Raw genomic sequence first — 72089 nt, forward strand, 5'->3', positions numbered from 1 at the left:
TTAAGTAAATGAGTCTAATTCGCTACTTGTGTTCTCTTATAGCTGGCAAAAAGGATGGGTCGTGTCAATCGGCGTAATGCATAAGAACCGGTTTGGTCAGTACAAGTTAGGGCCAAAACTGGTTTTTTTAAAGAAAAATATTACTTTTGGTTCCGAACATGTTTTCCTTACACTTTTTTTACATTTACACACAAATATAAAACTCACTATAATTGTTTAGTTTCTTGTATATTGATGTAGTTAAGTAAAATGTATCAAGATCATCTAAAATTATAAGTTTAATAAGATGACATGTTTGAAATCGAAAAAAAATGTAATAAAATGCCTATAACTTTATCAGTGTTATCACTTTCTTTGTCGATATTACCTAATATGTAGTTTCTCTTGCTTCTAATTTATAACCTAAGGCATAAATTAGAAAAAAAGACATGAATTAAGCCACACAAGTTTATTTTTCGTTGATTATGGATAGTTAATAATTTAATATCATTAAGCCCTCAATTTGAATCACTTGGTAATTTTTTTATCGATAGAAACTCTTGCAAGTGTTAGTTCAATAGCAATATATGTTGAAACTAACACAACAATATACTTAGAAGCATAGGCGGATCCAGGAATTTTCGCTACGGGGGGCACAAAATAAATCGGGTAAAAATAGGTGGGGTCAAATAGAATAGGGCCGACCCACCGTTTTTCAAGGCCCATAGTGGAATGAAATTTCAAGGTATATGAAAGAGTAAAATAAAAAAATAATTGGAGGGTCACAATATATTTTTTGTTTATATAAGCTTCATGAACTTACTAGCAATAGTTGATAATAATCGGGGTCACAAATTATCTTTTCAAAAAGACTTTTTTACATAATAATATAATATATTTCTTTGCAAAATTGTATTCTAACCAAATAATAAAATTCTTACAAAATTGTATAGTAAAATATTTTAAAAAATGTACATACCCAAACACAATTAAATATAAAACAAAAAAATAAATAAAAATGACAAAATGTAAAATTATTAGCTCCTCAACCTTGATAGACAGTAACTCAGTAATAAAATAATATACTATCTCATCAACCTTGATAGACAAAAGGTATAACGAGTAGTAGGTTTTAAAGGTGTATAATAAAAGAATATATGAGCCTTTTAATTAAATAGAGTTTGGAAACACAACTCTAAAAAGGCAAAAACTAATATACTACTCTATCTTCCTCGTTCTCTCTTTCATTTTCACGTCGGCGTCGCCGGACCGTCGCTGGTCAAGACCACCGGTCCCTGTAAACCTACCAATGACGATAACCGACGGTGGGCACGGGCTGGCAGCCGATGGTGGGCACGAGCTGTTTGTTAAGTCATAATATACTAACACGTACTTGTAGACGCGACACTCCGGCAGCCGGACGGTGGGCACCGGCCCATTGTCGTTCTACCTTGGATCTGCCTTTGCTTATAAGCACTTTTTTTTAAAAATTTTCAACTCTTGTAACTTTTCTTGAGTTTTGATGTGTTTTTTATACACAATTATTGCAACTTGAAAAACCATAATCATATAATAAGATAATGAAGGAGATTTAAATTGTTAAACCCGTGTGTTACACGGGTTTATAACCTAGTGTCACTATATACATATTTTCGGTGTTCAAAATGAGCATGTAATATATTAGTGTTTCCTTGTTTGAATTTGTCAATTGATGTTTGTGTTGGTTGTCCTCATCGCCCATATGGGATTTTAGTTTCTAGGGTATTTGTACCTTAAATAACAAGAAAGTTGGTTTTTACAGGTAATCAATGTGTTGTTGACCTAGTGTTGGTAATCAATGTGTTGTTGACCTAGTGTTGTATGTGTTTTTGTTTGATACAATTGATGACGGGGGTAGCTCAAGTAAATAATAAAATGGCTGGAACACATTAACGCTAAAAGGGTTAAAAGGTTAAAAGCTTCACTTCCCGCCCAAACTTATGTAAACAAGTACCCACGTGCTACAGTACGATGTCAAATCACTGTTCACATCCTTGTCCACTCTGAACAAAGGACATGCTCAGACAAAGTATTATTATTTTAATTATGGACCAGCGGTCCAAACCTTCCCGACCACAAAGGTCAACTCTCTAGGCAAACTGGAGGGGAACTAGTTTAGTTACAACTGGACGAAAGGCTTAAGTCTCTTCTCCTATATAAGAGAGACTTAGCCACAAACAAGAGGACAACAAGATCTGGGCAGATAACATACTCTCCCTTATCTTCTCTTCTTCCTTGAGAAATATGCTCTTTGTTTATTTCTTTCTTACTTCAATAACTTCATAGCTTCACCAAGAACATCATCCAAGAATCGATCCCAAACATCTCGGTCTTGGACCTTCGGTGAACTATAACAACTAACAACAAACTAGTGAACCTCCTTTGTACGTTTTGCAAACGTAGAGGGACACCACGGCCTGAGTTAGGCTAACTTGAACCCTTGAAGCCTGTTAGCCTAACCAGTCTATTCACTATCATTGGTCTTATCTTTGTTGTAGCAACAAGTTGGCGCCCACCGTGGGGCTACGCCGCTTACTTTATCATAAAGACCAGTAGTGTAGCTCCATCACCATGTCAGAAGGTGGATCTCCCGGTGAAGTCAACCAAGTGTCAAGAACACCGACACCAAGTGCCGGCCAAGAAACTCCGGCGACAACCTCGATTTTTTCCACTCCGGGAGGAACTCGAATGGAACCCTTGTTCCTTGAGTTTTCACCTTTCCGAACTCCAACCCCTTCACGATCCGGAGTTCCTTCTCCCCATACAGGAGTCACGAACACCCCGGAACGCGTCGACTTGACGCTGGAAGGGGTATCACGGAATTTTTTGCAACTAAGGCAACTTCTTAACCAACACGTGAGCCAAGAAAGAGAAAAGGGGATAAGGATAAGGCTAGATTATGACAAATCAGAGCCCTCATTGTCGCTTGGACGTCCACCTTCCCCTCTAGCCAGCTCACGACCGGCTGCTTCTCTTTTTGAAGCTGGTCCAAGTGTAACCTGTCAACCCTTTAACCCATCTCCCTACACCTATGGGAGACCAAGCCCAACGGCTTTCCCTTTGTTCACTTCACAACCCCTTGGTCACGAGACCACTCTCGACCAAATATGGCAGTCACCAGCTTCAAGTATTGCTCCTACAGCCACTACATGGGAGCAGGCCATGTCAGTCTTGCCCTTGGCTCGAAGTGCTGCAATGATCGCTCCCATAGGAACAAGTCAAACAGCAGCAACCCCTGAAAGCCTTCAAGGATTTAACCTGATGCCTCAGATGATGGCTCAAATGATGGCACACTTCCCTTGGACCCAGCTCATCAACCAAGCACTGGGTACTCACCAAGGAACAACAAGTCATAATCCTGCTGTAAGGTTAGATGAAAATTTGGCAAAACCTTACAAGCCCGGTAACCTATCTTGTTTCTCTCATCAAATCGCCGATTATGACTTTCAAACAAAAATCAAGATGTCACCCCATATAAGAACATATGATGGGACTGAAGATCCCGAAGACCACCTCCAGATCTTCACTGGGGCGGCCAGAATCGAAAAATGGTCCCACGCTGAATGTTGTTTGATGTTCATGCAAACACTAGTCGGATCAGCCAGGATATGGTTCAATGACCTTCCTGCTCGAAGCGTTCGAAGCTTCGATGACCTGAGCAAGGGATTCTTGGCTAACTTTTCGCAACAAAGAAGGTACGTCAAGGATGCCACGGTCATTTTTCAGATAAAGCAAAAAGATGATGAGAGCCTTCGAGACACATCGAAAGGTACAAGAAAGAAGGGTTACAATATGTGGGGGCTGATGAACAAATGAGGGTGGCAGGCTTCATGAACGCCATCACCTCCAAATACCTCACCAGGGACTTTAACAAGTGTCTACCTAAAACCCTTAAAGAAGCTCTCGAGCGAGCTGAAGCTAATATCCGAGGCGAGGAGGCCGTCGATTTCAAAGAGCAAAGAAAAAGAGCTCCTAGTTGGCGAGGCAACAGCCCAACCGAAAGAAAGGGAATTACAATCCCTATGACAAATACCCCAGGAGCTCTGATCAACGAAGGCCCGAAGGCCGGAACCCTCCAAGCAGGGAGAAGACTGTGAACTTCACAGCCTTAATCAAAACCCCTCAGGAGATCCTTGCCACCGAAGAAGTGAAACATAACTTCCGACCTCCTCGACCCTTGCCCAAGAGCAATGTAACATCCCCAAAATTTTGATCCAAATTTGACAACTTAGGAAAGTTGAGGGATCAAAAATAATATCAAGACAAGTTATGAGAAAATATTAAATAAGGAAATATAACAAAAATAAGGAAATAAAAATATTTACTAAGTTAAGTTTACTTACATGAAAGAAATTCCATCCCACATTGGAAGATGTAAAAGTGGAAGCATTCCACCAAAGTATAAATAAGGAAGATGGAATCCATCCCACATGGAAAGTGGTAAAGAAATGGAAGCTCTTTATAAAGAAGAGATTTTCCATAGTAATATTCTTTTATGAATATCATGCACCAAGTGGTCCTAGCGGAGGGTGCGTAGCACCCGACGCGCACGGGCTCGGGCGAGGACGAGGACGAGGACGAGGACGATGGCGATGGCGATGGCGAAGGCGACGGCAAAGGGCGTTGGGCGCAATGTAGCGCTTTGATGACCATGAGAAAGGATCTCATCGCGTACCGCGATGGGACAAAATTTCAGCTATAAAAAGGGAGGCCACAAGCTCATTTCCCACACACCTCCCACACTCTCTCTCCAGAATCTCACTTTCTCTACCTCGGTTTGCGTGCCGAACATCGTTTTGCGTGACACCGACCCGACAATCATTACCTCGTAATCTGTACCGTAAACCCGTTGTTTTCCTCGAAGTGCTTGCCACTCAAGAAACCCGACATTTTCATCTCGAAGTACGCGCACGACCCGGCGACACTCGAACGTTGTCTCGATTTGCGTGCCAAGAAGAGTTAATCAAGAACGTCTCGATAAAATGTGCACAGAGTAGAAGTGCTGCCCGTATAAACTTAGGAATATCTAACTCCGAATACCCGTGCGAGGTAAGGGGTTCTGCCTAAGTTATTATTTTATTATTATTAATGGCTTAGACCAAAGTCGGAGTTATAGCCGAACCTTATGATTAAGAATAACATAATTTTTTTAAGCAAAGGTTATAGCTAAAATAGTATTTCTTTATTGTTAAGAAATATAATATTCAAATAATATAGTTGTAACATCCTAAAATTTTAATGATGAATAAAGGAAGTTATGTTTAGTGATTTCCCGTAATTAATTAATATCGGGTAGGGAGCGGGTCTTGGACTTGGATTAATTGAGATGGGTTAAATGAGAATGGGATTTCAGGGATATAAATACCCCCAAAACCCCAAAATACCTTCATTTCCATCATTTTCCTAAAAACACTCCATAACATACACACCACCTACAACCGCCGGCGGCAGCCGAGGAGAGGGAGAGCGAGGTCCGAGAAAGAGAGAGCGGTTGGTTGTGATTAAGCAAGTAAACGAGATCCAAACAAGCCCAAAAAGGTATGGTTCTTGATCTTTGAAGTTTAAAGATCCAAGCTTTTTAGTGTATAAACGACCGAAAATGGCCGGGTAGCGTAGTGGGTGATATTGAACCATATCAAGGGTGTTAAAATCGCTCGAAATGCCGATCAGAAGCTAAAACAGCGGCTGTCTGGGCAACTTCCCCTTCATCTGGGCAACTTCGCCTTCAAAGCAACGAACTTCGCCTGCAAGCTAAGTTCGCCTGATGAACTTCGCCTGCAAGCTAAGTTCGCCTGATGGCAACTTCGCTGTAAAGTTAAGTTCGCCTAACTGGTAACTTCGCCTGAGGCCAAGTTCGCCTGATGATAACTTCGCCTGAGGCCAAGTTCGCCTGATGATAACTTCGCCTGAGGCCAAGTTCGCCTGATGACAACTTCGCCTGAAGCCAAGTTCGCCTGATGGCAACTTCGCTGTAAAGCTAAGTTCGCCTAGCTGGTAACTTCGCCTAAAGCTAAGTTCGCCTAAGGTTAACTTCGCCTAAAGTCAAGTTCGATTAGAAATAAATTAAAAATCTAATGAAAAATGTGTTAAGACAGTTAATGGAAATAAAATTTTTCCAAGCTGACCTGGCAGCTCGACCCCAGCCAGGGGCTCTGCCCCTTGGACCCTGCTAGGGGCTGCCGCCCCTAGACCCCGCTGCCAGGGGCGCTGCCCCCGGACCCCCGTTCGTTGTGGGTCATATAAAGATAGAAATACATTATAAGTAGTGATAGTTAAATTGATATGTATACTTGTTATACAGTCAGCCGTGCACAACTGAAGAAAGGGATTACGATCAACGGAGAACGTAACCGTGTTCAGGTGAGTTTCTAGCCCCATTCCTTGTTATGTTTTCGGGGCTGTGTGCATACTTGATGTGTTGTTAATACATTTATCCTAAGTGATAAGTGTATGCCCTATGTGATATATGTGATATGTATGAATGATTGCTTGATGGTACGTGAACGATCTTCGGATATTGCACGTACCGTCAGGTTGTAATGTTAAGTATAAGGTAAATATGATATGTATGCTCATGCGTATAAATGTGATAAAGTTAATAAAAGAAGGAAATAATGATGTATGGTTGTATGGTTACGAAAAGGGTACCGAGCCCTAATAATACTCGAGGTATGAGGTATGGTTGTATGGTAACGAAGAGGGAATCGAACCCTTCTAATATTCGAAAACTAGGGACCAGACCCTTATAATATCTGTGATGATAGAGACCAGACCCTTATAATATCTGTGATGATAGGGACCAGACCCTTATAATATCTGTGATGTTAGGGAATCGACCCTTCTAATATTCGAAAACTAGGGACCAGACCCTTATAATATCTGTGATGATAGGGACCAGACCCTTATAATATCTGTGATGGTAGGGAATCGAACCCTTCTAATATTCGAAAACTAGGGACCAGACCCTTATAATATCTGTGAGGTTATAGGGCGAAAGGCTCTTTAAGAAGTATGATTATGTATGTAAGGAAAGTATGAAGGTAAGAATGAACGTATGATTATGTATGTAAAGAAAGTATGAAAGTAAAAATGAAAGTAAAAGCACTTAGGTGTATATGAAAGAAAGTTAAGAGATTAAGTATGGAATGTAAGAATGTATTGTATGATTATGTGATTAACTAGAACTCACTCAGCGTAGCTGACTTTTAGTATGCACGCAGGTGAGTAGGATGAGACAGCTGGCTTGAGCGGGGACACATGGCAGAATAATAAGAGCCTGGCATCTGAAGACTTACGATGTTTTAATTTTAATGTTTTAATGTGAAAGACAAAGGACGTTTTGAGACAAGTTATGAAATATTGTAATGTTTTATGAAAGTTTTATATTCCGCGTAAATGTTTTAATTAACTCTGATATTTAGAACTGTGTTTATGAGTAAATCCAACACGAAAGTAGGGTTACCGGTAACGGGGCCTTACAATAGTTTGATTAATGTTTCTTCTTGAAGAAGAAACTCAGTATAGACGTTTCTTCCTGAAGAAGAAACGTAGCCTATAATTGGTAAAGAAAGAAAGGGACTAAAGGTCCAAATGTTTTGAATAAACATATGTTTTTATCAAGGTTAACGCTATACAAAAACAGACTAAAGGTCTGAAGCTAGATCGATGATCTAGTTATTTATATAAAGGTTATTCTCGTACTATAGGTCCGAGGTAACAAAACAAGAAGAAGGAAACAAAAACCAGGAATCAGTATCAGAAACGGATTATAAACAGAAAATGTGAATACGCTCCAAACCTTTTATAATGAGTCTGAATGTTTGCATAGGATTTACGAATCCTTAAAACTTTGTGTTACAATAATAAGAAACGGACACTCTGATTAAGAGTATACATGTGTCTGGATCCAAACATACATGGTGACTCGGCATTTCCCCGAGGCCATGCATATTATCAACATGCTTCTGAAGGTCTACGTGACTGTTCAGAGAAATGATATTGTGTATATAATTAATTGTACAAGATACTTAGGGTAATTTGATCCCAATTTAGTTGGGTGCCTAATGAGTAGTCACAAAGGTATTATTGTTGGTTCCACAAAGGTATTGAAAAAAGATTTTAGAGTCAGCGTTATTCACCAGCTTTGTACTGAAGTATTTTCCCACCTATGTTACAGGGAAACAAGAAAGGTTAGAACAGACAAGCAAGAAGGAATAGAAGATTGAAGTTTTAGTCATTAGATGCTATCTGATGGCTCAGATATTTTATTTCAAAATATTACAAAGAGTTATGTTTTCTAAAGGAATGTACTTGAAACATTGAACGGGTATTATAACCCGAGAGTTTAATAAGTTTTTAATATAATAATATTTTATTAAAAGACTTCCGCTGAAATAAAACCCGCAACTCTGATGTATTTACAAAACAGGTACCAACTATTGGTCACACGCCTAGGCCCTAAAGTGGGGTGTGACAAGCAAGAAGAACGAAAGCTCCACTCAGTTCTGTGATTTTCACGAAGAAAAATGTCACCACACAAACGATTGCTTTCAACTGTAACATTCTACTTTTGGTTATTATAATAAAATAAATTTCGTTATTTTATAGTGGGTTGTTATCGGTTTAGATAAATAGAATACGAGTTGGGCTAGTGTTGGGTAAATGAATATGGGTTATGCACTTGGGTTAGGAAAGAAAGAAGGAAAGACCATAGGCTTAAGCCCATGATCCATAAATATATAAACCCTTAATATCCATTTAATCCTCATTCACACATATTCCATACACCACCCAAAACACACACTTAAGATCTCTCTCTATTTCTTCCCTTTTCTCTAGCCGAAACCAAGAAGGAAACCGAGCACCGACCCGAGGTAATGATAGTTTAATATTGTATGAGCTTAACCCGTTAGATATAGTCACGAAACGACGAGCCGACACCGTTAAACCATTTCCAAGCTGACCTGGCAGCTCGACCCCAGCCAGGGGCTCTGCCCCTTGGACCCTGCTAGGGGCTGCCGCCCCTAGACCCCGCTGCCAGGGGCGCTACCCCCGGACCCCCGTCCATTGAGGGTTATAATTAGAATAGAAACGTGATAGACAATTGATACGAGTAATTGTTATACAGTTAGCCGTGCCCAACTGAAGAAAGGAATAACTATTAACGGTGAACGTAACCAACTTCAGGTGAGTTTCTAGCCCCATTCCTTGTTATGTTTTCGGTGCTGTGTGCATACTCAATGTGATTAGTTAATACACTTATCCTAAGTGATAAGTGTATGTCATATATGTATTATGTGAAAGGTATGAATGGTTTCTTGTCGATACGTGAACGATCTTCGGAATTGCATGTATTGCCAGGAAATGGTTGATGTTATATGTATGTTGTAAGATGAAGAATGAATGATGTATGTATGAAACTTACGATTATACATATAGAAAAGTATGTTAAAAAGGTATGGAAGAAAGGGTACCGGACCCTAATAATATCCGAGGATGGAGGGCACCAGACCCTAATAATATCCGAGGATGGAGGGCACCGGACCCTAATAATATCCAAGGATGGAGGGTACCGGACCCTAATAATATCCGAGGTATGTAGGGCGAATGCTCTTTATAACGTAAGGTTAGATATGTATGTGTATGAAAGATTGATGGACAGGTTAAGTATGTAATACGTACCTACGGGCACGTGTATGTGTATGTAAAGTAAGTTATGTGATTAACTAGAACTCACTCAGCGTAGCTGACTTTTAGTATGCACGCAGGCAAATAGGTTGAGGCAGCTAGCATGATTGAAGACACATGGCACGGAATCGAAGAGATTGGCATCTCGAAGAGATGTTGTGATGTTTTAAAGACTATGTTTTATTTAATTGACTATGAATGTTTTATAAGACAAGATTTGAAGGTTATGTAACATATTATGGTTGAAGTTTTAATGTTCCGCGAATATTTTAATTAACTATGATATTTAGAACTGCGTTTATGAGTAAATCCAACACCAAATGTAGGGCTACCGGTAACGGGGCCTTACAACAACTCAAGAGAAGAATTGAGGAAGCCGTTAAGTCTGGAGAATTGGCTCATTTGGTGAAAGGGGTTAAAGACAAGATGGCTGAAAGAAAAAGCAAAGAAGTGAATATGGTTAATATAGACCAAGGTGTTCCCCACAAACGACAACGCTTGGGGGCTTGGGAGCTTTAATGCATCTGCTTCCCACTGCCTCAAGGTAACTTACTCTCAAACCCTCTAACGGTGGAAGCGAATGTGGGAACACTCCAAACAAACAAAGCCTACATAGACATAGGGGCGGCCACAGAGATCATGTATGAAAGATTCTTCAACCGGCTGAGCAAGGAAGAGCGTTCAAGGCTTCAACCCTCCGAGTCATCTATAAAAGGTATCGCCGATGTACCCTTGAAGCCTTTAGGCCAACTTACCCTTGATGTCTATTTTAGTGAAGGCAAGATGAAGAAAACCAAACCGCTCACTTTTGTGGTTGTCAACACACCTTCCAACTATGATGTGATCATAAGAAGGCCCGGGCAATGCGTGTTCAACATGGCTGTCTCGGTTAGTCAAGGTGCTGTGAAGTTTCCCACCGACATGGGAATTGCAACCCTTCAACCTACCCAAGAGATTTACACGATTGAAGGGGAAAGCTCAAAAAGCAAAGACGAAGAGCAAGGCTTAATCATAAACCCCAAGTACCCCGAACAAAAAGTATGGGTAAACACAAGCCTCTCCAAAGAAACACTTTCGCACCTTGAAAAGCTGTTGATAAACCACAGCGATGTCTTTGCTTGGTGCCCGGAAGACATGACAGGCATTCCTCGAAGCATTGCAGAGCATGAACTCAAGATACCTCCCAATGTTAAGCCTGTTGTCCAAAAGAAACGGAGTCTGGCTCCTGAAAGAAGCTTGGCAGCATGTCAAGAGGTTGAAAAGCTTGTACAAGCTGGGATCCTACGTGAGGTCAAGTATCAATCTTGGGTGGCTAATCCAGTCATGGTTCGAAAGCCTGACAAGTCTTGGAGAATATGCATCGACTTCAAAGACTTAAACAAAGCATGTCTAAAGGATTGCTATCCCTTACCCGAGATGGACCTCAAGGTTGACTCTCTAACCAGCCATCCCTTTAAGTGATTTCTCGACGCTTACAAGGGTTACCATCAAATTCTCATGAAAGTGGAAGACGAGGAAAAAAACGCTTTCCACACGGACAAGGGCATTTTCTGTTATCAAAAGATGCCCTTTGGCCTACGAAATGACGGTGCAACCTATCAACGTCTGATCGACAAAGAATTTGCTAGCCAAATTAGCAGAAACCTGGAAGCTTATGTTGATGATCTGGTAATCAAAAGCAAAACCGAGCATCAAATGCTTGGAGACATACAAGAAACCTTCCAAAACTTAAGAAAGATCAACATGAAGCTTAACCCTGGAAAATGCTCATTCGGGTTCGAAGAAGGCAAGTTTTTGGGGCACATTGTGGGGAAACAAAGCATAAAAGCTAATCCCAACAAAGTCAAGGCTGTTCTCGAAACCAAATCCCCACAAAGAAAAAAGAAGTGGAGAGTCTGAATGGAAGGCTTGCAGCCTTGAAGCGTTTTACCTCCAAGCTTGTTGAGAAATCCTTACCCTTTTTCAAAACACTAAAAGGTTGCACCAACAAGAAAGATTTCAGGTGGACAGAAGAAGCAGAAGAATCCTTCAACCAAATGAAGCAACACTTGGCTTCACTTCCAGCTATTGCAGCCCCTGAAACGGGAGAATTGATCTCTGTCTATCTCTCAGTTGCTGAAGAAGCATTAAGCGCGGTTCTAACCATCGAACGAGACAAAGTTCAGGTACCCGTTTATTTCTTTAGTAAAACACTAAAACTGGCAGAGGTCAAATATCCTCCTTTGGAAAAACTTGCCCTGGCCTTAATTCAAACGGCCAGAAGGCTTCGAAGGTACTTTCAAGCACACTCTATACAAGTGGTCACTGACCAACCCATAAAGAGTGTGCTTGAAAAACCAAAAAATTCAGGCCGATTGGCCAAATGGGCTATGGAACTAGGTGAACATAATATCACCTATGTCCCAAGAAAAGCCATCAAAGCCCAAGTCTTGGCGAACTTTATTGTAGAAATCCCAAAACAAGTCATTCCTGAAATACACACAACTGCCACTGAACCTTCAGACCTGAAGCCTGGAAGCTTTTTACCGATGGAGCTTCCAGCATCGAAGGGTTAGGAGCTGGGCTCGTTTTAATCAACCCTGAAGGGTTAGAATTTACATATGCTCTTCGACTTGAATTTCAGACCACCAACAATGAAGCTGAATACGAAGCATTGATCGCTGGTCTGAAGATTGCCAAAGAGATGAAGATCCAAAAGCTACAAGTCTTCACAGACTCGTTGCTTGTTTCAAGTCAAATCAATGACAGCTATATAGCCAAAGAGCCCAACATGAAGAAGTACCGTGGAAAGGCAAAAGGGTTGATGACCACGTTTCAAGAATGCACCATCAAACAAGTCCCAAGATCACAAAACAAGAGAGCCGATGCCCTGAGCAAACTAGCATCCCTCACTTTTGCACACCTCACCAAGAAAGTACTGGTGGAAGTGCTGAAAACTCCTTCAATTCAAGAATTGGAGGTTTAAGATGTAATCACTGAATAAGGTCCCAATTGGATGACTCCCATAGAAAGGTTCCTCAAAAATGGTGAGTTACCTTCGGACCAGACTGTTGGTACATGTTTGTCAGTCGTTCATAGTCTAACGATTGTAATCGAGTCTGTAATGTATTTATGTTTTTGATTATGTTTATGTTTATGTAACGAGCGAAGTTGTCAACAAGTTCGCTCAGGCGAACTTGTTGAACAAGCGAAGTTGTTAACAAGTTCGCTCAGGCGAACTTGTTGACCAAGCGAAGTTATGGACAACTTCGCCTGAGGCGAAGTTGTCGTGTTTATATAAACTGTTCACCGTAACAGTTGAAAAAGTTCGCGAGGTTGGTTAGGGTTTCGTTTCAGTGAGAGTTACGTGTTTACAAGTCAGAGTCTGTAATTGTGACCTCGTGTCACGTGTTCGGGTTATCAATATAACGTGTTTCGGTTATTGCTCGTGTGTTTGTTTTATACGTATTCTACGCTCGTATCTACCTACGCAGGGATTCCGCACCTGCGCAGATAGCGACATCCCGTGTACGATCCGTCCAGGAACCTACAATTGGTATCAGAGCCATCGGCTCGATTGTGAGGTTCGGGATTTCACGCGGGTGTAGAAAACGTCTCGCTTGACCTATTCACGGGACGAGTTGTTGTTCGTATTGAGTTCTAATCACTATATACAGTCATTTTCAAGCCTTTACAACGACCGGAAACTGCAGAATCGTCGAAAACAGATCTGAATATTTTCAGTGTTCATCGGGCGAAGTTACTGTTCTTCAGGCGAAGTTGCCGTCACTGAAAGTAGGGTTTCGGCGAAGATATAAGGTTCAGCGAAGTTATTCACAACTTCGCCTGCCTCATAAGTTCGCCTAAGCGAAGTTATCCTCAACTTCGCTTACCTGCTAAGTTCGCTTACCGTAAGCGAAGTTATACTCAACTTCGCCGAGTCACACGAATTTAAGAATTTTTCCAGCGAAGTTAACACTTAAGCGAAGTTATTCTTAACTTCGCCTTTAGTACTGTTTGGACAAATTTTTGAATTTTTCGGGTTTTGAGAAGATGTCGCAAATTAACATCTCTGAATTGGTGAAAATGGAGGTCGAAGCGGGGTCAGCTACTAAGGCCCCAAGGCTGTTAAAAGGAACCGACTTTGTTGCATGGAAGGATCGGTTTATTCAGTATATTAAATACCAGGATGCAAAGATGTGGGTGTGCATCCAGGATGGATATATTCCACCGACCATGGAATACGAAGGTCGGGATGTGATAAAGAAGTACAGCAAGATGGAGGAAGAGGAGAAGAAGATGTACGAAGCCGAAAGCAAGGCTCACGCAGCTATCACTATGGCTCTTCCACAGGAGATCCTTCATACTTTCAGAAAGTATACATCGGCTCGAGAGCTTTGGGATGCTCTTGAAAATAGATTCGAAGGGAACGTGGGTATTCGTGCCTCGAAGATTAAACTGTTGAAGACTCAGTTCTCTGTCTTCAAATATTTGAAGAACGAATCTCTGGATGATATTATCACTCGATATTATCATCTAATGACAGAGCTAAACAACTATTCGATTGCTTACAGAGAAGAGGAGATAGTTGAAAAGCTTCTCGATGCTCTCCCACCGAAGTGGGAAATGTACACAGTTCTGATGAGGGAAGACAGAGACTTTCCTAATTGTGATTTGGAGACAGCAGTAAACAAACTCAGAACCTTTGAGCTTAATATGGTTCGTAAAGAGACACCAACAGATCAGATTCAAGACCCTGGTATGTATGGTGCCAAACTTAACTCAGGCTCAAGTTCGAAGCCTGAATCTGCTGCTTACTACTCCAAAGGAGAGTCAGGTTCAAACTCTTCTCATGAAGGAAACGTTTCAGTAAACATGAACGGTGATGTTTGCTTTGCTGCTGGAGGTTCAAGTGCTTCGAAACCTCAAACATCCAACCGTAGTTTCTCTCCCAGTGCCTCAAGCAATAACTATTCCAAGATGCCAATGAGTGTCAAATCTGCTGAAGAGCAGTTTGCAGTCTATGCATCTTTTATTGCTTCATATGAGAACTACATACAAGGGAAGATTGTGGACCCTGCTGTTTTGGATGAGGATTATGACCAGATCGATGCTGATGATCTGGAGGAGATGGATTTGCAATGGCAAATGGCCATGATAGTGAGGCGAGTCAAGCGTTTCATGAATAAGACGGGGAGAAAGTTTGTTGGTGGTAGGCCCGGATTCGACAAGTCTAAAGTGAGGTGCTATAACTGTCAACAGTATGGGCACATTGCTAAAGAATGCAGAAACGAGAGAGTTGAACGGGGTCAAGGCCGGTCTGCACAGCCTACTGGGATTAGTAAAGAGGTCAATGCCATGTTGTCTAGAGAAGCCGGTGAATACAACTGGAACCTGCATGCGAATGAAACTGGTGAGCAGGCGAATATGGCTAAGGTAGAAAATGAAGATTGTGAGAAGATGACTGGAGAGGAGAAAGCTACTGGTAAGGAGAAAGCTTTCATGGCAGATAACGATGGTCAACCCTCCGAGGTAAGTTCTAAACCTGTTTGTACAAAATGTGAGAATTTGTCTGAGCAACTTGCTACCATACCTGATCAGTATGTTCGTTTAGATGCTGAATTTAAAACTCTTAAAGAAGATCATCATTTTACTAAGGCAAGAGAAAACAGTTACAAAGTTAAAATAAAAGCATGTGAAAAAGATGTCAAAAGCTTAAAAACTAAACTTGCTGAAAAAATTGATGTAATTGACCTAAGTTATGAGGTTTTAGAAGAAAAGACTAAACTTATTGCTGAACGAGAAAAGCAGATTGCTGACCACCAGGTGAAAGTGGTGGAACTGAACCGAAAACTCGAGCAGTTCCGAAATTCCTCAGCTATTCTAGATCACCTCGTTAGTGATCAAGGTACCTCTGCAAAGAGGAGAGGAATTGGTTATCACGAGGTGCCACCACCTTATAACCACAACTACACTTTCAACCCTAGTATTCAGAAATCTGTGGATTTTGAAGTTCCTCAGACAGTTCCAATCAAGGTTACATGTAAAGAACCAACTGTTAGTAATGGCGAAACGAGTTCGCCTGTTTCTAGTGTAAATATTTCTGTTACGAGTCCAGTCTCATCGGATTCGGATAAATTGTCCGAATCAGGTAAGACGAAAGAGAAGGTAGTGTTACCCACTGGTGGAGATAAAAATAAATCTTCTAAAAAGAGTACTCCACTCAACCCGTATGTCCCACCTTATGTGAGACGAACGGCTGGTAACACTGCCTCTACATCCAAACCAACATTTGAAAAGAAAATGGAGAGTAGGTGTTGCTTTAGATGTAATAAATTAGGACTTCTCGTTGCAGATTGCCCTCTGACGCCGAGATACAGAGGTGTGAGGCCAAATAAAACTGAGAATAAGCATCAGTTTAATACTGCTAAAAATGAAAACTTTTCAAAATGCCAAAATGTAACTAATTCAAGTTTTCATAAAAACAAACCTCAGTTTTTCAACCAAACCACAAGATATAACACTTTCAATTCACATAGGTTTGGAAGGCATCACACTCAATCTTCAAGGAGATTTCCTAACAGGACTTACAGAAATTATCCTGATGCTAACTTTGGAAAGCCAGGGTACGGGACGTATCGATCCAAGACCAATTGGTCTTGGGTCCCAAGATTCTAATTCTCTGTTTTATTGTGCAGGAACAGTTGAACAGGGCTGCCCACAGTCTTTGGATTGTAGATAGCGGCTGTTCCCGGCACGTGACGGGCAACAAACACTTGTTGCACGACTTAAAACCTGTTCAGGGAGCCAGAGTTAGTTTTACTGGTGAAAGTGGAGGAAGAATTACTGGGAAAGGAACGGTGTCCAATGGGAAGATGACACTTGAGAACGTAAATTTTGTGGAAGAGCTGAAACACAATCTGCTGAGTGTGTCGCAGATTTGTGATAAGGAGTATACTGTTCACTTCACGAAGAATGAGGCGAATCATCATAAACCTAATTGAGCTAAACGGGATGATCAATCCCTAGTAACCATGCTTTTCTTTTGTGTCTTAAAAAAAAAAAAAAAAAAAAAAAACGTCACTAATCGCTTAAAATTATGTCGGTTATCTCAGTTGGAAGGACATGTCTTAGGATATGTTTTGGTCCTCATCTTCTACTTGTAGATTTTGAGGATAGCCATTAACCAGATGACTGAAAGTGACCGGGGCGATTTATGATGTGTTTTCTTTCTGTCGCTGAAAATTAGTCGGTCATACATAGTTAGAAGGACACATACTTGTATGTGATCGGTCCAGTTGATCCAGTGGATCTTCAGGATTGCCGTTTACCTGAAGACTTTGACGTGATCGGGGTGACTGAAGTCAAATTTTGTTTTGGGAAATGAAATTACTTTTCAAGTCTGTTACTTCGTAAGAAGTTCGTTAGCTATGTTAAACGGAAAATTGATCTAACCTTGGAAAATGATATATATACTAACTTTGTGTGCTTAACTGGTGAAGTTATTAGGCTTAAAAGGCTTTAGGACAATCATTGTATGTCATGGTAACTTTTTATGGTGCGTAAAAGTTGATGTGATACAAACTAATTTTACTTGATTTTACGTGGAAACTCCTTAAGAGTTTTGCGTGTCTTCATATATATCTTTTCGAATGATAGGCAGAAAAGCGATTACCCAGTCATACACGAGCCCATGTGTGGACACTGCAGTGATCCAGATTCGGGACTTGCAGTAAAATTCTACTTTGAAGTCTATGTTAAAAAAAAAAATTGAGTTATTGTAACATATTAGTGATCATAAATTCAAGACTTCTCTATCTTAGAGCAAGATGAAGAACGGGAAACAGAAGAAGAATACATACAAGTTAATCAGACACTATGGGTCGAAGTCAATTCGGGGTGACTTGGGGAAAGCCAAATACGCTTTGAGGATAGATAGGAGGCATCAATATTTCTGAGTTGTTGCCCACTTAAATTTTAAGGATTAATTGAACCTAACTCGTATCACAGAAACGATGAAAACCATCTTAAGTATATTACCTGCTTACAACCTGTCTCTATATGTCATAATACAGCTAAACACGGATCTATGTGACAGTCACGTAGTTAGTATGATTCCTGTTAGGATCTTTTCTAAAACATAGTTGTCCCTACCAAGACTGAAATTTGATCCCTTATACTTTAAATTTTTTAAGATTTTTTTTTAAGTTTTTGTACTTAGATAGTTTTATGATTTTTTAACTGGTTACTTAGAATTGATCATGTCGTTTATTTCTTAAAGGCAATGTATATAGATGTCTTGAAAGGTTCTTGGCATCTCAGGGGGAGATGAGCTGTAGAGGAGATGAGTTGAGATACAAGCGTAGAGAAGACCGAGACGATGATCCCAATGCACCGGAAGGTGCAGGTGGTGAGCTGCCAAGAACATCTCAAGCTCTTGGGGCTTCCACAGCTGAGGGGGAGTCTACCGAATACAGGGAAGTTAGTGGAAGATAAAGAGAGGGGATTGAGAGCAGATGGCAAGCCATGGATGGTGATGAAGTACAAGCCGATCCGATGCATCAAGGAGGTTCCAATGAAGAATATGCCTCAAGATGTGTTGAAGAATCTAAAATGGTGGTACGTTGATTGCCAGACTGCTGAAGCCGTGATGGAAGATGAGGATGAACAAGAAGTGCTGAGGGTTTACGACCCGATGCATCTTGTTAATCTATCGCAAGCTGATCTGAAGATGCTCAACGAAAAGAAGATCTTCTACATTCCTGCTTGGAAGGATCAAGCAAGGAAATATCAAAGGGTGGTGTCGGTATGTGTTAGAGAAGGAGCGCACGCGTAAAGATACAAGATTACAAGACTCAAGCTTTGAAGATCAAGATATGAAGCTACTGCCAAGGGGGAGTCTGTTGGTACATGTTTGTCAGTAGTTCATAGTCTAACGATTGTAATCGAGTCTGTAATGTAATTATGTTTTTGATTATGTTTATGTTTATGTAACGAGCGAAGTTGTCAACAAGTTCGCTCAGGCGAACTTGTTGAACAAGCGAAGTTGTTAACAAGTTCGCTCAGGCGAACTTGTTGACCAAGCGAAGTTATGGACAACTTCGCCTGAGGCGAAGTTGTCGTGTTTATATAAACTGTTCACCGTAACAGTTGAAAAAGTTCGCGAGGTTGGTTAGGGTTTCGTTTCAGTGAGAGTTACGTGTTTACAAGTCAGAGTCTGTAATTGTGACCTCGTGTCACGTGTTCGGGTTATCAATATAACGTGTTTCGGTTATTGCTCGTGTGTTTGTTTTATACGTATTCTACGCTCGTATCTACCTACGCAGGGATTCCGCACCTGCGCAGATAGCGACATCCCATGTACGATCCGTCCAGGAACCTACACAGACTGAGGCTGAAAGGGTTCGAATCAAATCCAGACAATATGTGTTGCAAGGAGAAACGCTTTATAAAAAGGGCTACCTTGCACCACTACTGAGATGTGTAGGCCCTGAACAAAGTCAATATCTGATCAAAGAGGTTCACGAGGAGATATGTGGAGCTCATTTTGGGCCAAGAACGGTGGTTGCAAAATTGATGAACCTCGGATACTTCTGGCCCACCATGCACCGAGATGCAACGGAACAACTCAAGAAATGTGAAGCTTGTCAAATTCATGCACCGGTTCCCAAAAGCCCTAAACATGATCTAGTCCCCATCTACTCGACTTGGCCCTTTCACAAGTGGGGAATGGATGTTGTTGGTCTATTCCCACCGGCCAAAGGAGGGGTAAAATTTTTGCTAGTAGCCGTCGACTACTTTACCAAGTGGCCTGAAGTCAAACCACTTGCAAAGATAATGGGAAAACAAGTCATCGACTTTGTGTGGGAAAGCATCATTTGTCGCTATGGGTTAACAGGAGTGTTGGTCACGGATAATGGGAAACAATTTGCTGAGAAGCCTTTTAGCACATGGTGCAAAGAATTCAGAATCACTCAAGTGTTCAGCTCAGTTGCATACCCACAATCCAACGGTCAAGTTGAAAGAACAAACAGAACCATCGTTGAAGGAATCAAAACAAGGCTGGGAAGGCACAACAACAATTGGCTTGAAGAACTCCCAAACGTTCTATGGGCAATAAGAACAACCGAAAAGACAAGCCACAAACGAACGCCTTACAGCCTAGCCGAAATCGGAGTTGTGACTCAAAGAACACTTTAATATCGGGTGGTGGCCGAAATACAACCGGGTTTTTCTCAACTTGTGGCTCAATAATTGGTGTTTTGATTTGTGACTTACCCGGAGCCTCCATCTCAATTTCTTCATCAACCACTTCCTCTTCTTCAACTCCAACCCTTTCTTTAACAACCTCGGGACCCAAAACCCTTCCGCTACGAGTCTGAGTAGAACCCGAAAACTGTCCTTGAGGCCTTTCATCAAGACGACGAGCAATATCACCAACGATTCTTTGAATATCGAGAATAGAAGATTGTTGATTTTTAAAGAGCATATCGTGTTCAGACAACTTTTGCTGTGTGATTTGATCTCTCTCCAAGATTTGCTTCATCATCTCCTCTAGACGTCCCATGCTCCCATTAGAATCCTACACATTATTTTGAAAATTAGTACCATTGTTATTATTATTGTACTGACCTTGTCCTTGATTGTAAGAATTTTGATAGCCGGGTGGTGCGCCTGACGGACGCCAGTTGGAGTTATTCTGATTCGGGTTCTTGTAGGTGTTCCAATTCTGATTGTTGTTGAAGTTGTTGTTTGGAAACCTATTCTGCCCACCAACATAATCGATCTGTTGATTCATCACCGGGAACTCCAAAGTGCTGTGTCCACCTCTACAAAACTCACACTTGTCCACCTTTGTCTTAAGTTCCTTCACCTCTCAGGTCAATAATTCCAAAGCAGAAGCCACAGTAATATCCGGATTAACCTGGTGTACACCACGAGAAGAAGAGGATGTACTGCTAACGGGAATGGTATTCCCGCGTCGTGGCCCTTTGGCGAGGTCCGATTGAGTGAAGCTCTCAAACATCTTGTTACATTCGGCGACATTCTTCCTAGCCAGTAGACTTCCTCCTGCGGGCGTGTCGAACCGAACTTGGGTTTCGTAGTTCAACCCATTGTAAAATTTCTCCACGAGAGCCTATGGTGTGAGACCATTCTGTGAGCATCGAGATAACAAGCTCTGAAAACGCTCCCAAGCATAACAATATTGCTCATCCGGCTCCATGTGAAACGAGTGAATCTGATCGCGAAGAACAGCCGCTTTAGCCGGTGGGAAGTATCTCTTGATAAAAGCAGAACGTAGTGCTTCCCAAGTGGTGAACGTGCCAGGTGGTTGCGTGTCAAGCCAAATAGCTGCTTTACCTGTAAGTGAAAAAGGAAAAAGATGTAAGAAAATTGCATCTTCAGTAGCACCTTGCAATTTAAAAGTTTTCAAAACCCGGTAAAGTCGGTTAATATGAGTTGGCGCATCCTCGTCATCGTTTCCATGAAACTGATTAGTTTGAACGATGTTGTTCATGACGTATGACAGAATCTGCCACGAGTTTGGGTTGTCGATCGCGGGGACAACGATGCATGACTGGTTTCCGGTTAAGCCATCGAAGGCTTGAGCAGCAATTGTCCTATCGTCGGCCATTTGAACGTTTGGTTGAATTCTCGAACTTTCTGGTGGTGAACTGTACGGTGACGATTTTGGTGTAGAAGTAGCTTCTGACGGTTGCTTTTCTGCTGACGAGCTAGCCTCGGTCTTCAACGAAGAAAATTCCAGGTTTTCCAACGGCGGTCCTTGCGAACGAAGACGTGGCATAAAACTGAAAAACGCAACAGACCAAATGGGTAGACTCTAATAAAAGACTAGAAAATAAAATAAAATAAACTAAAACTTAAAAATTAGACTCCTACGACTCAAACGAAAATAAAACAAATAGCACGTATGTAGCAAATAAGTCCAAAAAAAAAACTTGATGTGCTAAAAGTAGTTATATATTTATTAACTAAAAATAAGCTAATCTAGACACTAAGTAATAATTCTAGACTCTTAACTTAACTAAAACTACTAACTGGCAAGTGTACCGGTCGACTCTAGTACAGTTAAGTAAGTTCGGATATCGAACCCACGAGACTCTTTAAATTACGTAAATTAACTAATTAGACTCGACTAACTGATACGACTATTTAATTATTATTATTATTATTAAAGAGGGGGTTTACTTAAAAACTAAAATTAAACTAATTAAGAAAAATAAGTAAAATAAACAAGAGACAATTTTAATTGATTAAAATAAGATGATGATGAAAAACCACCTAGGCTAGAATCTCCAAAGTTTCAGTAATTAATTATTAGGAAAATGCTTGTTATGGAATTATGATCATAAAATAATCACTTAAAAGAAAACCCGAACAGGACCCTTCAAGAAGACACCTATGGATTTCTATTAAGTTCTTAAAATCACCAATTTTAATATTAGACTTCCTTACGGTTATCTAATTAATTATGAACGAGTACCTTTAAACGACAACCTACCTTACAGCGCGGAAATCAAAGGTAGCTTAATAAATTCATTCGACTCAATAGACAAAGTTGAAAAATCAAACCTAGACGGACTCCTTACGAAGAACTAAGTCTAGCAATCTTAATCAACAACGACCTATCAAATAATCTATCACCTTACAGCTTTTTAGATTAGCAGCGCACTTTTATTTATTTAATTAATAATATTGTTTCTATGATCTTATTATAAATCAATCACAAACTAGTCAAGAACACACAGTAAATGACCTAACAGAATCCTATTATATGACAGACAATCACCAAGGAAACTGTGAAACAATATAACTCATCAAATAAAACCAAGCACCCATATGCATCGAATAAATAATATTAAACTTTTTAGTAATTCATAAATCCATAACGAAAAGCAAACTCCAAATAAAATCAAACTTCAACAAAGGTTCATCACAAGCCTAGGCGGTCTAATAAAGTTAGCCTAGCATCTTAAAATCAAAGAAACAAAAATAATTAAGTTCAACAACCAAGTTCATAATTAACATAATAAATTCAAACCGAATATTGATGATGCTTGGTTGAGTAGGTGTTGAATCAAAACTATCTCCACTCGAACAACGGCTTTCTTTCTTTCTTCGAACCCTTGCAGCGGTGGGATCTCTTTTCACGTGACCTCCTTCTGACTTCAAATAACAATAATAATAATAATAATGATGTGAAGTATGCCGTGCCCCCTTAAGGATTCCTAAAAACTCAATATATATGGTGTCCCTCAATTATTGACATCCTTTCTTTATATAAGTTATTATATACCAACCAAACTTCGTTACTCGTAGCCGACATCCGATTTCCATAACAAACCCTCTAGAATGTTCTATGTAGGCCTTTTATAATTCCACCAAATATTGACGTTTCTTTACTGTCCAAAACAAACAATTTATTTAATTATTTTTAATGTAATAAAATTTAAAACAAAGGTGAGTATGCATCTTAATTATGAATAGTGGGCGTTAAAAGTTGTAGACACACAATAATAACAATATGTAAAAGTGTTTCAACTATTAATTTTTTATCTCGAAAGCCAAATAAAAATACTACATATTAACTCGTTGTCTTTTTTGAAACCCTGCGGTTTTAAATATAAACCATGAACGAGAATAATAAATAAAATCTAGCTTAAAATGTAGGAAATATTTATATAATAATATGTATATTTTAGACTACATCAAGTTTTCTAACCATTCATATTCTGGAAGAAGGTTAGCCCTCGGAGACGGACTTCGAGCAAGAGTGAAAGGTTTCCCTCGCATATTTGATTTGGTTCTCTTGGTGGGGATGAAGGTGTTATCAACTAATAGGAAGTATCAACTATTAATTATATCTTATATATTTGTGTTACATAAGTTTCCTCAGACAACTCAACCGCATGATGTCTAAAGAAAATTAACAATTTATATGTTTTCCTCATTATCATTTTGTAACCGTAATATTTCTTTGGCTTTCTAGTTATTTTAAAATTGAAAAATAAAATAAAATAATAATAATTCAAGTCGTTAAATGTTAAAATTGGGGGTCAAATGTTAAATGACTTAATGTAACAAGTCATTATTATTACAAGGACTAAACAAGTAACCTACTATAAGTAGAAGGTTTCGTTAACTTGCTGTGAAAGAAACTCAGGATATTAATAATAACAATAATAATAAAGTTCACATAACCACCAACAAGTCTGCAAAAATTAGGGCTTTTTTCTTCACTGCTTTCAAATCCAATTGAACTAACAAAGACGATGGATCGTGATGCTACTGCTGACGTCAACGCACCACACTCCATGGGAACAACAATCATCGGAGTGACGTACAACGGCGGTGTGATTTTAGGCGCCGATTCGCGTACCAGCACCGGTAATAATAATAATAATAATAATGAATTTGTTTAATTTGATTTGATAATTGATGATTGTTGGTGTTAGGGTTGTATGTGGCTAATAGGGCAAGTGATAAGATCACACAGCTGACTGATAATGTCTACATCTGTCGATCTGGATCGGTACGTGTTCCAGTGCTTGGAAGTATATATTTTTGTTGTTAGTGTGTGTTATGGTACAACTTTAATTGTTGAGCATTAAGTAAGTTGTAATAATGTTTAATAAGAAGCTTTTTTGTCATGGATTAGTTTAGGTAGCATTTGAAAAGAAAGTGTTAACCGTGAGACCGCGAAACAAAGGCACAATAGAGTTTAGCTTCTAGGGTTTATGGACGTGGGTAATGTCCTTATGAACATTTTCATTGAAATTAGTGCTTCTATGTAGTCATTGAAATTAGTTTAGTAGTACTTGTCATGTTATTGAGCTGCTTGTTAGTTTTATGGCTCGCTTATTTGTAGTTTCTTATATGTTTGCAACTTTGTGTGCTGTTAAATAGTTCTTTTTGCCAAAGGCTTGAGACATGAATATGTATCTGAATGTTTTATTGCCCCTACTTGTTTGCCAAGCTATTGTTGTGAATATGAGAAGTTATTAACTTTATGATGCACATCTTTTTGTGTTTCTTTCATAAGGAAGTATCTTACAGGCGAGAATCCACTTTACTTTCATTGTATTGTAGCACAATTTGTACACATTTTAACACCAAAGTTGTATAAATTTCATAGAGCCTGTATAATTTTAGGGGTTCAAAAATACAATGTGTATCGTGAAGTGTGTATATTGAAGGAAAGAGGGATATTGGTTCCTGTTGTGTAACGAGTAAAAGCTAGGTTTTTAATGGGGGCGTACATAAAGTTAACAGCTGTCATGTTTCTTGGTTTTTCAGGCTGCAGATTCTCAAATTGTATCAGATTATGTTAGATACTTTCTTCACCAGCACACGTAAGTATACTAGTTGCTGTTTCTTCTCTTTGTAGATTTCTTATAAATATGTTTTTTAAAATAAGTTGATGTTTAAGCAAGAAAGATTATGTTGATGTTTAAGTGCAAATTATACAAAGCAAATTATGTTGATGACTATTAATTTTTCTTTATGCTTCTGCTGTTTACGATGTGTGGAGTCCAATTCCGCTTTATTGGTGTTAGTTAAATTTATGCTATTTTATCTATACAATTCAACAGGATTCAGCTTGGTCAGCCCGCTACTGTGAAAGTTGCTGCAAACCTTGTTAGGCTTTTATCTTACAGCAACAAGGTTTGTATTCCTTTTATAAAGTTGTTAATTGATTAGTACTTTCTTGATATCTGAATTTGGCTTTTGAAATATAATATTTTGCTAAGATTTTCATATTCTTATGCGTTATAATTTTGCAGAATATGTTGCAAACCGGTATAATTGTTGGAGGATGGGATAAATATGAAGGTGGGAAAATTTATGGCATTCCTCTTGGTGGAACAATTCTTGAGCAGCCATTTGCAATTGGAGGTTTGTTTGCATTATCTTTTTGGAACAGTTTGCCTTTTTTAGACACCTTTGGGCAAATTCTAACAAAACTCTAACTAGCTAATACGAAACACTAAATAATAGCAAATAATAATGAAAGAATTAACTACTTTGCTGGACTTGATTTATAATTCATTAAGTCAGATGTGAAATAAAAAGAATGAAAGTTTAAAAAGTTTTGATTTTTTGATTAAGTAAAAAGTTTAATAAATTTAAGGGCTTATGAGTTTTTAGTAGGAATAAAATGTTGACTTTCGGTAGATAACTTAAATGATTTCAATAAATAAAATTTATTTGTTTTAAAATGGACCATAGCAACCCATAATCTTCTTGGTTGTGCAATCCAACATGAAATCGCCTAGAAGATGGCCAGCTAAGCTCCATTTTAAAACAGATAGCTAAATTTAGTTTATTGAAATTGTTTTTAGACATCTAAGCGAAAGTCAAGATTCATTTCTTTTTAACTATCCATAAACTCTTCAATTTATTTAATTTTTCTACTTAATTTGAACTGTTTATGTATGATATCATACATTGCAATTTTTTTGGGGTTATCGATATTAGTTATTTGGTGTGAATACCATAGTAGGCACGTTTGATCATTCAACCTCTTTTTATTTAGTATTTTTTAAAAGCTGCTAATATGACTAGTTAGAAGTGAAGTACAGCTTGAATTGATTTGTTTACTTATGGATAGGCGGAAGTTTTCATTTCTGATTTTTGTAACTGCGCATAAAGTTCAATTCCAGCCATTATGAGGTTAAAATTTGGGTTGAGCTCAATTATTAATGTTGTGCAGGATCTGGATCCAGTTATTTATACGGGTTCTTTGATCAGGCATGGAAGGAGGGCATGACCCAGGAAGAAGCTGAGGTAATTTTTGATATTATAATGTCACAAAAATACAAAATGCCTGGTTATATCACAATCCATAAAAACTTTTCTGGTTAAGTGATGTACTATTACAAGGCTAAATTATATCTGCATTTCGTCTTGGTGCAGCAACTGGTGGTTAAGGCTGTTTCCCTTGCCATAGCACGAGACGGTGCTAGTGGGGGTGTTGTTCGCACAGTCACCGTAAGTTTCCTTTCATACTTCGGTTATGATAAAATGGACCGATTCAGGTTATGAAAATAGGAATATTGGATTTTAATAATCCCAACTTTGCCCTATTGGCCGATGCTAAGCCCAACTTCAAAGTTAATTTTTGGCAATCCCAACTTTCAACTTATTTTCCAATAACAATCCCAAACTAACTAAACACTAACCCCGTTATTTTTTTGCTGACTTGGACTGCCTATTTGGCACAAATGCTGTGACTGCTTATGTGTCCCACACATACATACACTAAAACCATAGTCTCCTCCACCACCACCCACCTCCTCCTCCACCACCACCCATCATCTCCGATTTCTACCACCCTAATCACATCCGCCGCCGCAATGACATGTATCCCTCGACACCACCATTGTTCTGTATTCCCCACCATCACTTTGCGGCGGCAACCACTAACACCACCATTGCCTGAAACGCGGCCACCACAAATCAACAGCAACCTCACCACATCATCGAACTACCGCCGCTAATAAATTTTCATACAATAATTTTGACCGTCCGCTCCAATTTTAGATTCCACTATTTCTAATTAGAGCCGATTGAAACAAAATTGAACCAAATTTGATAGTGGGTGGCTTGATTATCACAAAATTATAGTCATCTGCATCTTTGTCTTCCCTTAAACTCATTAGGGCAATTTTGATTTTACTCCGGCGACGGGAAAGAAGAGAGTTGCAGCCAATGGAAGAAAAATAGGAGAGGGGTTTTTATGGGTGGAGGTGTGTACGGTTAAGGTGACGACATTGTGTGCTCAGGTCCACGATGGCCGGCAGTTGGTGTACTGGTAGCTGGAAAAGGTCGAGGAGAAGAAAAGATGGAGGGGGGTCAGGGAATAAAAGGAGGTGGTGATGGAGGCATGTGGGTGGTGGTGGTAGCAGATTGTGATTTTGGTATGTATAAATTATAATACATGTATATATGTATTTATGTATGTATGTATGTGACACATAAGCAGTCCATGTTAGCATTTGTGCCAAATAAGCGGTCCAAGTCAGCAAAAAACTAGCGGGGTTAGTGTTTAGTTAGTTTGGGATTGTTATTGGAAAATAAGTTGAAAGTTGGGATTGTGAGAAATTATTTTTGAAGTTGGGCTTAGCACCGGTCAATAGAGTAAAGTTGGGATTATTAAAATCCAATATTCCATGAAAATATGTTTTTTTTATTGTTTTGTAGATAAACTCAGAGGGGGTTACAAGGAAGTTCTACCCAGGTGATCAGCTTCCTTTGTGGCATGAAGAGGTGGAGGCACACAACTCACTGTTGGATATCCTCAATGCTTCAAATCCCGAGCCAATGAGCACCTAGGTTTTATGTTTGCCTGGATATGGAACTAGATCTCACTCTCGCCTAGTAGTTCACTTGTATTCTGCATAAAACAAAAGTTGATGTTGCTTTTTATTATATGTATTCTGCATAAAACAAATGGGATCTCATCTTTTTATGTTATCTGCGAGGATTATTGATCGTTCCACCTTTGCGTTTGATTAGTTAATCACTATTTAAATTCGAATGCTTTTGGATTTTTATTTTGTTAGACCATCTCTATGGTGAGGGGCTTCGAAGCCCCTCCACTGTGGCACGTTAGCGCCCCGCTATGGTTTAATGCCCCCATCCGCGCCCATATATATATATAAATGCATATGTATGTATGTGTGTGTGAGAGGGGGACCCACAATCACCATGCATCTCGCCCATCAGTTGGACGTCCCTTGGGTCTGCACCCCACCACCAAGGACGCCCCTTGGTAGTGTTCCGCGCCCTAGGGCGCCGGCCACATCACCTGACCACGCCCCCATAGCGGGTGGTCTTAGCATGTTAGTAGTACATACGATTTGAGGTGAACCAACATCAACTCTCGTCTCTCGTGCTCATCTCATTGCCAGCCGAGCTGATTCAGCTTGTAAAGTTCAACTTAAGCTGAAAAACCAAGCTCGAGCCAAATTGTTTTTTTCAAGTAGATCTTTTAAGTTTTTATCAGACTGTCTCAAGTAACAAGTTTAACGGTGTAAAATTATGGGTTTTAAAAAGGTATCAAACTACCAATGTTTAATAACAGTATAACACACATTAAAACGATTTAGTGGGAATATATGCTTATGCTTTATTTTATTTATCTGTAATTTGTATAGCTATGGAATGTTTTTTTTTCTTTCTTTTTTTCAGTTTTGAAATTCTAACTTTCATTTTCCCAAGTTCTAAATTGTAAAAATCTGTACTCTTTTAACTGTATTTTTAGTAATGTGAAATTAAATAACTTATTGTAAAAGCGTTTTGATATGATAATAAATGTAAAAAAAATACCAGCCCCCGGCTAAAAAAATTTAAATGATTCTTAGGGACGGCCTTAACTAAGAATTGGTTTTTATTATTCATACAATAGTGTTTCTTTTTTTTATTTAATTATAACTTTATTTATTTTTCGTGTACAGAAACATATATATTTTACATCATTTTTTCTATGTTACATTACCTTTCTTAGTGATTATACAAACATCACTGTTATACCATTCACTATTCAGACACTACTGTCGTCTTAGAGCATTCTCATCCCGTCCTCTATCTCCATTTGATATAATTATACTAAAAATCACCATATTTATCTCTCATGTTTAATTAAATAATAATTTTTATACCTTTATTATTACATTTTTCTCTCTCCTCTACTCACAACCAAATCAGCAAATACTAAAAAATAAAATTTAGACAAACAAAGTTTCTCAAAATTTAAAAAAAATCACTATTTTTCTCTCTCCATCCAGACCACAATTAGTTGTATCCATTATAATATATTATATGTGACATTGCTCAGTTTGTGATAAACTTACCAATAAACACAACTACTTTTATTTTTTATTAGAACCACGTACTTTTCTAATCCATTACCCAACCCGGTGGCGACCCACGCCCACTAATTTTGTACATATTTGATCATCTCTTATCAAAAGTAATAAACAAACGCCTCTTAGCAAAAAAACAAAACAAAACAAAACAAAAGCTGAAATGTTAAAAACCAAAAAGAAAACACAAAACAAGGTGTTCATGTATTCATACAATAAAAACTTGCACCATAGCCAAGATGTGTATGTTCTTACATTAGTTTGGAATCAGAAAATGATAACAAAAGACTGCCCCTATCAATGTACATGGGTTTCTAAGTTTATTCAGTGATCCACGAGCGGTTTTTCAAAAAACAAAAAACATAATTCCACGAAACCATCAAGAAAATAAAACGGCAAAATCAGCACTACACAGGATCACATATTTGTCTTTCCCAATCTAAATGCACACCTTCCAAATGAGTAATCTTCAGGCTACGTCAACATCCACAACAAAATTTAACAAATATTGAGTCATATGTAACTAAAAACAAGAAATGAGAGCTTATCTATGTTACAATATCATGCTGCATAATGGGTAACTTTTGTGCAAGTTAAAATGGGTCGGTCGATTTTGGGTTAATCAAAAACACTTTTTGTCATAATGTCTTTTACATTTTATTAATAATTAGTGTGTTAAGTTAAATACAATCCAAGATTATATAAATTTTCCAAGCAATTTAGGAGGCTGTATGTGCCCAACACAACCCAATCAACTTTGACCCAAACAGGCCGGGCCGGGTCAAGTTTGGGTTCAATAGAAATACTTTTTGTCATAATGCCTTTACATTATGTTACTAATTAGTTCGTTAAATACGATCAAGATAATATAACACTATAGCAATATTTATGTAAATTTACAAGAAATTTAGGAGGTTGTATGTGCTCGGCCCGACCCAACCCAGCCAGACTCTAACCCGAACCCGTTACTTTGAAAAGACAATGCAATTGGATAAATACAATTTAAGAAAATGACACTTCATCCGGTCTTTAAAAAAGAACATTATATACGTCTTGATATGAGATTCTGATATATAGGGCCGGCCTGGGACAAAATTTCAAGTTTTTATTGCAAATTGTAAGCAGATATTATTTACACATTAACTGATGTGTGTTACCTAATTATCATAGAAGCGAGAGGGACGTCTTCGCGAACTGTTGCATAAAACAAGAACAAGAATGACCATCAAATCATGTATAGCAAAAACATACCGATTTCTGTAGCATAAACACGATTACGAAAACATAAACATCAAAAAACACAAAAAGAAATCATGCTGACCTGCGATGACCCGTTCTACCCCTGGGCATCCTACTCCTAGTCACAAAGTCATCTTCTGCCATATCAGCTCTGTATTCTGCAAACTCTGTAGACCCAACAGAACCTTCATCAGAATTAGAAGTATCATAACTCATTCGACGGCTCCCTCGCCTCGATTCACTAACTCTCGGGCGTCTTCTGTTTTTAGAACATCTGAACTTATCAAACACTTGATATAATATACAAGAAGTCCACCAGTTTCCATTAGCACCAGGAAAATCTTCATATTCATCTCCAGAACCGTTGTCACCATATTCTATAACATAATCTCCCAAAACCACGCCATGTGGCACTTCTGAATGTATGGTACTCAAAACATCAATAATCTCAGAAGATTGCTGAAAGTTTTCCCAATCAAGTTGTCTTGCAGGATCAATCTTTGATGGGCATGCATGAGGGTGTTCCACCTCAGCATGTTCCCGAAGGTCCATAAAGTTCCCAGTAAACGTGCATTTTTCAATTTCACAACAACGTTCTTTCTTGTTTAGTATAACTCGGGCATCATTTATAACAACCCAGCCAGTAACATCACCTCTACAAAGAGGGCATAATGGTTTGCTGGTGGAATCATTTATCACGGTTGACTCATCAGAAGTCAAAAGCGAGTCTGACTCGGGTGACATTTTGTTGGCAACTTGGAAACGATCCAAACAATTTGAATGTAGATGATTGGTGCCACACACAAAAGGTCGACATCCTTTATTGTAAGAAGAACATTGAAGAAGAACACAGTTATGTGGGAAGGATAAACATATGGGACATGTGATATCTTCCCATTTGACATCAAGGTGAAAGTTTCCCATAACAAGTGTCAAGTTGGACCTTTGTGTAAATCTTCTAGAAAAATGTGTGTATCAACATCAATAATCTGAATGCATGTGATGTCTAAAAGCTCTTTCTTGAGTAAAATAGGTTGTATTATTATTGAATAAAAGACCAGAACCAAATCACTAATAAACAATTATACCTGAAAAGAAGATTAAAAAAATAAGCAAAATTAGACCAAGGGCTGTAAACAAACCAAACGTTCGACGAACTGTTCAGCGGGAAGTTCGTTTATGTCCGTTCGTTTAATAAATGAACGGAAATGAACAAGGAATTTCATTCTATTAACTAAATGAATGAACACGAACAAAGGGCATGTTCGTTCAATCGTGTTTGTGAACGTTCGATAATATGTTCATTAATATTTGTTGGTTTATGTTTTGTTCATTAAAGGTTTTAATACTTTCTAATGACATCTAATCTTATCATATAAATTTAATCAAATTTATTAACTATAAAACAAAAATATATATGAGTATTATGTGATAAATTAATATGTATAATTAACATATGAATACGAATTACGAATGTTAAAGAAACACCAAAACAAACCTGGTAGCCTAACTAAACCATTGACATTGACCATTCTTGGTTAGCCAAATCAAATAAGACATTGTTTGTGTTCATTAACCGTTCACGAAAAAGTTCATTTCCTCAATGAACGAACACGAACAAGAAATTTCATTCGGATAGCTGTTCGTGAACCATTCATTGGTCCGATCAAATCTTAACAGGCGAACAAGAACAAGGACTTGGCCTTGTTCGGTTTAATTCATTTTACAGCCCTAATTACACACACCCAAACAGATCATGAAACAATCACAATCCTAATCTCCAAACAGATAAAAGAGTTTGACATATCGAAGATAGACCTATCACCTACCTATCACCTAGTTCATAAACAACCAAGCCTACTACATCCTCCAAAACAATATAAAAATTCATAAAACCTAATAGTAGATCCACATGCTATTGCCCTATGGCCTATAGGCCCTATACTAATACACCTAAGTTATATTCCATATACACTAAATCATATTTACCTAAATTAGCCCTAAAACAACATAACAAAAAATGTCACAAATCAAAAACCACAAAAGCTTAATTATCCGCTAAAACCGACCAATCGATTAACAAAAATCATAAAATTAATCAAATTAGATCCACAAACCCTAGAAAAACAAAATCCTTATCACTAACGAACGATTCACGAATAAGCTATACTACGCAAACAGCAAAATTAAGCAATCAAAGGATTAATATAAAGCGAAAGTAGTTCATCTTCTACATCCTCCAAAACAATATAAATTCATAAAACCTAAATCATATGCACCTAAATTAGCCCTAAAACAGTATAACCGCAAATGTTAGAAATCAAAAACCATTATCGGTTAATAATATCAACATCAATGCTAAAATCAATCAATCGGTTACGAAACGTGATCGGAATTGATCAAATTAGATCCACGAACCCTAAATTGATCATACAGAAAAATAAAGCAATTAAAGGGTTGAAATGAAGTGGAATTGACCTTGATGATAACCGATGAAGAGCATAACAAACAAATTTGGAGTTAGAGTTTAGTGATGGTGATGAGTGAATCGATCGGAGAAGAAGACTGAGAAATGAATGGAGATGGAGATGATGACACGCTAACTTACTTCTTTCTATTATTATTATTATTATTATTATTAGAAGTCATCATCTCCTTTACTTTGGTAACGGACTTGGAGGAAAGTTAATGGGTAGCAAGCTCATGCGCAGTGAAGGGTTACAAATTGAAATAAATTGTGTATGTGGTGCCAATTAGTAATGGGTGAAAATTTTGTTTTTAAGGTGTAACGGTTTTATGGTTTGATATATATATAACACACAAACAATATAATGATAATAAAAAGGAAAGGAAAAACGGCGAGAAGGAGATGTCGCCCCCACCCCTTTTCGCCATAAATCGCCGGGGGGGGGGGGGGGGGGGGGGTGTTCCACCACCTTTTCGCCCCAACTTTCGCCCCACTACGTTTGTCCTAAGACACTAACATAACATAATAGTACAATCATATGAATATATGATCATATTGTATTCTAGAAAAATAAAATTAACAGTAAAGAATCTCGTGTGTAAACTTAATTTTTTTAGGTTATGTTCAAGGTTGAATCGATCGCTATGAGACTATACCCCTGATGCACGAGGACCGGTAGAGGTGCACAAAAAAACCGGTTCTGGACCCGAACCGACCTGACCCTACCAGCGGGGACCGGGCTTTGGGTTTCTCCCCAGAACTACCAGAACTGTACTTGGAACCGGAACTGGAAATACCCGGTCAAAAGCCGACCATACCCTACCCGAAAAATACTTGAAAAACCCGGTCAAATATCTGACTATACCCGGAACTGGTTCCTACCCGAGCTTGGTTATGACTTTTGTTGACCTTTACCCAGTTTTGGTTCCTGAAAATATTCGGTTTGTGCATCTCTAGGACCTAGATGGAATCTGTAAACTCTCGCTCCTGGTTCGGTTCAAAACCAGGATTAAACCTTGATTTGTCCTTCACCAAGATATCCTTCGAACTGGCACGAGTGAGAATCGAACAGAAGGACATGCCTCTTACTACTAGACCAACTTCTCAGGATATATTGTATGTTGCATGTCTAATATTTATTATCTTGTAATTATAATAGTATTATCTTTCTCTAGTTCATCCTAACAAGAATCTTTGAACTATTTTAACACTTTTTCTCGGTAACTTTTTGTTCAAGTCGTTTTTATGGTTGCGGTGTACAACTGCGGGCTATGATGATCATCAGAGCTTGCTAGCAATATTCGATTTAAGGACATAAGTGATAGGCGTAAGGCGGTTGTGGACAACAGGACAAGACAGTCAATAGGCTGACGACAATTGTAGATTTCATACAGTATTTGAGATGGAAGATCTAGTTCAATAGTGGTTCTTACAGTTGTTAGGTAGCGGGAATCGAGGATACGATTGAGATAGAGCGCACGGGTTCTTGCATGTCTTGAATTAGTTAATAAATCATGTTAATGGGTTGAAGTTATTTTTCTTGTGAGATTTTATGCCCTTGTTTAACATTTTGGGATGGAATACTTGCAAAGTTGGGAAATTAAGTTAAATGTGTGAGCAATGTGTGTCTTATATTTTTATTTTAGTTTTTCATCAAACATGATGAATGTTTGAATGCGTGTGCGTTAATGTTAATGTTAATGTTAATGTTTTGTGATCTTGGTGTATGATTGTTACTAGTGAGGGTTGTGCCAAAAGAGGTTATGTATCGAATTATCGATCGTGTTTAAGTCCACTTCGGTGGCAGAGTTGTAGTCAACCTCAATGGTGGATGCATGGGTCATACGTTGTCATAAGATCCCTTTGTTTGTAAACTATATGGTATTTGAAACGATTTTATATGTTTAAAAGACAAACTTACTATCATAAGTTTATCCGATTTAATCTATATAAGGTAATAATCCTAATTATGGAGGACAGAGTAGGCCATTGGTTTGTTATACAAAAGAGAAATGCATGGCATTGGATAGGCCTTTGTTAATTATGTTTAGACTTTAGACAATTAGTTTATTCTTTTGTTGCAAAATATAAAGGTGTTATTGAGACTTCGGTTTTGTGATAGTTCGACTTGGAATGTGTAAATTCAACAAATGCCGCTCACCACAAAACCGGAAACCAGGGTGTGATATTTATTATTTGTTTTTTTAATATGGATTTTTCTGATCATATAAGATTATTGATAAAAAATTTTATTTCAAGATTTGAACTCTTGACGTCTTTAAAAAAGAAACATTTAGAGAATGCTTTAGAGACATTTTGGTGATGATGGCAATCATGGCATTCATGATTTTCATTACGGTAAAAAGTGAATTTGTTGTTAAAAAGAATTGAATATGATATTGGTTTGAAGAATTTATTTACAAGTAAACTCCGCGTTTTAAACGTTGAGAATTTATATTTAATATTTTTTTAATATATTTTAGGGTATGCGATAAATTGACTGAAAACATGTGGGAGTTGTGTGGTTGAAGTCGACGATAAATGGAATATTATATTCTTTTGTCGGTTGATTTCTTTAAATTTACGTGTCACATAAAATTATTGAACAAACAACTCAATATATAATTATTAATATTTTCATTACAACCACCAAATTTAGAGAACTGCTGGCTAAAAACTATTCATCTCCAAAACAATATAAGAGATCTTATGTTATGATTTTTTTCACACAATTTAACATTAAAAAAGGCAACAAAATATTCATATGTCCAGTATGCATGGTTGATAATTAACGTTTAACGTAACTTTATTTTAAGAATTAGTATATGTTTCTATGAAGTGGGTATGAATGGTTTTTATAAGGTGCGACTTTTTATGTAACATCTTAATATTGTAATAACGATTTATCTTCTCATACAAACTATTATCCAAAAGTAAACTGTGGTTTATCTAAATATACAGTTTTACTTCAATAGTTTTAAATTTGTGATTTTCGTTCATCTAGTTTCATTTCATTTGCAATTAAACCCAACTACACTAACCCCGTTAAGCCTTGTCTTTAAACTCATCAGCGTACCCATCACAGGAGGGTCAAATTTGTCTTTTTTCTCCACAAATAATCCTCAGTCCTAATTCACAAGCCCCCTCACGTGAGGGGTTAGGGTGTATTTGGGAAAAAAAAGGACAAAACTGCCCCTAATGTGAGAGGCACCCTGATGGGTTTAACGACCAGAGTTAACGTGGTTAGCGGGGTCGGGTTTAGTTGCAAGTGAAATGAAGCCACAGGAACAAAAATCGCAAATTTATAACTATTTGACTAAAACCGCATATTTAGACAAACCATATAAACGAAAACCGTAGTTTACTCATTATCCAAAGTTACGGTTTATTAAAGGTTATGCGAATGTTACCACTCATGTGATCTATTTACGAATTCCTAATATTATTATGTTAGATATTTAAAGAGCTATATATTGTGGTTAAGTACTTTTAAGGAATTTTGTAGTTTTTACTATATACGTATAGCAAAATAAAATGTGAAAAATTAAAAACCAAATAACTAGATTAGTTGTACTTATACGATCATTATCAATTTATCATTAAGAATTCAGATTGGGCTAGCAATAAAAATTGAATAAATAAAAAGAATTGATGGCTATCAATCTATCATGGGCCGGCATACTGGGCTTCAAGAATTCAGCGTGACTTGTGAATTTTAAGGGTATAATTGAATTATAAACACTTTAAATAAAAAAATAAAGTTAAATGTCTTTTGGAGAAAAAGGTTGTAGCTGGTGAGGCAGTTCAAAAACCTTACGGCTCAAAGCCTGTGCTCATAGCTCGGTTGATTGAAGCTCGAATAAACTAGCTAAAAAACTTGATTTGATACAACTTGAGTTGAGTTAACTCATTTTTATAACCAAGCCAAACTCGTCCCAAGCTCGGCCCGGGCCATGGCTCGCCTTGTTGTCTCGATCTTAGGCTTGTTTAACTTCAAGATTAAGCTTGATCCTAGCTGAGCTGCCTCGTTTAATTTCGAGCTCAAGCTCAAACCCACCGGCTTGACTCGGGAACAGTTGTCGGTCCCCCCAACTCAAGTTATTGGATATCTCATATCTATAACGAATCACGATGAGATAATTTAAGAATTATGGCATTTCAATAATATTTTTTAAAACTCAAATCCAAAATTTTCAAGAGAAAAGATCGAATATGCAACTTTATTTAGGGGTATTGGTTTCTAATACTCCCAAGTTTCACCAATTGGTTAATACACTTTCAACTTTCATTTTTTTTCAGCCATCACTCCCAACTTTGACTCTATTTGCTATTATCACTTCCTCGCTAACGAACGACTAACTTCGTCAGTGAAAACGCTGATATAGACTTTTAAATAACTGAGTTGGCATACTTATGTGTTACATGTGGGTCCCACAAGGCTATCTCATCTCCTTCTTCATTATATTAGCTCTAGCCACCTCCATCACCATCCATCAACCTCTACCTCCACCACCACTCATCCTACAACTCCTCCACCACTCACCAAATTACATTCAACTCCTCCACCATCGATGCTCCTGGTGGTTAAGCAACCAACATATGGAGGTTCTAGGAATGCTCCTGCAGGAACCACCACTATCTTCATTAATCTGACCCGATTTACATACCTTCACCACTGAGATCGGAAAAACGGGTTGTTGCCAGCCACCATTGTACGGTCGTAGCCTCTACCCCATCGGTGACTACATGATCATTCCTATAACCTCCATATGTTGGTCGCTTAACCACCAGGAGCATCAATGGTGGATGAGTTGAGTGGTGGAGGAGTTAGAGGATGAGTGGTGGTGGAGGAGTTGGAGGATGAGTAGTGGTGGTGGCCGATGGTGTTGGAGGTTGGTAGTGGAGATAGAGGTTGGTGGGTGGTGATGGAGGTTATTAGGGCTAATATGATGAAGAAGGAGATGAGATGGCCTTGTGGGACCCACATGTAACACATAAGCATGCCAACTCAGTTATTTACATGTCCACATTAGCGTTTCCACTAACGATGTTAGTCGTTCGTTAGCGAGGGAGTGATAAAAATAAATAGGGTCAAAGTTGGGGGTGGCAAAGTGAAAGTTTGAAGTGTTATTAACCAATTTGTGAAACTTGGAAATATTAAAAACCAATACCCCCTTTATTTATGAAAACGTGTGTACCAGAGCAGCAGAACAAAGATCTTTCTTATGTAAGTGGCGAACTAACACAACGATTAAGTTTGTGGTTAAAACTTGTTGATAGTTTTTGTGTTTCATCAGCCGAAAAAACCTATGCAAAAAACTCCATCAAGAGTACTATGTTACTAGTGGTAGCGGTTACCACTACCTAGTCAAGTTGCCATTGATTCAAGAGAATATTAATCTGTAGTAATATACTACAGTCCAGTGAATATCAAGCTTCAATTTGCTATGATCTCACTTATCATGGATGGACCATGTTCTTGTTTGGACCCGCCAGAGTGTTGCCACAGACCATGCCAAGAGGACGGTTTTGGAACCTCGTGGTCACTAGGGGGCTTTTCGCCTTGAACCGCCTTGTTCCAAGGTGCCATAAAATGAGAAGTGTTGTGTACAAGTGCGTATTCCACATATCTTAACTTGTGTATTGCTTATTCTTAATTCTCTTTTGTCTCAAGTAAATCGAATTAAATGAAAATTGGCCTTAATTACTAAAATTACTAACAAAGTACACAAGACGGCTATCATTATCAGTTTCATATAAATTGAATGTAATTCTTATCGTGTATTATATATTTTATATTTATACCCATCAAATTGGTAAATTTTAAATTCAAGTTTTACAAACTATTTTTCTTAAATTGTTGAAAAAGTAATTAATTCAACAAACGAGTAAGAAAAATAGATTGATTCAAATTTATTGAAGTACACAGGACTTAAACAGAACCAGCCAAAAGCTTGAGTTAATAAACCTTTTGCCACCATTCTTTAATAATGTTTTGAATACCGTATAAACTCTACATTCAAATACATCCTCCAAATTAAAAGGTTAAAAAAATCATGAATTTTTTGGAACATATTTAAACTTTGAAACATGCCAGAGGAATATGTTTGGTGGTATGGCTTGATAGTAGGTTAAGGAATAATAAGGTACCATACAAAATGGGCTTATTCCATAGTGTTATGCTAGGTAGCCTGTGGGCCTTTAGACATCCCCCACAAGTATTGCATAAAGCTTTGATGCTTGATCTAGAAAGCTTACACAACCAAAGAGAGTTTTTGTATCACACATGCATGCATACACTTAAATACATTAAGTATATAAAGTGATATGCAACATCAATGTCAATATCAAACATTATATCCTGATATTAGATCCTGATGATCAGAAATAATTAATAAGTGTGTAAACCACTCGAGTTCGATTATACTCGAGTTTGGATCATTAACCTAAAAGAGCTCGAATTTGGTTAAATTTTTAGAACGGTTCTATTTATTCTAGAAAACACTTGATGTAAATTATTTCCCAAAGTAAAATCAACCATGTTTATTATTGTTGATGGCAATGAAAAGGATCCAAATTCAAATTCAAATTCAAATACTAATCTTTGAAAAAAAATATGAAAATATTGATTTAAGGGTGAGTTGTACGGGTATACTTGATGGTACAAATTTCAATGCACGTTGTACCAGTTACATATATATTTTCTTTGTTATTAAATTAAAAGTAGTCTTCTCACATGGTACCTTGCTGGCTTATGTGGTCTCTTCTTTTGAAAAGAATCTTTAAAAACACACAAAAAAAGTGAGAGACAGGGCATATAATCAAAGATTTACATTGGAAGTTGGTAAGCTTTGGCATTTGACACACGCCATGTTTATGACCAATTAGAGCATGTGTATTCATAAAACTCCACTACCAAGGAGGGGTTATGCGTCATGTGGCACACAGTCAGAGTTATGGTTTTGTACAAAAACATGCTGTAGTCATAACTCTTCACATCCAGGCTTTATGCGCCACTTGACGCCCAGTCACTGTTTTTTTTGTTTTTATAATTCATTAAATAATTAAATATAAAATTAAAAAACTACATTAAAAAAAAGAAAAATACAATAATAATAATAAGACTCTCGGGTTGTATTGCTTTTAGAGATTGAACTCTCGGTCGTCTTTGGATAGCTCGTTTATTATTGTTATTATTATTATTATTATTATTATTATTATTATTAATTTCTTCTTCCTGCATTCCATATTTCCATTCCATAAAATAAAGAAAGAAACCCCTTTTCTCTTACTCACTCACTCACTTTGCTAGATACATAGATACACAGCCATGAGCAGCAGCAAAGCTAAATCGAATTGGAAGAAGGTCGCCAGACTCAATGAGCAGCAGCCACTCGATCACTCTTCTTCACCTCCTTCAACACCTCCAAATGGTACTTTCACCTTTAATATATAGGAAATATTTTTTTTTATTCTCCGACGGTCAAAAAGCAACGGTCCATTTTTGATTAGTGTGCCATTCTCCGCGTTTTGTATACAACGCACAAAAAAAAAGCTTCAACATAACGCAAGGGGGGCGGTGTACCCCCCGCGTTTTCCATGTTAAAGCAACCCAAAAGACGCCCAGTACGGGTGGTCTTAGAACTTTCTTATGATGAATCTATCAACTTTCTTTCTATTCAAAATTTCCTATCCCTAAATCTTAAGATTGCCTTTTTGGCACAAATCAACAATTTTGAATAACGTATGGCATATACATTTATGTAATAAGATTTTTGATTACCCAGGCTAAGGCTAAGGGTTATGGTTCACGGAGCACCGCTAGTAATGCCGAGTTAACACAAACAATGTCGTTAAAACACCATGTCCCTCTTCCAATGACACTAGTTGGTTGGGACTTCCTGGGCTAGACCAAGATGCCACGACCGATCAAATATTTTTCATTTTTTTATTTCTTTATGTATTTAACTAATATTAACAAATTGAATAGTAGAGAATGAAGTATAACATAGGTTAAATGGTGGTATTAAAGGATAGAGGAAAAGTTAAAGATGACGTTGATGTGACAAATGGTCCAGAGTGATAATAAATTAAATATAAAGCATAGCTTAAGGCAAACCATAATGGTTAATGCCCTTTAAAGGACACTTTCCGCCATATCATCATCACCTTTTTTTAGTAAACAATATATTTGATGGATAATACTCATTCAATCATTATCACTTCAAAACGTATATGAGCTTTATTGTATAAACGTTGATACTCTTATAATGCCCCCATAGTCTCCGGCGGATGATGTAAGGGCTTTATCTGCCCTAAAATGCCCCATTACGCATTGCCATTGCAACCTGGCAAAACCATTAGCATATGTATCAAAGGTTAAGAAATCAATGCTCAAAGCCATTATGTATCCTGATTGCTTGATGAGTTACTTGGAAGCTCCAAACAATTTGATATATGGTAAGGTTAATGAGTATCGGGATTTGGGAGCACACTTTTGACAAATATTGTTAATTATTTATTTTTCCGGATTGTAAATAAGAATTGTAATGTGAACATTAAATAAGTGTCCTAGTTGCAAAACCTAGCTCTTATTATTTATTTGTTTTAGCGTTTTTTTCTTGTGTTGCTTCTTCTTAGTCAGTGTCTTATAAAATTCCAGCCATGAAAAAATACGTCAATTTCATTTGCTTGATAAACCTAATTGACATCACGATTTGCTACTTTTTCTTAGCAAAATTTCCTCTGCAACGTGTATATAGTAGTTTTACAAGACGTCATAGTGAATATCCCAACTCATTTCATCACGAGCTTGAAAGAGGGTTTAACCATAACTCATCATTTTTCGTTCTAAAACAAAATTGTTATGTCTATCGCTCTATCAACTTAAACATGATGTTAGTTATAACTAAACCTTAATAAATAAGTTTACTTTATGTTCACTCACATAATATTATAATATGTTGACCATGACGGTTTTTAAAAGGATATTTCTCAAAGTAGCTTATTCTGACCAAGCTTTTCCAGAAATATCCTAGGATAAACCAAAATCCCAAAACTAGCCTAAAAATCCTGTCGGATACGACGAATTAATGACCATATCAGGACACGCCACGAAGCATACTATTTCGTCGGATTCGACGGATTAATGAAACTAACCGACGTAATAATAAGCTGTCAGATATGACGGTTCAGTTTATGCTTCCACCGGATCCGACTGTTTAATTTGTCCGACGAACCCTAGATTTTTCAATTCGGGAGTTCAATTTTGAGCTACAGAGTGAAATTGAACACTATGGTTGTGTTATCCTTGAGAAAATAAATAATTTGCACTATTGATTTGCTCGATTATGTGGAGAAATAAGAAAGAAATATGGAGATGGAGGTTGGTTATAGAGGTTTAAGGTTTGAGAGGTAGAAGATGAATAATTTCGTCGAACCATATGGTTTTTTAAGAAATTCCGTCGGATTCATTAATATATTGACACGTGACATGTTTTTAAAGGTTAAAAAGTTACGTCGGACGGTGTTAAAATTCAATCAGATCCGATGGAATTTTTAGGCTACTTTTGGGAATTTGGTTAGTCTTGGGATATTTATGAAAAAACATGGTCAAAATAGGCTACTTTGAAAAATATATCTTTTTAAAATGACTTTATTATTCACACATTATTTCATTAATTGACCTATTCAAACATCCACTATACAAGCCATATGAACCAATGCGACTTGTATGGTGTTTATATAACAACGTGAAAAATAACAATAAAACCCCCAATACGTATGCGAATATAACATCCCCTTTAAAATACTTTTTAAATGATATTTTTTCTGATTAAAAAAATATTACGTGAAAGCGTGCGCATATGTAAATGTAAGTATATAATCCAAGTGATGGGACATAACAATTCGACTGTAAGCATACAGTTCTCTTTTGCTCCTTCCCATCAAAGTTATTTATTTATAAGTACACAAGGTTTTATGTCATCGAGCTTTTTCCACACACATACTTTTATCATATTCATATTTTACTTTTTAATAATATGATTTCATTGTCACCAACAATAGTAAAGAAATAATTACGAAATGATTAAAAACGGGTTCATGATGGTGGTTAATTCTCAACCTGTTTATAGTTTATAATACAACTAGCTTATATGTCCATGTGCTACACGAGTTGACATTATGTCTTTTTTTAAATATATTAGTAACAATATATAATAAAATGTGTAAAACTTATAAAAATCAATTACACATATAACCATAAAATTCAATTAAAAGTATATTTGTTAAGAGATATATGTCATGGTTTCCATTTACTAATTTCTAAACACTTTTTATAGAGAATATAATGTTTGTATTTAAAGATTTGTCACATCAAATAATCCATTTTAACCTTTGAATCGGGTGACAAATTCAGATTTCAAAGATATTATCATTTACAAAATTACATCATCATTTACAAAATTACATCATAATTAGTATGGTTAACAATTTGAAAATTATTTAGAGCATGTTTGGTATTGAGTTTGAAAAATGCTTATTGGCTTATTAGTGTTTTCAAAAAGCAAATAAGTTAAAATGTGTTTGGCAATCAAAAAATATTTCTTAATTTAGCTTCTTGATAGGGTTAAAAAACAATTTTTCAAAAGCCCCAAATCCAAGCTTTTCAAAATGGCTTTTTGAAAAGTCAATAAACATTTTTGAAACTCAATCCCAAGCATGCCCTTAACTTCAAATATGAAGTGGATAAAGTAAACACAGTAACTTTAAATATGATCTGTGAAGTTTTAAAAATCAAATTAGCATGTAGCCAAGTAACTAAATTACAATGCTTGGACACATATCGATTCCATTTTTTATTGTGATGTATGTTGTGAAGATATAATAAAAGTTTCAATTTCGTTTAAAAGTATATATTTGTTGTTTTAATTTATAATCAAAGATTTACATATCACATATTTAAAAAATAGAAACTTCATTTTTAAGAAAAAATAATTTACATTGTCACGTGTTCACCCTATCCAAAAAGTTTGAATAGTGTTTAAAAGCTTAATTTATTTTGTTCGTTTCCTCTTATGATGTATGGTTATTTTTCAACTCCAAAATGTTCTACAAAAGTAATATTGACCATACCTAAATATGTTTAGCAACTTTTCATTTCAAATTGTTTCATATTTATTACATATTTATTTAATCAACAATCATCCAATTTAATTAATTTGTTTCATATACCTAAAAATATATATTATTATTTTTTGTGATGAGTAGTTTCTGTCAAACTTATATTTGATGTTATCATAATAACTTGAATTTAAAAAAGTTAGGTCCATATATCATGTTATAAATATTTTAAATTTATAAGTATTATTAGAAAATGATATAAGTCACTTGTTTAGGTAGAAAAAACATTATTATACTTATTAAATAATTTCATAATATTCACAATTAAAAAATCAAATTTTATACATTAAAACTATAATATTCAAAATATTTCATACAATGTTATTACTGTTTCAATTTTTAATCAAAGACTGTGACTACTTAAATTCTCATATGATATATGCTGTCAAGGTATAATAAAATTTCCATTTTCGTTTAAAAGTATATATGTTTTTAATTTTGAATAAAAGATTTACATTTCAAATATTTAAAAATTAGAAACTTCATTTTTGACAAAAAGTACACGTTTACATTTTGAAGTGTTCACTCTTTCCAAAAAAGTTTCAATAGTGTTTAAAAGCTTAATACATTCCATATGTTTCCTCTTTTGATGTATAGTTATGTTTCAACTTCAAAAGAACGTAGAAAAGTAATCTTAACCTTACCTAAACATGTTTATTAACTTTTTCATTTCAATCTATAAGCACTATTCATATTGGTCAACTATAAAAATAAAGATAAGTTTACAATTTCAAAACTGTTTCACAATTTAGTTACATATTTATGTAACCAAGAAAAATCAATTATCTGTTTTTTTTTTCATATAACCTAAAATAGATTTTTTTTTCTTTTGTCTATAATCTCTATAATTCATCTGGATGTTGTTTAGTGTTGGTCACAAAATAGTAGTTATACTTTTGTTGTCCTAGTTAGCTGTCATAATAGTGATGCCCTAGACTTTCAAATGTCACTGCACTTGCCTACGGCTTTTGTATATTGTCGTCGGCTTCCGGATCTGTAGAGAAAGATCTAACTCCAAAGCAAACAGATAAAAACCAAATAAGACGTATTTAGTTTCACTTAATAAGAATTACTAAACCTACATCACATCAAGGACACCTAAAAATGAGTCGAAAACTTAATTCAAATATGCACAATTTTTTTAAGGTCCAATAATGCATTTTATTTTAAATTACTCTTATGATGTGAGGTTAAATAGTTAGCCATAAAAAATTATGTTTTATCTCTAGTGGGTCAAAAGGATTGTTACTCCTTAACAAAATTACAAAACAAAAGAATCATGCAGTTGTCATAGAATAGAAAATTAGTGCTAAACCGACATCAAGTACATTCTCAAAACTTTCCCAAAAACTGGATACAAATATGTACATCTAACTTTTTTAACTTTCGAACCAATATTGAATATGATTAACCAAAACAATACCAGATTCCTACCCATTTCCATAATCTCAGTTATACTCAAAATACCCTTATGCTTGCTAGCACGAACTAAATAAGCAGGTCTTTCAATAAAAGTAAACGTTGACCAAAATTTGGTCAACCACAAAAAAAAAGTGAACTTTGACCAAAATATACAAAATTATTCAAAAATAAATGAAAGGCATAAAAATAATTAAAAACAAAGCAACGGAGTGATTTTGTAATATGAGTTATAAAGACACATTTTTTAGAGAATAAAATGCATAAAATTACAATATTTAATGAATAAGAGGTTTAAAGATGTAACCTCACATTATTATGAAATCTGTGAATAAGAGTATTTTGGTCTACTTTATTATAACTAAACGTCGAGAGCTTCTCAAGACGAGTCGAGTTTGAGCCTAGACAAGCTCGAGCTCGGCACGCCCTAGATTATAAAACATAAGGGTATTTTGGTCCCCTTTTTTGTTTACCTGAAAGCATTGTAATTTTGTTGCAATAGATACCAAGGTCATAAAAGAGTTCATTAGGTAACCGTTTCGGTCTAGTCATCCCCACCACCGTCACATCATCATTCGCTTCAGCCTACAAACATAACATCACAACAAATTCATTTGCATACTATAAATTAGTGAAAAAAATTGTGTTAAGATCAAAAGAAAATCAAGCTTAGGACTTTTTCAACACAGGAGTATTGGCTCTTAGACAAAACCTAAAATGTATAAAGCATTTTGATAAGCAATGGATGGACACCAGTTTAAGTTTTCTAAACAATTCAATTCAAATAAAGTCATAGGTTTTCTTTTATTATTTTTTTCAAACCCCATGGCGGAATTTACAAACCAACAATGTTGTAAAATTGTTGTAATATGATACAAAATATCACAAAAAAGTAGATTTATAAATAACTTGTTAGTATTTTCTGAAAACCCGTACTGCCCCGAACCAAGATGATCATTTTCTAAAATAACCTTTTTGATCTGAATCAAAATCACCATTTCACCAAAAGACTCTTTATGATGATCATTTTATAAAAAGACCCTTTCTGGTACGAATCAAAATCACCATTTCGTTGAAAAGACTCGTTATGGCATGAACCAGATATGAGCTGAAACAAATATGAACCAAACCAAAATGACCATTTCTTAACAGACCCATTGCATCCTAAAGTCTATATGTTTATTTCGATAAGACAGATTTGATCTTTTTAAGTGCAGACTATGCCACCAAAAATATATAATAATAATAATAATGGCAATAATAATAAGAGAGTACATGATCAACTTCGTATTGTTTTATAAAAATTGACGAAATTAAACGAAAGGGGTGGTTAATTACCTCAACAACTTTCTGTAGAGCAAAATCTTGACCCCACTCATGAACCAGATCTTTCTACATTTATAATTGAAAGGATTAGACATAACCACTTAAATAAAATCAAAATAAAGATACGCATTTTGACCATTTTATCATCTCTAAACAAACGGAATAATAGAAATAAGTTAAAATATACTGTCTTACTTGTTGGTTTAAATCCGAGCATAAGCTTTAACTTCAATCTCAACTGATTAAGATCTATCCTCTTTGCAGCTACCGAATCATGCAGTTTTGATGCACTTCTACACACATTATATAGATGTTTCTGTATTATGAAAGATAATATATTTGTTAGTCAAAATGTAATCCACTTATAAATTCAAAATGTAGATACAAAAACAATTAAAAACATTAGTCGGTTATATTGAGTAAATAGTTTAAGTATTATTTTTTTTATATACTAAAGTGCAATATCATAAGCAATTTGATCAATCAGAAAACTTCAAATTTATAAACAAACCAAATTAACCAGGAAAAAAAAAAGAAAAAGAAAAAGAGAAAACAAAGGATGTGTGCTATATATGGTAGCCCATTGGTGTTAATATCCAAATAGATAAACATCATTTTGTGTAGTACAACATTAAGCTCATCATGAGCTGTCATTAGATATGCAACACACATTCTACATGTGAAATCGTATGGTGTTTGGGTTAGAGTAGCCTAAGTCTAGCACCAAATATAGTAAAAGTGACAGCTGGATATGATTTCTAATGAGAGTGAGTTGATTATTATTTATGGCTTCAATTTTTCCAATAGTTTATTAATATGCACACCTGGTATGTATGGAAGTGCCAAGCAGTGAAGGTGGAGATGGTTTCCAATAGTTTATCAATTTTTCCGAATACAACCCGACACCAAATTGACCAATCAAACTATTATCACTTCCAAGATCCTTGTTCTCCTATAACATGATAAAACATTAAAAAAATCATTTAAGACACTGATGCGCATAAGTGCATAGCTAGCTATATAAGAAAAAAGAGAGAAGTAACTTAAGAACAATTAAGAACTTGGAAGTGACACTTTGAGCAATAGTTCCAAGGCAGTCTATAAGCTCTTCCCGAGTCATTCCAATACCGGTGTCTCTACAAATAAAAAATCATCAAAAATATTGTTTCAGATGCCGCTTTCACTATGCAATGGAAGCTTCAAGAAAATAGAAAAGTAAAGAATCTTACAAGATTGTAATGGTCCCTTTTTCCGGGTCGGGTTTAATTCAGATCTTTAGCTCGTCGACATCTCCAAGCAATTACGAGTCAGTTGCACTTAAGAACCTTAGTTTGTTAAGGGCATCAAAATTTATGTTTTATCTCTAGTGGGTCAAAATGATTGTTACTCCTTAACAAAATTACAAAAACAAAAGAATCATGCAGTTGTCATAGAATAGAAAATTAGTGCTAAACCGACATCAAGTACATTCTCAAAACTTTCCCAAAAACTGGATACAAATATGTACATCTAACTTTTTTTACTTTCGACCCAATATTGAATATGATTAACCAAAACAATACCAGATTCGTACCCATCTCCATAATCTCAGTTATACTCAAAATACCCTTATGCTTGCTAGCACGAACTAAATAAGCAGGTCTTTCAATAAAAGTAAACACTGACCAAAATTTGGTCAACCACAAAAAAAGCAAACTTTGACCAAAATATACAAAATTATTCAAAAATAAATGAAAGGCATAAAAATAATTAAAAAAAAAGCAACGGAGTGATTTTGTAATATGAGTTATAAAGACACATTTTCTAAAGAATAAAATGCATAAAATTACAATATTTAATGAATAAGAGGTTTAAAGATGCAACCTCGCATTATTATGAAATCTGTGAATAAGAGTATTTTGGTCTACTTTATTATAACTAAACATCGAGAGCTTCTCAAGACGAGTCGAGTTTGGGCCTAGACAAGCTCGAGCTCGGCACGCCCTAGATTAAAAAACATAAGGGTATTTTGGTCCCCTTTTTTGTTTACCTGAAAGCATTGTAACTTCAAAATATTTTATATTTTGAAATTTTAAATATGTTTCTTATGAAAATTAAAATAACTCATAAATATTATAACATGTTGATTTGTGAACATATAATAATAATAGTAGTAGTAGTAGTAGTAGTAATAATAATAATAAACCTATCAATCATATAAATCTCCCATTTGTGAAACAATTTTTGAATCAAATAGTGGTTTTGGCCCAATGTTTACTAAAATAAAACAGGGCCGAACAAATGAATTTTGAATATTGAAAAAGATCAAGACTTGCATCATAATTAAATATAGTCTTTCCATGTCTGACTTTTGACCTTTTACTTTTACAGTTGTTTTTTTGCATACACCTTTAAATCAACCGACCGAAAGTTAAAAACAGAAACCAACTGGGAAACCGAACCAAAGACCGGTTTGTGCGGTTTCACGGTTTGAAACCGAATCGTGAACACCCCTACTTATGATTATCATGAAAAAAAGCAAAAATAAATAACAAAGCTAAATTAAGAACCGAGCCGTTGAACCTAGGTTTTCAAACCCTTAACCAAACAATTTAAACCTCGCAGGTTGACCCGGACATTATATGTTTCACCCAATAAAAAAAATAAAATTTAGAATGAATAAAAGTTCCAACAAATTTAACATATACCTTGACCATATAATAAAAACCTTTCTTTCACTCATTAATGAAACAAAAAGTTGACTTGTTAGCGGATTAAATTTGACCAAATAATTAAAACCTATTTTTTTACCCGTTAACCAAACAAAAAATTTATCATATTACCGGATTAACTTTGATTCTTTTATATTTAAACCAAAATAAAAAACCAACAGAAATCGAAAAAAATGGGCCTGCCTTATATTCCAAAATAATCACATAAATTGATCCTAGATGTGTGTATGTTTTTGTGCGTATATATTATACACATAAAACTTTCATATAATCACAAAATAATAATTTCAAAAACAGTTTTAATAAAGAATGACTCGTTTTGAGCCTACCAAAATAGAGCAGTTAGCACGAAATAGAAGCCCTGCCTACCAGACATTATAATAAACCAACATAATTAGAAAATTTAAGATGTTGAGGATGCTATTTACCTAGTGCGAAGCATGCCTCTTGCAATGCAACAATCATACGAAGATCGAAATCAACAACCCTGAAAGAAACGAAAATAACACTCACATATGTAAGGTAACTACTAAAAAGATTACAAATTTAAAACGTTTTATGGCACTACATGTAACCATAACAGTTAACAAACCTTAAATGTGTATTGATACTAATTTTTTTCCTATCCTCTTGCTTCACATTGGCGTACTTTAACTATCCTCCCAGCAACAATATCTCTTTCGTGTGCATCGCCTGCCATAGAAGAAACATTTTGCTTCAAAACATTAACGAACAAACATATATCAGATTATATGTCCATGTTTGGTTAAAGTTAAATGACCAAACACGAACATAAATGCCATTATAATTCACAAAAGATCTTTTAAATCCAAATAAAAATTAAAAGTGATTCGAGCACACTTTTGTGGTCGAAATCACCCAATTTTTTCCACCTCTATTATCATAGAACAAAATAATATAGTTATATATATATATATAAGTATATTATACATCAAATGACAACTCCTTTCTCACTTAAACATAACTAAATAAAATTTAAAAGGTTTGTAAAATCAACAGCAACATGAAGATAAACATCCTACGAATATAAACATGATCAAAACCACCAGTTCACCATTACTCAAATTTTATCTATAAAACCCATGTGTACCAAAATGCCCCTGAATTAAATTCATAACAATTTAATCAATTAACCAAAAGATTGCAAAGCTGAACCCTAATAAAAAAAAGGAAAGTGTATTACCCGATTCATGGAGATGATGATGATTTAGATCAGTCATTAAGTAGCAAAATGGTGGAATTGGAACCTGAAATGGAAGAAATAATCAAAACCAAGAACAAAAAAATAACATGGTGAAGAAATTAGAACCTAAAGTGGAAAAAGCCGTTAACGATGGTGGTTACTGGCCGGCGGTTAGGTGGGTGAAGGAGAGAGCTCCGGTTGTCTCGAGAGCAGGAGGATGTTGGCGGCCAGGGACGGGTTTCCGGTGATTTAGTGGTACGACAGCGGCGTTTCTGCCCTAGGAACCGACGGTTGGTGGTGACGAAAATCTTTGGCAAGAGTTAGATCTGTGATCGGTTCTTCAAGTTTGATGCAGAGAGAGAGAGAGAGAGAAAGATAGAGGATAAAGGTAGGGTATGGGTTTCAAATTTTGAATTTTGAATGAGAATCGGAGAAACCTACATAAAGATTGCATAGGAAGATTCCAAAAAAGGTTTTAGGAGACGTGGCCTTCTAATTTGTGAACACATTATAAAATACAACCTGCTAGTGACACGTAGAGGTGCACAAACCGGTTTTTTTAAAAAAACCGGTTCGGTTATTAACCGGACCGGTTTTTTTTGGCCCGGAAAAAAACCGGTTCGGTTAATAACCGGACCGGTTATTAACCGGTTTTTTGCTGTCAAAACCCTAACCGGTCTAACCGGTTAGGACCGGTTTAGAAACCGGTTAGAACCGGTTTTTTTATTAACCGGTTTTTTTTTTTTTTAAATTTCGCGGTTTCAAATACGAATATTTGTTTTTTATATTTTGTACTTAATGAAGACCATTATTTTTTCACAGTATAAACAAACCGGTAACTACAAGGCAAAACGGTAACTACAAGGCAAAACGGACTGACCGAAGCCATTCTTTGCTTTCGTTGTTAGGGTTCTTTGCTTGGAAGATGTGTATGAGTGTGTGTTGGTGAATGTGTTTTCAACAAACCAAAGATTAAAAACACATAACTTTCATTTATAGTTTTTACATTAAAAATACAAACATTAAATCGTTATCGCATATTCGTAACTCAAAAATACAAACATTAAATCATTAACACTGAAGAAATCTCTGCCAAGAACTGTTGTTCATGATTTAACTCAAAAATACAAACATTAAATCGTGAACTAGCAGATGCTCCTGTTGTTCCCAATCGCAGTTTGTTCATGATTTGCCTCCATGTTTGCTGTTTCTTTAACTAAATTAGAAAAATCCAAATCAACAAGTAAATAAGAGCACATATTAGGAAAAAGAATGCTTAGACACGATTACATGAACAACTTGCTGTTTCTTACTCATGATTTGCCTCCATGTTTGCTGTTTATTTAACTAATTTTCTTCGCTACCCGATCCCGAGCTATTTCTTAGGTAATCGTCTCTTCATCGGTCATTGGTTGAGTGTGTCCTTCATTGACCCCGTCTTCATACAAGCCCGCTTCATACTCCATTTCCCCCTCGAGTGAGCGTTGATGTTGTGCCCTATCTAAAGAGTCCAAGTAATCCTTGTAGCAAATCGACATCTCTATAGCTGGTGCAGTGAGTCGAGTCCTCCTAATCGATATAACCCTGCCAGAAACAGAAAAAGCAGACTCCGAAGCTACCGTGGAAGCTTGGACCGTTAGTAAATCTTTGGCCATGGCGGCGAGGATCGGAAACTCATCCTCCTTACCTCTCCACCAAGCCAGCAAATCAAGACTTCTAAATTCATCCGGAGTCATGTGTTTCACAAAGTTGGTACCACCATACCTTCCAAGTTCACTGCTTGGGGTGTTTACCTTTTGACGTTTACCGGCGTCTTCCCAAATCATGTAGTACATCCCCATTTCAAGGTCGGTTTGGGATTGGGATTGGGCAACAGCTCTTAACGAGTCATGAATTTGGGAAGACGACCCGTATTTTGTAAGGTAGACATCATACATGTTTGACAAGGTGGTGTTGAAAGCATTCTTTAAAGTTTGGCTATAATATGGGTTTTGATCGTCGTTTAACCCTAGCTCATCACAAATTTTTTATATTAAAGCTTCAACACCACCAACATTGATGCAAGGGTTTAACGCAGCAGCACATGTCAAAACAGCGGGTAGTTCTTGAAAATATTTTCTAAATTTTTCTTTCATTTTTACACCCATATCAAAATAAGGTGCACCCCTACAATGAAGTTCACTCAACTTTGTGCACATGACAGCAATTTTTGGTAAAGCAATGGGGCTTGTTGGATAGTAAACCCCGGATAAACTAGTTGTGCAAGATTTAAAAATTTGAAGGACCTCCGTAACGATCTCAATCAATAACCAGTTTCTAGGATCGTACGGTGCACATTTACCCCTACTTGACAAAATTTGATGAAACGCAATTAATGATTCTTTTTGTTGGATGGCTTTCTCAAACATATTACAAGTCGAGTTCCATCTTGTTGGACAATCCCAATTTGGCCCCAACCATTGACAATTAGCTTCTACACAAAATTTTTTGTATCTTGAAAATGTTTTATTGTTGCTAAAAACATCTCGTAACATTCTTTTAAAATTGTTTCTTTGCGTTTCGATCACGTTTAACCCATCTTGCACGGCCAAGTTGATAATATGTGCAATGCATCGGCTATGAAAAAACGCTCCATCACAAATAGGTTTATACTTTAATTTTAAATGGCCAACCGCGGCCGTATTGTTGGACGCGTTATCAAACGAAATTGAAAAGATTTTATGTTCAATCTTGTATTGTCGAATGACTTTATCCAATATTTGAAAAATATTTCTACCCGTGTGCGGGTAATCAAACAATTGAAACGCAACGGTTCGTTTCATCATTTGCCACGACTCGGGGTCAACCCAATGAGCCGTCACACAAATGTATGAGTCGGGCGAACCATGAGGTACCGACCACACATCCGTTGTTAAGTTTACACCAGTTTGTAAGTTTGAAAAGTATGAAATTAGTTCGGATTTAGCGTTTTTCCATACTTTAAGACAATCTCTTCTAAGGGTCGAACGACTTACGTGTTGGTAGCGTGGTTGAACATAGTTTTGCATCATCTCCGTGAATTGAGGGTTGTCGAAGTGGTTGAAAGGAAGTGTTTGTTGAATCACAAAGTTTGAAAACTGTTGACGTACCGCTTCAACGTCGTACGTAAACACCGCTCCTTGATTCGTCATCTGCGGCTGCGAACTACTTCCCGATTCGTCCTTCAATGCCTTGCAAAAGAGCCTTTGTACATGCGCTTTTAAAGTGGAGTTTGCATCTTTGCCATAAAACTTCAAACAATGTTTGCATCGAGCTTTTTGGCTACCGTTAGACATTTCGCATAGGTCGAAATGTTGCCAAACATCATGGTTTCGTTTCGTGGGGATGACCCGAACGAACGTTTCTCCCGTGTTCGAGGCACCCATGTTGACGGATGAAGCAGCACTTTGGGAGGCCATGATAATCGACTACGAAATAAGAGTGGTATACTCGAGTATGAAATAAACGACTACGAAATAAGAGCGTATGGAGTGGTAATGTGGTATAATTGAGCGTGAGATAACAAAATAATCGCGTATGAAATAAACGTTTAGAGCGTTTGGAGTTGTATAATCGAGTGTGATCTAACCAATACCCAACCTAAACTATATATAGATGTTTGTGGGGGTAAAATGGTAAAAAAAAAAAAAACGGTCCAAAAACAAAAAAAACGGGCATATAGCCGTTATACAACGTTCAAAAACCGGTTTTTAACCGGTTAACCGGTTATGGAGAAACCGGTTAACCGGTTTTTCCACAACGGTCAAAAACCGGTTTTTTTATAAACCGGTTAACCGGTTTTTCCATAACCGGTTAATAAAAAAAACCGGTTTTTCCATTAACCGGTTCGTTAACCGGTTTTGGATCTAGAACTTGTAACCGAAAGACGAACCGGCGGTTTGTAAACCGGTCAAACCGGTTTTTAAAAAACCGGTTTTCGTAAAAACCGGTTTCCGGTTTAAACCGGTAAACCGGTTCCCCAACCGGTTTTTTTGGCCATCTCTAGTGACACGTGTTCCAAATGCATGTGGTGGTGACACGTGTCAGAACCTGTTTTCTTTTATTATATATAGAGATAGAGATGTTTGTGTTTGTGTTACACGAGCTTGCGCACAAACACGAGTTTGCGCATGTTTCTCTCTTTTTTATGTTCTAGTAGATACATTTGTATATGTATATGTAGAGGTAGGTAGGGCTGTTCAAAGGGTAAGACCCTACCCTTTTACCTAATGCCCTACTCGGACCCTTTACCCTTTTAGGAAGAAACATGGACCCGTAACCCTACCCTTTAAACAATAAAAGGGTCGGGTATAAATAAAGGTTTTATGGGTCCAACCCTTTTACCCTTTAAGACAGTAATCACATCTCTTTTTCCGCGTTTACTAGTTGCATATCTCATATATGACTTTAATATATGAATCATAGAACAATTATATTTTCATTTAATAATATAGTAAAGTCTAACTTGGAAAGTTAATCATCCATTTGAACTGGTGCATATAATATTCACATTTACAATTACATGTAGAGAGCAATTCAGTGATTCCTATATATATATATATATATATGTTTCTAATCAGAAGTATGACCATTTATTTTTATTTTTCTTAGTAATTAGGAAAATTCGGATGAATCATATATGAAATAGAAATCTCTCCTAAATTTCAGATTAATCGCGAATCTGATATATATCTAGAAACTAGTAAACGGGTCAAGGGTTTGAAAAAGGGTCGGACACTTGAAACCATTTTACCCTTTAAGGTGAAATTTAAATACCCTTTACCCTACTCATATTATATAGTCGGGTCTAACTAAGGGTTTTGCGAGTCGGGTAACCGGGTTTCAAGGGTCCGACCCTTATCTTGCTCACCCCTAGAGGTAGGGTATGAAACCCACCATTTAACAAAGTATAACACTAAGTTAATACGCTGGGGGAACACTAGGCGCCGGGATGTCACTTACGACAGACGTAGTGCATGGCGCAAAGAGTGTAGTCCAATATAAAACTTTTCCTGACACCTCGGGAATGGTAATACAAAGGTCCCTCCAGCATGGGACAAAAAGGTGGCAACCCACATTGGGATAAACACCAAACCAATGGGGATTGGACAACACATAAAGGACGGTACAAACAGTACAACCACGTTCTTGTCAAAAGGCCATGATGCCCACCAACTTCCACCAACCACCGCGACCGCACTGGTGGAGAATATTATTGGTGGAAAACCTGACAAGGTAGTTGGTCACACTCTCTCTCCTCCGGCTATAAATACCAATAAACCTCCAAATGGTAAAGGATATACTCTCTCTTGTTATTACTACTTAAATATATCAACTTGTACTATCAAGTACTGATTCTCACGCCGAAGGGTAGTTTCGAGAGAATCCCTCCATTCCTCGTAACGAGCTCACGGTGTTCTGTTTTGCAGGATACACTTGTCTGCGCCAAGAAGGTTTTATAACCCATCGTGGGGAATACTGAACCATAACCCTCGGACTAACGTGTTAGACCTTGAGGGGTGGATATGTGTTTCTTCATTGGCGCCATCCGTGCATATAGCTAGAATAGTAATTCACTCCGTTCTTGACTCAGATGAGTGGCAAGACCACACCAAAAGAGGTTGGCTAGAAGGCCAACCAAGAAGGAAATATCGAAAATCTGGAGGTTGGGGGTACAGGTTAAGGTCTCCTTAACGCCTCCACCATTCACCCTACCATCACAGATAAAGAAAAAACCAAAGCACGTTCCAAAGCAACTATGCCGCCAGACATCATGGCGTGGCTCGAAGCAGAGCAACAAAAACTGAAAGATAAAGTACGAGAAAAAATGGCGTCCGTTGTGAAACCTAGATCACTGTTCGATACAGCCTCTAGAAGCAACGAAGAAGAAGAATATGAAGAAAACTCAACGCCGATTCGTGCAAAAACACCAATCGTCAAAACGCCTCCTGCTAAGCAAAACAGCAAAGCAGGAGAAAATTCGCAGCGGTCGAATCTCAAGGCAGACTCACGCCTAGACGACCCAGACTATGAAGAAAGCTGGAAAGGTTTAGACACCAAAAAATTGGTAAAATACCATCCAGAAGCGGCGGTAGATTTTTCCAAACCATACCGACCAACAACGTCGGCGAGGAAATCAAATTTTGTGGCAAGAATAGCCGAAGCAGAATTACCAGAAAATCCTAAAATCCCGCCAACGGTAGGCCAATATGATGGTATTTCAAATCCAGACGATCATTTGCAAACCTTCCAGCTGTTGGGTTAGTATCAGGGTGGACCATGCCGCTATGGTGCCACATTTTTACGCTGACACTAGTCGGAGATGCCAGAGCATGGTTTGAAAGGTTGCCAGATGGGCAGATTATAAGCTGGGAAGACTTAGCAAAAAAGTTTACCCAACAGTTTAGCCAGCAACGGCGACACATCAGTGATCCAGCAGACATTCTGAATGTGGTTAGAAGAGAGAACGAAACACTAGAAGATTTCATCACCAGATTTAACCAGGAAGGCCTGAACATCGGCGTCATAAGTGAAGAACTGTTGCGGGCAACCTTTCGCCAAAACGTGAAGTGTGACGACCTTATTCGTAACCTTACGGGAAGAGATGGCATGCCGCAACGATGGGACGATGTCATAAACGCGGCCAAAAGGTACGCGCGAATGGAAAAAAGCTTGGGGAAAGAACTGGCAAAGAACGACGCCAGAAATGACATCAATAGAGCCCGCCAGGGCAAACGAATGTCCTCCGTATGGTCAAGGTTAAACAGCGACAGAGATTCCACCACATTTGAACCTTTTAAAGCTAGACAAAAGGGTCAGATGAATGCACCCCAGACGAATGCATCCAGATGGACCCCCGCTGACAAAAAGCTCAACCCATATCATGTACAGTGAAGGGATCCAACTAAAGAAGCCGGCACCAGTCAAACAGGGGCCGAACACAGACATGAAAAGTTACTGTGACTTTCATGAATAACATGGCCACACAACGAACCAGTGTGTCAACTTGAAAGACGCAATCGAAGAATACGTGAAAAACGGAAAGTTGGATCACCTCGTTAGAAACATGAAGGGAAAATACAGACGTCCACTCCCCAAAGATGGCGGAAGGCCAGATAAGAAAATCAAAGATCTTCATGCCAATATGATCTCAGGTAAAGCTCAGACCAAGAAAAGAAGGCAAACAGAGTGGGCGGTATGGAAGGAAGAGCAAGTCATCTTCCTAAAAGTAAGAGGAGGTCCAAACAAAAAAGCACCTTTGGTGATCACAGTCGTATTCGGCAACTACAGGACTCCACGATTCTTTGTCGATGCGGGAGCAACATCCAACATCATGTACCGCCAGTGTTTCGACTTATTAGAAGAAAAAGACAGGCATCAATTAACAGCTGTCAACGCTCCAATCGCGGGTTTCAACCAGAGCATTGAGTACCCGCTGGGACAGCTGACATTCACAGTCGTGTTAAGTGACGGACTCCTTTCACGAATGGAAGACGTTGATTTCCTGGTGATGGAGACTCCTCACCCACAGTATGACATAATCCTGGGAAGAGAGGCTATTGGCGATTTTAATGCTACTCCGTCAACAGCGCATGGAATATTGGGGGTGCCAACACCAACGGGATAGCAATGATCCACGCCAACAAAGAATTCAACATGGCGGAAAGAAAAACACCGCCACAGAAGATGCTGAAAACCAGCAAAACTAGAGAAGTGGAAAAATGGGTGCTCAACAAAGAATTCCCAGAACAAAGCATAACCATTGGACCAACCATCTCTAAAGAAGCGCGTGCGGCGCTCAAAAGCTTGTTAGTCAGGAACATTGATGTTTTCGCTTGGACCCCAGCGGACATGACAGGGGTCCCAAGAAGCAAATCGGAACATGAATTAAAAGTCAACCCAACTTTCATCCCGGTTGTACAAAAAAGGAGGAGGATGGGACCAGAACAAGCAAAAGCTTGTGATGAACAAGTCCAGCAATTAATAGATGCAAGCATAATCCGAGAAATTCAGTACCAAACATGGGTAGCCAACCCAGTAATGGTACCCAAGGCAAACGGCCAATGGCGCGTGTGTATTGACTTCAAAGACCTCAACAAAGCATGCCCAAAAGATTGTTACCCATTGCCAGAAATTGACCTCAAGGTAGACGCATTGGTACCATTTCAGTTTAAATGTTTTCTGGACGCATATAAAGTCCACATGGCGGCAAGAGACCAAGATAAAACGGCGTTCCGAACAAATAGCGGAACATATTGTTATAAGATGATGTCATTCGGTCTCAAAAACGCTGGGTCTACATACCAGCGATTGATGGACAGAGAATTCAAATCTCAAATTGGAAGAAACCTAGAGGTATACATGGACGACTTAGTCGTTAAAAGCAAAACGGAGGTAACAATGTTGAAAGACATCGAAGAAACCTTCAAAACGCTAAGGTCAATCAGCATGAAGCTTAACCCAGGAAAATGTTCCTTCGGAATTGAAGAAGGAAAATTCCTAGGAGTAGTAGTAACAAATGGCGGCTTCAGAGCCAACCCAAAAAAACTAGAGGCTGTGTTAAAAATGCCTTCACCAAATTCTATCAAGCAAGTGCAAACACTTAATGGTCGATTAGTCGCGCTGAACAGATTTTTGTCAACTCATGCTGAAAAATCTTTTCCGTTCATGTCAACCTTGAGGAATTGCCTCAAGAGATCTCAGTTTCGGTGGACAGAAGAAGCGGAAAAATCATTTCAAGAAATTAAGACGCGCCTGGCGGAACTACCAACGCTAACAGCCCCCAAAGCTGGAGAGCCGCCGATAGTATACCTAGCAGCGTCAGAAAGAACGGTTAGCGCTGTCTTAATGGTGGAAATAAACGGCGCTCAAACGCCCATTTACTACATAAGTCGCACCCTCGCGGACGCAGAAACAAGATATTCCACCTTGGAAAAATTGGTTCTATCTTTGGTCCAGACAGCGCGCCGTTTAAGGAGATACTTTCAAGGACACACAATACATGTTCTCACTAACTTTCGCCTACAAAATGTACTAAGCAAACCAGAATTATCTGGGAGGCTTGCAAAATGGGCAATAGAGTTGGGAGAACATGCCATCGAATACAAACCAAGGCCAGCAATCAAGGGACAAGTCTTGGCAGACTTCATCGCGGAAATCCCTCAAGAAAAGAAGAGGAATGCAAAAGAGAGGTTGAAGCCCCCGTCGATCAACAAAAAGACGAAGTCTGGAAGCTGTTCACAGACGGAGCTTCTAACGACGAAGGTGCGGGCGCAGGCCTGAGAATAACCAACCCGGAGGGACAACACTTTACGTACGCGATACGCCTAGAATTCAAAAGCACGAACAATGAGGCAGAGTACGAAGCGTTGTTGGCAGGGTTGAGGATCGCCAAAAAATTGGGAGCCCGCCATTTAGAGACACACGTGGATTCAATGCTGGTAGCAAATCAAATCGAGGGATCATACGATGAAAAAGATGACAAGATGGCATCGTACTTAGCGCAAACTAAAGTACTAATGACAGCTTTTACCACGTGTAAGGTAAAACACATCAACAGAAGCGAGAACAAACAGGTTGACGCCTTAAGCAAACTGGCCTTGGTTGGTTTTGAACACCTCGCAAAAGACGCCCGCATCGAAGTCCTGACAACACCTTCAATAATGAACAAAGAAGTTCTTGTATGTTCAGAAGTAGAAAAAAGTTGGATGACACCAATCATCAACTACCTCGCAAGAGGTATCTTGCCACAAAACAAAGCAGAAACGCGGAAGATCTGCTACAAAGCATTAAATTACACAATCCAAGGTGACATTCTTTACAAGCGATCGTACTTGGGCCCACTTCTCAGATGCGTAGACCCACAAGACGCAAATTATCTGTTAAGAGAAATCCACGAAGGAATATGTGGAGTACATGCAGGCCCAAGAATAGTGGTCGCCAAAATCATGAACACAGGGTACTATTGGCCAGGCATGCATGTAGACGCCGAAAAAGAATTGAGACGATGCAGCGCCTGCCAACGCCATGCACCAAACACCTTGCGCCCGAAAAATGCCATGATACCGGTGACAGCCTCTTGGCCATTTCAAAAATGGGCGATCGACATAACAAGACCATTTCCAGAGGCGCTAGGGCGTGTGAAGTTCCTAATTGTAGCAATTGATTACTTCACAAAGTGGGTAGAAGCAAAGCCGGTAGCATAAATCAACGCAGCCAGCGTAAAAAAGTTCATATGGGAATTCATAATCTGTCGCTTTGGGTTACCCAAGAATTTGGTCAGGGACAACGGAACATAGTTTGCCGACCAACATATACAAAGATGGTTAAAGGAGCTCAATGTCACACATACATTCACTTCTGTTGCTCATCCACAAGGGAATGGCGAAGTAGAACGCGCCAACAGAACAATAGTTGGCAGAATCAAGAAAAGGTTGGCAAACCGCAAATCAGGATGGGTCGATCAACTACCTCACGTACTGTGGGCTATAAGAACGCACAAAAATACAAGTAATGCAGAAACGCTGTTTAGCCTAACTTACGGTACCGAAGCAATGATCCCCGCCGAAGTTGGCGTTCCATCACCAAGAGTCACATTACCAAATGACAACGGCGTAGAAAGGCGGTTAGATTTAATGTTTCTCGAAGAACGTCGAGAGTTAGCTGCAATAAGAGAACAAAACTACAAGCGCCAGCTACAGAAGTATTCCAACACGAAAGTGAAAATATGTGAGTTCAATGTTGGAGATTACGTCATTCGCAACAACGAGGCATCAAGAGCACATGCACAAGGAAAACTGGCGCCATCTTGGGAAGGCCCATACCAAATTAAGGAATTATTGGGAAAATGCGCCTACACTCTAATGCAGCTCGATGGCTCACCGATTCCTAGAACATGGAACGCGGCACAGCTGCGAAGGTGTTACATGTAAATCGATTCCAATTGTAAAAACGGGCCAAGGGTCGAATTTGAATGGAAACGATTCTACACATTTCACAATTTAAAGAAACATTGATTTCATTTAGATACAAGTAATTGCAAGCGAGCACTTACACGCGCATACAAAAAAAAACAACAACAAAACAAAAAGGATCTAAGTGTACAAATCAAGGAGATAGCATAGTCAACGTCATTCACACTCTTTCCAGATTCAATAGCTGCGCTATCTCCAGGGCCGCTAACAGGAGCTGTGAAAGGACCAGCCTGCGAAGGCTCAAGGAAATTCCTCAACAGCTGCACGCCATTCTCCTCCTTAGCATACTGAGCAACTTGGGAAAGAATAGGAAACGTAAGAGAATCATATTCCGTCTCAGCGGCGGTATACACCTTTTCCACATCAATTGCATGAAGAGCATAGGCCTCAAGTGGGAGGTTGTCACGCAAATGAGTAACAGCATCCTGAAAGCCAGCCTTGTGGCCAAGCTGTTGAGAAGCATTATAAGGGCCCCAACGCAACGCGTCAAATCATCATTGCTAATGATGCGTTGAGCAACCTGCATAAAAAAAATTATCAGTAGAATGAACAGGAAAACAGGCAAAAAAAGGGCATAATACCTTGCAAATGGCATGCTTCAACAACCAATCGCGGTCAGCAATGGCAGCGGCGCGCTCAGAAGATAAAACTTTAATGGTCTCCTCATTGGAAACCAGCGCGTCAGCCAGCTTGCCTGCATCCGCCTTCCTCAGCGCGGCTTCCGCTTCCAATTCTTCAATACGCTTGCGAAAAGCAGCGTTTTCACTCTCGAGTCGAGCGGAAGCCTCCTTGGCAGCAAGGGCGCGACTGCATGCTTCTGCAAGATCAGCATTGGACTTCTTGCACGCAGCCTCAAAATCTTTGTAGCGGGCGGCACGCTCGCGGGCAGATTCTGCCAGTTGTGCCTCAACTTTTGCCAATTTCACCTCGACATCGCTCAGAGCTTGGCGATGTTACGACGACTCTTTACCCGCCTTCCAGGCGCCAGCCTCAGCATCTTTCACCAATTGTTCCATCTCCCACATCCGGGCACCCGCATCAATCTTCTCCTCGTGAAGAGCGCGGTTATCGCGTAAAAGTTCCGCGAAACAAGAAAAAGCCTGGACTTGGTGAAAAGCTGCATCGGAATACAAACTATTCTGGGGCTAGATTTTGCGAGCAATGCGTTCGCCAGGAGGAACAGCATGTTCCAAAAAATCTGTACAAGTGGCCGAGTCTTCAAAATTGGCACCACAGTTAACCTTCCATCGAGGGCGAAAAATTTGGTTCGCCTCTATAGAGTCTCGGGGGTCCATATCTACATTCAATACCCCACCACTCAAACCGCCACTAAACCCGCCACTACTGCTGCCTCCGAACTCAAAAAATTTACCTTGCACCGTCGCACCCATACTAAAAGGCGGCGGCGGCACAACCTCGTAACCATCAAGAATAAAATCCTTGTCTGGTGAGGACTGTCTTGATTTCACAAAATCAGCGAAAGAAATGCTCGCCGATTCAAGATTAACCTTAGACGATTCGTCCATAATCGCCTTCATTGGTTCAGCAGATGAAGTTGGCAGAGAGACGACCGGGATAGACCCAGTCGGTGCACGCACAGCCGTCACAATGGTTTCGGCCTCAGACGGGCCAACCACACCCGTCATCATCGGCGAACTCAGCATCTGTACAATAGGCGCCGCCTCCGACAAGCTGCCAACACTTGTCATCATTGGCAAACTGGCAAAAATTGACGCCAAAGAGGATGCAACACCAGAAGGTGTAGGAGAAACAGTCGATGAAGAAATCGCCAACGTGCCTGGAACAAAAAACAAACAAATTCAGAAAACATCAGATCGCGTCAAAAAGAACTATTAGCAAACACTATACCTGACGATTTAACAAGACTGCGCTTGACAAACCCGCCAAGCCGAGGTTTCTTGAAGACGCGGGGTATCTCTTCATCATCTTCTATAATCACAGGGGCGGAACCCGAATTGTGTGGAGCAGTGAACGCCCTGCCCACTGCGGAAGAAGAGGAAGAAGAAGGTGGACCGGTAGATACGAAATTCGTATCGACAACGGTTCCAGGAGCTGCGGCTGAAGACACAACATCAGTCGCCACCAAAATTGGAGTGGCAACCGTTGTGTCCAATGCAGACACAATAACCACAGGCTGTGAAACTGTTGGCAAGGAGAAGCCAACAGAAACCTGTGCGGAGGTGGTTGGTGTAACATCTGCCCCGATCCGACCCGACCCAGGTACCCGTTTCTCTGACCCGATCTCTTTCTTTTATGATTTAATATTTATTTATACTTATATTTTACTTTTAAAAATAATATATATATTTTCCTTCCCGCCTCTTTCTCTCTCTTTCTTTCCGCCGTCCCGTCCCTCTCCTTCTCTCTTTCCGCCTTCTTTTCCCTCTTGTCGCCGTCCCGCCCTTACGCCTTGTTTCCCTCTTCTTCTTCTAACTCTTTGCTTGTCCTTTGTTCCTTCCCGCCTAAGGTTGTCTGCGCAGCTCCACGCGCCAGACTCCCTTACAAGGAATCCTGCGTGAAGACCACCTGTACAGCGATTCGCGAGACGAACTCTTCTCGCAGCGCGCTAAGAATTGTAATTCTTCTCGCAGCGCGCGAAGGACGGTAGTTCTTCCCGCGACGCGCTAAGGATTTGTAGTTCTTCTCGCAGCGCGCTAAGGATCGTAGTTCATCCCTCGACGCGCGAAGAATTATAGTTCTTCCCGCGGCGCGCTAGGAATTTTAGTTCCTCCCGCGGCGCGCTAAGAAATATGACTCTTCCCGCGGCGCGCTTAAATGAAGTTCTTTCCGCGACGCGTTAAGGTTGGTTCTGTCTGCCTTCGCGCTCGCGCACTTTTGCCTTCGCGCTCGAGCCTTCTCGCGCTAAACCCCCTTTGAGTTTTCTTCTGTTTAATCTAGCCGTTGCTTTTGAGTTGTCTTATCTTTTGAGCTGTTGACCTAATCTGCTTTATGTCTGAAAAGTTACTTTCGGCGCAGCATGCGCACCAACCCCATTGGTTGGCAGAAAAAGTGACTGACATTATCTTTGGAGATCTGCTTTTTCCATGCCTGACCTGTACCTTTATCTGAACCGCCCATGCCTTTTTTTACTGTTCCCTGTCAGCTTTATCTTGCTCCCTGCAGCTGCCATATCTTTTGATATCTTTTGCTTTTGGATTCTTATGCTCTTTGATATCTTTTGCTTGATCCTGTTAAAGATCCTTTCCCCTTTTCTAGGGATTATGTCTCCTAGGGTTTTCCTATAAATAATAATAATATTTTAACACTACACACACAAAACACTTAATCTCTCCTGTTCTCTTGCTCCTTGCTCTCTCTGCCGTCTTCCTCTCTGCCTCCGTCTTCCTCCCTGTTCTGCCCTGCTTTTCCGGTAATATATATATATTATATATAATAATTTACTTATTAATTATGCTAACTTATAATCAAGACTTAAAACCAATCATTAAAACAATAATCTTAATTATAGGTTAACTTGTGCTTGTTTAAAGTTGGTTCTTGCTTTATCTTACACCGCATCGTTTATCAAGTGAGTAATCTCGTACCTAATCCCTTTTTGCTTTTAATGTTTTGGGATGTTCATGTGTTCATACAAACTTAGAGTCTTAAACTGTTTATGAACTTTAGTCGCGCAGTATCCCATGTGTTGAGGACGTAGACTTGGCTGTTTATTTGTATGTGTGGATCATTAACCGTCTTGTCGGTCTATTCCGCAGTTCTCATGGTACCATTAGATGAACACGGGAGAACTATCGTTTATGATTTTCTCTTTTGTTTACACATGCACAGTTTGTCTTGTTTGTGAGCTCAATTGTGAGCACCGGCAGTCTTATGAATCTTAGAGTTGGTCCCGATCAGATTACACCCTTGTTGAAAACCAGACATACACATGTTGCGCGCAGATTTATTGTTATCTATGTATTGTATTAAACTTGATTTCTCACCAACACGCAAGTGTTTGACGTTTATTTTAACACATGTTCAGGTTTGCAGTAGCTGTTTTGGAGCTTGTGGACACGTAGGAAGTTTTCTTTATTTTGGACCTAGATTAAAATGTATCAAGACAAGTTTTTGCTGTTCGAATATTATGATTTATAATATATTGATTTATGATGATTTATGTTATCTTGTGTTTACCCTGCGCGTGCGCGAATGAATGTATTTATTAAATATTGACACCCAATAGTGTCACGAGTAATGAAACAATATGTGGCGCCCCGATGTATAATCCGCCTTTGGTCGGGGTGTTACAGATTGGTATCAGAGCTCGTTGACTTTAGGATAGGTGGTTAGACGTAACGGCCTAGAATACCCAAGAGTCCCTTCTCGCGCGTGAGAGAAATCTCATGTTGCGCGCTTATTGTTAATTACTCGTTGTTTATAAATATGCTCGCGCTTGCGCAGTATATGATTTTATGTTTTATTTCGCGATATTTCGATTTTTGTTGAATTTCGATTTTTATTGATTTTACTTACATATTCGTTTGTTGGGATTGAAAATCCGAAAAGTCATGGTGATACATGAATAGTTGATTTTCAATTTCCATTTACGATTATGTTCTGAGGTTGGAGACTTGAAAAGTCATGGTGATACATGAATTGTCAACCTCCAATACTCATTTTCTTGTATATTTTATATTGAGGATTGAAAAGTCATGGTGATACATGAATCGTCAATCTCCAATACTCGTTTACTCGTCATTTTAAATTGAGAATTTGGAAGATCATGGTGATACATGAATTGTCAATTCTCGATTCGAATTTGTTACCTTTATTAAGTCTGCATTTAGGGTCATTTAATCTACTTTAACTTTTGATAGTATCTAACTCTGCGAAACCAAGCTTTATAAAGTTATACTTTGCGATAAAACCAAGATATTAACTAAAATTAAAACTTTTATAGAATGCCTCCGCTATCTCGCCGATTTCAGAGAAGAGAAGCCTCGCGCATGCGTAGACAGCAACGTTCCCAGGAAATGGCCGCCGCAATAGCCCAAGCTTTGAGCCAAAACAATACCAACACCTCTGGTTACAACATTAAGTCCTTTAACGCGGGTAACCCTCCAAAGTTCACAGGTCTTGGAGGAGCCACCGTGATGCTCCAGTGGCTTGAGAAAATCGAAAACACTTTCCTCCACACCCAATGCCCCTCAGACAGACGAACCCTATATGCTTCCAGTGTCCTGGAATCTAGAGCGCTTACATGGTGGAATGGAGTAGCTCATGCGCGTGGCGCAGAAGCTGCTTCCAGCATGCTCTGGGAGGAATTTAAGGAAATTCTGACGCGAGAATTCTGCCCTCCCAACGAAGTTAAGCGCTTGGAGGAAGAATTCTGGAACTTGAAGCAATACAGCGGTGAAGCGCGCGAGTACGCGACGCGCTTCCATGAACTAAGCCTGCTTGTCCCTCACCTTGTTACCCCTTCCCGCCGAGCCATAGAGAAATTCCTTGGGGGTCTCCCCATGGAAATTCAAGATTCTGTATGGGCCAGAAACCCAGTTACCCTCTCTGACGCCATCGAGTTGGCCGCTGTGCTCAGCGACAACCATGTCAGAGCAGGAACCCTGTTCCTGCGGGGAACTGAGAAGACCAAACCCACCAAAACTGTCCATGAACCCGCAGAAACCAAACCTGAACCCTCAAACCATAACCAGAAACGTAGGCGCAGACAAGCTTACGCGCTTACCAACCCGCCCATAGTCCAGCAACCCGCTTACCAACCTCTAGCATACGCCCCTCAACCCCTGTCAGCCTACCCAACACCTCCTGTAGTCCACAACTATGCCTTAACCAATCCAGCACTCCCTGCCCCGCCAACTAAGAAACCTTACACAGGAAACCATCCCTTTTGCCCAACCTGTAGATTTCACCACCCAACCCAAACCCCGTGTCGACTTTGTAACCGATGTGGCCATACTGGTCACACTGCTGAAAACTGTAGAGTCCTTCCCGCCAATCCAATTGCGCCAACACCACCAGTCTACCCGCAGAACCCACAACCAACCTACCAAAACCCACGACCCAGATCGTGCTTTAACTGCGGTGATCCCAGTCATTTCCGGAACGCGTGCCCGAGGCTACAAGTGCAAATCACACAAGCGAATCCGGTGAACCAGATTTCGAACCAAGTGACACGCGGGCGAGCTTTTAACATAACCGCGCACCAAGCGCAAGCGAATAATGACGTAGTTAATGGTACATTTTTACTTAACGGAAATTATGCTTCTGTACTTTTTGATACTGGCGCCGATCGAAGTTTTATCTCTCGCGCCTTTGAGCAGAAGCTTGCGCGACTGCGCGATAACTTAAAAGAAGATTTTTCAGTTGAATTGGCTAATGGCGAAACTGTTTTAATTAACTCTGTGATCAAGGATTGTACGCTTAACCTTAACGAAAACGATTTTCTGATCGACCTCATCCCTATGCCTCTTGGAAGTTTCGATGTTATTATTGGTATGGACTGGCTCTCGAATAATCGCGCCGAAGTTATTTGCGCCAAGAAGATGGTTCGCATACCTCGAGAAAATGGTGATCTTCATATCTACGGCGAAAAACCCTCCCGCGGTCTTAAACTTATGTCTTGCGCCGAAGCCCGAAGGCTCATGCGGAAAAGGTGTATTGCATTCTTAGCCCATGTGGTCAAACCTGCTGAAGAGAAGCTTCGCGATATCCCTGTTGTGCGTGATTTCCCTGAAGTTTTTCCTGATGATCTTCCTGGTATCCCTCCCGCTCGTGAAGTCGAGTTTCGTGTTGATCTTGTCCCTGGTGCTTCCCCCGTAGCTAAATCTCCTTATCGTCTTGCACCCGCTGAGATGCAAGAATTGGCAAGCCAACTTCAAGAGTTAACTGCTAAAGGATTCATTCGCCCTAGCTCTTCGCCCTGGGGTGCTCCGGTGTTGTTCGTTAAAAAGAAAGATGGATCGTTTCGCATGTGTATTGATTACCGCGAGTTGAACAAACTCACCATTAAGAACCGGTATCCTTTACCGCGTATTGACGACCTCTTTGATCAACTCCAAGGTGCCTCTTGTTTTTCCAAGATTGATCTCCGCTCTGGTTATCACCAGTTGCGCATCCGCGATGAAGATGTTCCGAAGACTGCTTTTCGAACTCGTTATGGCCATTTTGAATTCTTGGTCATGTCCTTCGGTCTAACCAACGCACCCGCCGTTTTCATGGATCTAATGAATTGGGTGTGTAGGCCCTTCCTGGATAAATTCGTGATCGTGTTTATCGATGATGTTCTGGTGTATTCTAAGACCAAGGCCGAGCATGAGCAACATCTTCGGTTGGTGTTGCAGAAGCTTAGAGCTGAGCAACTCTATGCTAAGCTTTCCAAGTGTGAATTTTGGTCGGATGAAGTACAGTTTCTTGGCCATGTTGTTAACAAGATGGGTATTCATGTCGACCCATCCAAGATTGAAGCAATCAAGAACTGGATTACGCCATCCACTCCTACCGAAATCCGTTCCTTCTTGGGCTTAGCTGGTTATTACCGGCGCTTCATTTCGAACTTCTCGAAGATCGCTTTGCCTTTAACAGCTCTAACGCACAAAGGTAAACCGTATATTTGGGGCTCGAAGCAAGAAGAAGCCTTTCTAACGCTCAAGCAATTGTTGTGTGAAGCTCCTGTTCTTGCGTTACCTGAGGGTAATGATGATTTTGTCGTGTATTGCGATGCATCCAACCAAGGTCTCGGTTGTGTTCTTATGCAACGAGGCAAGGTTATCGCTTACGCATCAAGGCAACTTAAGGTTCATGAAAAGAATTATACAACTCACGACCTCGAACTAGGCGCAGTTGTTTTTGCCTTGAAGATCTGGAGACACTACCTTTATGGCACTAAGTGTATCCTCTACACTGACCATAAAAGCCTTCAGCATATCTTTGATCAAAAGGAACTCAACATGAGGCAACGCCGATGGAACGAACTCATCAGCGATTACGATTGTGAGATCCGGTATCATCCTGGTAAGGCTAATGTGGTAGCCGATGCGCTCAGCCGAAAACCCTGCCAACTTAACTGTATCTTGCCGCGCACCCAGCTTCACTTCGCGCCGATTCAAAGCAACCTTGAATCGCGTATTCGTGACGCGCAGCGCGCATCCATCAGTAATGGTAACCTTCGCGCCGAGTTAGCGTGTGGCGCGGAAGCGCATTTTGTCCCTAATCTGAGTGGAATTCTCTGCTATCTCAATCGCATCTGGATTCCCTTTGATGAGAATCTTCGCGCTGATATCCTGAGTGAAGCGCACAAATCTCGATATTCTATTCATCCCGGCGCTGATAAGATGTACAAGGATTTGCGCATAACTTATTGGTGGCCCGGTATGAAGAAGGATATTGCTGTGTTCGTAGCTAAATGTCTGACTTGTTCTAAAGTGAAAGCTGAACACCAACGCCCATCTGGCTTGCTCGAACAACCAGAAATTCCTACGTGGAAATGGGAATGTGTAGCGATGGATTTTATTACCAAGTTACCTTTGACAGCAAGCAAACATGATAGCATTTGGGTAATAGTGGATCGTTTGACTAAGTCTGCTCACTTTCTGCCCATTCGTGAAAACTACCGTGTTGAGCAACTCGCGCAGCTTTATGTCAAGGAAATTGTCTGCCGCCATGGTACTCCTTTGAGCATCATATCCGATCGCGATGGCCGTTTTATATCTCGCTTTTGGAAATCTCTCCAATCTGCGCTAGGAACTCGCTTGGACATGAGTACGGCATATCATCCTCAGACTGACGGTCAGTCTGAGCGAACTATTCAAACTCTTGAGGATATGCTCCGATCTTGTGTTCTTGATTTTGGAGGTAATTGGGATTCGCACCTGCCTTTGATCGAGTTCTCTTATAATAACAGCTATCATTCCAGTATTGGTATGGCCCCATTTGAAGCACTTTACGGTCGTAAGTGCCGCTCCCCGATTTGTTGGAGCGAGGTGGGAGAAGCTCAAATCACAGGACCCGAACTTGTTCAAGAGACAACCGATAAAATCGCCAAGATCCGTGATCATCTGCTGACTGCCAGAAGCCGACAGAAGAGTTACGCAGATCGTAGGCGGAAGCCTCTCGAATTTCAAGTTGGTGATCTTGTTCTCCTCAAGGTGTCGCCCTGGAAGGGTGTTGTCCGCTTTGGGAAGAAAGGTAAGCTTGCTCCTCGTTATGTTGGTCCATTCAAGATTCTCGCGCGTGTGGGAAAAGTTGCCTACAGACTTGACCTGCCGCCCGCGCTCAGTAATGTGCATCCAACGTTCCATGTATCCAATCTCAAGAAGTGTTTAGCTGACGAGAACTTTCACATTCCACTTGATGAAGTTCAAGTTGATGAATCTATGCATTTCGTTGAGAAGCCTGTTGAGATTATGGATCGCGAGGTTAAGCAAACCAAGCGCAGTCGCATCCCTATCGTGAAAGTTCGCTGGGAGTCCAAGCGCGGAGCCGAGTTTACATGGGAAAGGGAAGATCAAATGAAGATCAAGTACCCGCACCTGTTCTCTGCGCAACCTACTTCGAGATAAATTTCGGGACGAAATTTCTTAAAGTAGGGGAGACTGTAACATCTGCCCCGATCCGACCCGACCCAGGTACCCGTTTCTCTGACCCGATCTCTTTCTTTTATGATTTAATATTTATTTATACTTATATTTTACTTTTAAAAATAATATATATATTTTCCTTCCCGCCTCTTTCTCTCTCTTTCTTTCCGCCGTCCCGTCCCTCTCCTTCTCTCTTTCCGCCTTCTTTTCCCTCTTGTCGCCGTCCCGCCCTTACGCCTTGTTTCCCTCTTCTTCTTCTAACTCTTTGCTTGTCCTTTGTTCCTTCCCGCCTAAGGTTGTCTGCGCAGCTCCACGCGCCAGACTCCCTTACAAGGAATCCTGCGTGAAGACCACCTGTACAGCGATTCGCGAGACGAACTCTTCTCGCAGCGCGCTAAGAATTGTAATTCTTCTCGCA

The 72089-nt window shown here is 38.7% G+C and overlaps 2 protein-coding genes across 3 annotated transcripts; one reads left to right on the forward strand and one right to left on the reverse strand.

The window, feature by feature from the left end:
* The first annotated feature begins 23880 nt into the window (after positions 1-23880).
* Positions 23881-28094, forward strand: LOC143635186 (proteasome subunit beta type-6). Its single transcript, XM_077103072.1, has 8 exons — positions 23881-24093; positions 24162-24238; positions 25003-25058; positions 25299-25371; positions 25491-25602; positions 26420-26493; positions 26623-26697; positions 27910-28094. Exons 1-8 carry the CDS (start codon positions 23979-23981, stop codon positions 28039-28041), a joined length of 714 nt encoding a protein of 237 aa, XP_076959187.1. The 5' UTR covers positions 23881-23978; the 3' UTR covers positions 28042-28094.
* A 1654-nt stretch (positions 28095-29748) lies between these two features.
* LOC143635227 (uncharacterized) lies at positions 29749-31916 on the reverse strand. Of its 2 annotated transcripts, none has more exons than XM_077103103.1 (3): positions 30895-31916; positions 30728-30767; positions 29749-30048 (listed from the first exon to the last, which is right to left on the reverse strand). In XM_077103103.1, the coding sequence occupies exons 1-2, from the start codon at positions 31734-31736 to the stop codon at positions 30731-30733; spliced, it is 879 nt and encodes a 292-aa protein (XP_076959218.1). In that variant the 5' UTR covers positions 31737-31916; the 3' UTR covers positions 29749-30048; positions 30728-30730. The 2 variants fall into 2 exon arrangements, with proteins under 2 accessions (XP_076959218.1, XP_076959217.1); XM_077103102.1 differs by having other exon boundaries at positions 29752-30047; positions 30731-30767; positions 30895-31915.
* Between the last annotated feature and the right edge of the window lie 40173 nt (positions 31917-72089).

This window comes from Bidens hawaiensis, unplaced genomic scaffold (assembly GCF_021521415.1).
Source record: "Bidens hawaiensis isolate Kalapana, Puna unplaced genomic scaffold, B.hawaiensis_p1.1 tig00007413_1, whole genome shotgun sequence".
In the NCBI taxonomy this organism is placed as follows: domain Eukaryota; kingdom Viridiplantae; phylum Streptophyta; class Magnoliopsida; order Asterales; family Asteraceae; genus Bidens; species Bidens hawaiensis.

Coding starts and splice junctions, on each gene's coding strand:
- LOC143635227 (XM_077103103.1), bottom strand. CDS start 31,736: ATGGGAAACTTTCACCTTGATGTCAAATGGGAAGATATCACATGTCCC. Junction 30,768..30,894: donor GGTAGAACGGGTCATCGCAG/GTCAGCATGATT, acceptor TTTATGCAACAG/TTCGCGAAGACGTCCCTCTC.
- LOC143635186 (XM_077103072.1), top strand. CDS start 23,979: ATGGATCGTGATGCTACTGCTGACGTCAACGCACCACACTCCATGGGA. Junction 24,094..24,161: donor CGATTCGCGTACCAGCACCG/GTAATAATAATA, acceptor TGTTGGTGTTAG/GGTTGTATGTGGCTAATAGG. Junction 26,494..26,622: donor TGACCCAGGAAGAAGCTGAG/GTAATTTTTGAT, acceptor GTCTTGGTGCAG/CAACTGGTGGTTAAGGCTGT.